We start from the raw sequence: 72,089 nt of genomic DNA on the forward strand, positions 1-72,089 counted from the left end.
CTGCCACCACAATAACCTCTTTCCATTTGCAATGAAAATGTTACAACTGTGATAATGGTGGATGACAGTCACTGGCTATGAGCTCCGTATCTCACAGAAGGGAAGAGGACTAAAGGTGTGCCTCACAGGCACACCTGCTGCTGGCAAAGATGTCATCAGTAAAGGGCTCTTCAGTAGAGGCTGGGGCAGGGCTTGTCATGAATATGTGAGACACACGTGAGCACAGAGTGGGCATCCACCAAATAGTTGTTGATTTGAGCTAAGTTTAATGGCAGAATAGCCCTGCTTGTGCATCTCTCTCATGTGATGCTATTTCTCCAATTTTTGCCAGCCTGTTAAGTGAAAATGCAAATATTGTCATTTCAAAAAAATACACTTTTGTAATCAAAGAGAATGCTTGGCTAGAGGAAACCAATCACAGTCCCCAAAAGCCATGATTGCCTGTTCAGCATTCAGAGTCCCCCTTCTTTCCCTTCTCACCACCTTGAAGCCTAATCAACAGCATCCACTCCACTGTGCTCAGTTTTCCAATCTTTATTATCATGGATGCTGTTTTCCAAAGAAAGTATCATCCTACAGCAAGAGTTCTGGGAGGGCAAGGACCATGTACTAGTTATCTAGTGCTATATAGCTAATATGCCCCAAACTTAGCAGTTTATAGCAGAATTACCTCATAGTTTCTGAAGTTCAGGAATCCAGGTGGCATAGCATAGTTTTGGAAGCCTGTCCCAAAACCACAATCAAGGTGTCGACCAGGCTCAGCCATCTGAAAGTCCAACATTGGAAGAAGCCAAGCTCCCCTCAATGGCTGTTGGCAGGACTTAGGTCTTCACTGGCTGTTGGCTAAAGATATCAGTTCCTTTCCACATGGACCTATTCATGGGGCAGCTCACAACATGGCAGGTGACTTCCCTCAGAACAAGCAGAAGAAAGAAGAGAGAGAGAGAGAGAGAGAGCAAGATGAAGTCACAGTGTTATAGTATCCTAATGTTGGAATTGGCATTCCATAAGTTCAGCTCATACCCAGCTCAAGGTCACAAGTACCAGGAGGTGGGGCCTTCTTAAAGGCTTTCTATCACCAACCACATCTTAGTCACGTGGGCATGTCCCACACCTAATAGAGGGCCAGGCAAATGGTAGTCTCAGTAATACTTGTGGTACCACAGTTAATCTAATCTGAGGGACTCACACCATGTAGGGTAGGATATATACAAGGAATAAACAAATAGTGGTATGATGCCTATGAATTTCATTCCACCAATTCAAGCACATCAAAATTACAAAAGTTTCTACAACTCAACTTAATTTTTATTTGAGCCCTCACCCATCCATGATGGCAAAAAATGTACTCTCAGTCCATGGCAAACCATCTCCACTTTGTCCAGGGTAGTTTCACAGTTCAAGAGAGATTACTTAGTGCCAAGGCCATGGGGGTCAGGGGAGAGAGAAGGTAATTTCCTGGTGCTTGAGCCACAGATGTTGGACAAAATGTATCTCACGCCATTTGCTCAGTTACTTGTCTGCATCTTAAGATTCCTGTTCATGTGGACCTGTTGGGGATGCACTTTTCTGTTTTACTTATGACACATTGTAAAGTTTCTGAGCCAGAACAGGGCACAAGATTTTCAGCCATGCTCTCTGTGGCCCACATTGTGAGATCTGCTGCTCAGGCACAACCCATCTAGGCTCTCGCAGCCTCCCAAATCTAAGGCCGAGGAGGAAAGTTGCAGGACCCCCTGATCCTCAGCCACTCCCAATTCTCTGCAGTTCGTGGGCTCCCAGACCCTGCCCTTGAAGCTGAGTGAACAACAGCCCTCTCAGTCCTGTTGCCTTCTGTTCTCACTGTCTACCTCTCTACCTCTCTCCTCTAAGGGTTGAATCCTACCCTCAGGCCCTTTTCCAGTCTGGGGGTGGGAAAGTAGGAGGAAAAACCTCTTCTCTGTTGATGTTGGGCATATTCCCTCAGAGGTACTCATATTTCCTTTGTCTCCGAGCTTTCCTACTATCCCCCACCCTACCCAAGACACCTCACCTGCTCTCCCACGTGGGTCAGGCTTCCGAAACAGAAAGCCAGCACCTGGCAGTCTACCCTCCCCAACCACAGCCCTCCCTGAGGCAATGAACACAGAGTGGAATCTGGCTTTCACAGGAAGGGGGGAAGAGACAAGAGGGGGAATTAGAGAAAACCCTTTATATTGGTTTATCTTTCAAAAAATATTTCCCACAAGGACAAATAATTTGCACCAAGTCAGAGCCCTGGAGAATGTTATTTGACACTTTTAATAAGAAAGGAGAAGATAAGGAAGCCAAAGAGCACACAAAGATGAAAGCAATATCAGTTACATGGACAGGTGGGAGACTGGGGTGCTATGGCTCCTCTCTCTGGCAGATGTGACTTTTTCTCTCCTCTCTTCCAGTTGTTTGGTCTCACTTAACACGGGTCTCTGGCTCTCTGCCTTTGGCCAGTCCCCCCATCAGAAAAGAGATCCTGGAGCCTGGTCTCTCCCGAGCTTTCCATGATTTGGGCACACTCCTGAGAAGGTGCATGGCCTCCACTTGTTCCAGAAGGAGGCAAGCCCAGACAGACCCAGACCTCTCTGGAAATAGATGGCCTTCTATGGGAGTCTTGGAATCTCATGAGGTGGCAGGTACAGTATTATTAATGCAGAAATTGTGCACTAATAGTAAAAAAATTACTTCAGTTATTAAATTAACTTGTAGTCTTCTCTTTCTTAAGTTTTTCCTTAAGTCTCACATACAAAAGTGTGCTATTAGTAATTCTGTAACTGATAAAGAAACTGAGACTAGCAAGATGGGAATTTGAGAATTGAGCTCAGAGACTCTTATGCTAAAACCAGTGCTTTTCCATTAAAATGTGGCAAAATGGATCATTCTAAGTAAAGGAGAATAAAAAGCTTAACGATTTTCTGGAATGGAGTAAGTAATCATTGTACTTCATTCTTTTCTTTAATAAGTCTTTTTGACCAAAAAATACCCACAATTTTTCATTTCTTCACTTTGTTCCAAATATACAGAAAGGCGGTAGCAGCAAGAAAGGTTAGAATGTGCTCGTGCACTTTCTGTTTGCTTGTTTTCTATTTTTACAAAGACTAGTAATTAGAGGTGTCAAAGAAAAAAATGAAGGTATTTTGTGGCTGATTTTTTCATGTGACTATTGCTGCTAATTAGCTCAATTGTTAGAGCATCCTGGGAGCAAGAATTCCAAAGGCAGGCCAGGCAATCAGCATGGTCAGCCTGAGACAGCAGGGGCAGCACTCAGTGTGGGATTTTCTTCCCCCACAAGAAAGTCAAGTCATTGTAAGCATTGGGTTCATGGTGGGCTAACTGGCATTGTTATTTTTTAAAACCACTTTTTTAATTTTTATTAAATTTATTGGGTGACATTGGTTAATAAAATTATATAGGTCTCAAGTGTACAATTCTATAATACATTTTCTGTACATTGTATTGTGTGTTCATCACCCAAAGTCACATCTCCTTCCATGACCATTCAGCCTCTCTTTACCCTCTTCTATTCCCCCCCACCTGCCAAAACACTGCTAGTATTTTTTAACATTTTGTTTTTTATGCTATTACAGTTGTCCCACTTTTCCCCCTTTACCCCCTCCACCTAACCTACCCCCCACTTCCATAATCAGTCCCACACCTTTGTCCATGTCCGTGGGTCCCTCATATATGTTCTTTGACTAATTCCTTCACTTTTTTCCTATCAACCCCCACCTCCCTCCTCCCCTCTTACAGCTGGACGTTGTATTTAGTTTCAGTTGCCACTCCTGGTGAAGCTCCTTTCTGTGGCTGAGGCATTCTCTATAGGAAGATAAATATGCTATATAAGAAAAACTTTCAAGCTAATTAGAGGTTCTGAAGGTGGGAGCCAACAATTGCTTTTCTAAATGGTACAACAACCCCATAAATATTATACCACACATTGACTAAAGACAAATGCATTATGATATCTCAATTATACAGAGATGTGGTTATGAATTGATAAAATATAAATTTATGTGAAAGCATTTTTGAATTTATAATAGTTTTTATCCTTTTGTAATTAGGTAATAAAAGGTTACCTTTAATAGAAAAGTACAATTTTTATCCTTTGAGAAACCAACAATAATGTTTTCCATTACAAAGGGAATGTGATGCTCAAAACTGTTGGAAATCATTAATGTGAGTAACCCAGATGACCCATGTTCACAACATTTTGGAAGCAAAGGATTAAAATTGATCCTGGAATCCTCCTCAAGCTGATCTACAGTTAATGCTATCCCTATCAAAATCCCAGCTGGCCTTTTATTCAAAAATTAAGATTATCCCAAAATTCATATGGAAATGCAAGCAATCCAAAATAGCCAAAATAACCTTGAAAAGGAAGAACAAAGTTGTAGGACTCACATTTCTCAATTACAAAACCTATTACAAAACTTCAGTAATCAAGACAGTGTGATACTGACATAAGGAAAGGCATATAATAGATCACTGAAATAAAACTGAGAATCAAGAAATAAACCCTCATATTTACAGCTGATTGATTTTTCAACAAGAGGTAAAGACAATTCAATGGGGGAAAATAGTCCTTTCAACAAATGGTGCTACATGCAAAAGAATGAGGTTGAACCCAACCTCACACTACATACCAAAATAAACTCAAAATGGATAACTGCCTAAAATCTAGCTGACCAAGGCTCCCACAACTAAGGATATAAAGAAGCAGCCACATCAAGACTGAAAGGAGGGGCAGAGATGAGGAAAAGGCTGATCCCACGCCCACAAGTAGTGGATAAAAATTGGGGAGGATATCTCAGTTGCAGAGAGGTGACCCCTGAGGAGCAAGGGATCCCAGGCCCAGACTAGGCCCCCAGCCCAGAGTTCCAGTGCCAGGAAGAGAAGTCCCCAAAACTTCTGGCTATAAAAACCAGTGGGGATGTGGCTGAGTGACACTTTAAAGGCCACTGGAGTTCCAGACATTCCTGTTAAAGAGCCTGTACACAAACTTACTTGGAATCTCTCGCTAAGCTTCATTGCTGGGGCAGCAGCTCAAATGGCACCAGGGACATACAGGGAGGAATCTGAATTATCTGGTATCAGGACAAGAGCTGGAGGGGTAGCTTTTTCCCAGACAGAAGGGCTGGAAAAAACCATTGTTCCTCTGCTGAGTCCTCCCCCAACAGAGCTGGCATGCAGGTGTCGTGTCTGAAACTACATCAACCGCCTAACATTGTTTGCCCCACCCTGGCCACTCCCTGAGACCCTGCTCCACTCACCTTGCAGGCTCACCCAATTTGATTCCAGGGGCTTTTACATATGAAAACTGGTCTTGGCTTATGCTTCAGAGTTTCCTAAAATCTCTCAACCAAGCAACATCTGTCCTTAGCATGCCCCATACCTCTCGTTAAGTGGCCCCAGACCCAGCACTAGCAGCAGCCAGCCTTGGTTTGCAGTCTGGCCTCTCCTGGGTACCTCTAAGCCCAGCAAAAGTAGCAGCCATTTGAAGATCGTTTTGTAGCTCATGCTGGGTGGACCCAGGTAGAACACAGGCAATAGCTGACCTTGGCCTGCACATCCTAGTAAGCTACAGAGCCATTGCACCATTGGACAGCTTCAGACCACAATGAAACACCACCAAACCACATCCACAAGGGACACACTCAAGGGGCAGATTCAGTGGACAGACTCAGTGGACACCAGAGCCCTGCTAAAGTAAGTCCTACTTTGGGGGTGGGCTCCTGCACAGATGATTCTCCATGGGGGTACACCCTGTCCTTGTGGCCAATTGGCCTGGGGGTAAATGTGCCAACATTGATGTGCTAACAGTGATCAAGGCTCAACTACAATAGGAGGGTGTACTCAACCCACAAGGTGGGATGGGGGCACACCTGGAATGCCCAGCTTGGGTGATCAGGGAGGCTCTGCCACTGGATACTACAAGACACCTACTACATAAATCCACTCCACTAAGCCCGGAAGACATACCAGTTCTATCCAATACATAGAAACAAACACAAGGAGGCTATCAAAATGAGAAGACAAAGAAACATGTCCCTAATTTAAAAACTGAACAAAACCCTAGAAAAAAATAATTAAAAATGGAAACTGGCCCTCTACTATATGCAGAGTTAAAAACACTACTTATAAGGGTGCTTAGTGAGAACTTCAACATATAAAAAAAAGGACATGGAAACCATAAAAGAGAGACAGTCAGAAATGAGTGATTCACTAACTGAAATGAAGAATAATTTACAGGGCATCAAACAGACTAGATGAAGACCAAAATCTAACCAGTGATTTGGAATATAAGTAAGCAAAAACACCCAATCAGAACAGCAAGAAGAAAAAATAATTAAAACAAAACAAAACAGGATTGTATAAGAAGCCTCTGGAATCACTGTGGAAAACAGTATGGAATTTCCTCAGAAAACTAAAAATGGAACTGCCCTTTGACCCAGCAATTCCACTGCTGGGATTATACCCTAAGAACCCTGAAACACCAATCCAAAAGAACCTGTGCACCCCAATGTTCATAGCAGCACAATTTACAATAGCCAAGTACTGGAAGCAACCTAAGTGCCCATCAGCAAACGAGTGGATCCAAAAACTATGGTATATTTACACAATGGAATTCTACACAGCAGAGAGAAAGAAGGAGCTTATACCCTTTGCAACAGCATGGATGAAACTGGGGAGCATTATGCTAAGTGAAATAAGCCAGGCAGTGAGGGACAAATACCATATGATCTCACCTTTAACTGGAACATAATCAACAAAAGAAAAAAGCAAACAAAATACAACCAGAGACATTGAGGTTGGGAACAGTCTATCAGTGGCCAGGGGGGAGTGGGGTGGGGACAGTGGGAAGAGGGGATTGCAGGAACTATTATGAGGGGCACATGGACAAAATCGGAGGGGATGGTGGGGGTGGGGGAGGGAGGTGGGTTCAGCTGGGGTGGGGTGGAGGGAAGGGGAGAAAAGGCATACAACTGTAATTGAATAACAATAAAAATTGAAAAAAAAGAAAAAATATATTAATGAAAATAAATAAATTAAAAAAAAGAAGCCTCTGGGATAATTTCAAGCATACTAACATTTGCATCATGGAGGTGCTGGAAGGAGAGGAGAGAGAGTAAGAAATTGAAAACCTACTTGAAAAAATAATAACAGAGAACTTCCCTAACCTGATGAAGGAAATAGACATACAAGTCCAGAAAGTGCAGAGAATCCTAAACAAACCCAAAGAGGCCCACATCAAGACATATCATCATTAAAAGGGCAAAGGTTAAAGACTAAGAGAGAATTTTAAAAACAGTTAGAGAAAAGCCGTTAGTTACCTACAAGGGAGCTCCCATAAAACTCTCAGCTGACTTCTCAACAGAAACTTTGCATGCCAGAAGGGATTGGCAAGAAATATTCAAAGTGATGAAAAGCAAGAACCTATAACCAAGATTACTCTACCCAGCAAAGCTATCATTTAGAATTGAAGGGCACATAAAGAGCTTCCCAGACAAGAAAAAGCTAAAGGAGTTCCTCACTACCAAACCAGTGTTACATGAAATAGTAAAGGGTTTTCTTTAAGAAAAAGAAAAAAATATATGAATAATAAAATGGTAATAAATACATTTCTATCAATAATTGAATTTAAAAATAAAAACAAATAAACAGAACAGAAACACACTCATAGATACAGAGAACATTTTGATGATTGCCAGATGGGAGGGCATTTGGGAGTATGGGTGAAAATTGTGAAGGGATTGAGAAGTACAAATTGGTAGTTACACAATAGTCATGTGATATAAAGTACAGCATAGGAAATATAGTCAATAATATTCTAATATCTATGTACTGTGTCAGATGGGTATGAGTTTTATCTGGTTGATCACTTAGTAAGTTATACAATGTCTAATCAGGGGTATACACCTGAAACTAATACAATATTGCGTGTCAACTATAACTAAAAAATAAGAAGTGGTTAAATAAATCCAAAATGGATAACAGACCTAAATGTAAAAGCTAAAACTGTAACACTCTTAGATAAAAACATGAAAGTAAATCTTTGTGACATTGAAGTAGCAATCACTTCTTAGATATGGCACCAAAAGCACAAGTAACAAAAGAAAAAATAGACAAATGGGATATCATCAAAATTAAAACTTTTTTTTTATTTCCAAAGTTATCATCAAAAAACTGAATAGGCAACCCACAGAATTGAAGAACATATTTGCAAATCATATGTCTGATAAGGGACTAGAATCCAGGATATATAAATAGCTTTCAATTTAACAATAATAATCCAATTTAAAAATGGGTTAAGGGCCCTGGCTGGGTGGCTCGGTTGGTTGCAGTGTCACCCAATACACTAAAAGGTTGTGGGTTTGATCCCCAGTCAGGTCACATCTGGGAGACAACCAATCAATGTTTCTCTCTCACATCCATGTTTCTCTCTCTCCCTTTTTCTCTCTCTCTCGCCCTTCCACCCTCTCTAAAATCAATAAAAACATATCCTCAGGTGAGAATTTTAAAAAATGGGTAAAGGACTTGATAAACATTTCTCCAAAATAAATGTACAAATGCCTGACAAGCACATGAAAAGATAATCATCAGGAAAACACAAATCAAAACCACAAGACAACACTCCACACCCACTGGGATGGCTAGACAATGCAAGTGTTAGCAACACTGCAGAAAGATTGAAACCTTCATGCATCACTGCCGGAATAGTGAAACAGAGTGGCTGTTTTGTAAACAGTTTGTCAGTTCCTCAAAATAACAAACATAGTTATCGCATGACCCTGTAACTGCATATCCACATAACTCATATCCACACAAAACTATACACAAACGTTCACAGCAGCATTACCCATAATAGCCAAAATATGGAAACAACCCAAATGTTCATCAACTGAAGAATCAACCGAATATGGTATATCCACACAATGAAACAGTATTTGGCAGTAAAAAGAAATGGAGTACCGATACATGCTACAACATGGATAAACCTCAAAAACAGTATACTCAGTGAAAGAAGCCAGTCATAGATGGCCACATACTGCATTATTCCATTTATATGAACTGTCAGGAATGGGCAGATCCATACAGATAGATGGATTAGTGGTTGCCAGGGGTTAGGGAGCTGACTGCTAATGGATACAAGATTTCTCCTGGGGGTAATAAAAATATCATGTTATTTGATAGTGGTGATAATTCTGTGTATATACCTCAAATCACTGACTTGGACAGACGTGGACATTTTCTGTAAAGAACCAAACAGTAAACATTGTAGTCTTTGTGCGCCATACGATTTTATTTACAACTACTTGATTCTGCCATTGTAGAACAAAGAGCAGCCATAGGTCATATGTAAATGATTAGACATGATTGTGTTCTAATAAAACTTTATCTACAAAAATAGAAAACAGTCTTCAGCCCACAGATGTAGTTTGCCAACTCTTATTCTAGACAGTGAGATCTTTGAGGCCTGGCCAGAATGGGGTACTCAATACATACTTACTTGAATAGAGATGCTCTCGCACCACCTTTCTTTCACAGACATAGGCAGCTGCTACCATTGTGCCTCCCTCTTGGCCTCTGACAGCACTGGGATGTACTGACCAGCTACCCTCTGGCGGGCTGTAGAAATAAGTCCTACATCCTGCAAACAGCTGGGCCTGAGATTGAAAATAAAGTGATGGAAATAGGATAAGAGCAAGTGCCAACCAAGTGATGAAGATTAAAACATGCAATTTAACACCTGAGTTGCCTCACCTAGAGCATTCCTGGAAGAGCAGCCTGGCTCAGAGGAAAGAGCTCTGGCCTAGCTGTCTCGAAACTGCCTCACCTAGAAAGCAGACTCTGTGCAGACCCACACATGTCTAACACATCTAGCACACCAACTGGAAATAGAGCCTGTGGTTCTCTTCTGAGAAGGGACCTTGATTTACTGTTCTAAACCTAGTTAAGGCTTTAAGGCTTTGTTACAGTCTTCCTAGGAAGCCCAATTGCATTATTTATCTAACTCTCCAAGGAGGAAGGGTAGATGCATTACAGCATTTGCCATCCCAACTTAATTGGTTTGCTTCAAATTGTGCATGTCCCAAAACAATTTGCTCTATTCTAGCACGATCTAAGAAGAGAGATGGAGCAATGAGGTTTTGTACCATTAAGAGCAGTAAGAGAAAACAGGGCACATTTTCCCTCTCTGGGTTTTCCCAGTAATGAACAGTGGGGATACTCCATTGATCATTTCCACTCACAGGTCTCAGCTCTCTCCAAATAACACAGCCTTGCTGTCACCTCTTTGGAAAGACACTACAGAGTGAGCAGTGAGGAGGCGCTTTGAGCTTTGAGCTGTCTTTCAGTGGTGGGGATAGATATGAGTCAGCTGCACCCTCTGACCTATACATAGAGTTTAGTGACCTCAGTACAGTGACTTATTATAGACACAGTTGAAGATAAAGACAATTATGGGTAAATTTCTAATTTCTATAGCACCATCTTACAGTTGTTTGATACCCAAGGACAGAAAGTGGTGGGGAAACATTAGGGAATGTATTATGAAGTCTTCTATGTAGCAGAATATGTCAGATAGAAATGATGTTATTAGTTATACTTCTATTTTTATACAAGGCTAATTTACATATTTGTTATGTCTAGAAAAAAAGAATATAATATTTAAACATACAATTATCCAACATGTGGATATGTGTCTTTTATTTTCTTTTTTTAAGTTTCAGGCACCCAAGTCGGCCAGTTTGTTAGACATTGAACTAGAAGAGACAAAAGCAGAATCAGTATCCGTATCAAAGCATCTTGGGAGCAAGGATAAAAGGGTATTTTCCCCTTGGGCCACAAGCTGACAATTGGAACCTAAGGTCTTAGTTCAGGATGAGCATACATAACCCATAATAATCCTCACAGCTGTGATGCTCCAAAATTACCAGCTTGGCTCCTTGCTACATCCCAGTGGCAGGCCCTTTAGAAACTGGTGCTGAGGGAGAAGGTATGGACACAAGGATAGAACCTCCCCATTGAAGATGTGAAGTGGTTTGCAAGCATTTTTATTAATTTCCAGCTTGCAATAAAAACCCATGTCATTGTGTGAATTTTACCTCCACAAATTAGAAACAGACCACAAGCCCATGTCATTGGGATATTTGTAGGTGTAACTAACTGAACTTACTGAGGAGCTTAAACAAAAAGTTAGGTTATTAGATCACGTAATAAGAAGACAGGCATGTAGCATTAGAGTTCCAGCTCCATATCTCTTCACCTCTCTTCTTTCTCCCATCCCTCCTGTACTAGATTCTTCAACAGGCTTGTGCAAAGATGGTTATAGCTGGTCAAGGCATGTGAACAGTGACAGCTTTGAAAAGAAAGGGACTCTATCTTGCAGCCCTTTATTATAATCCAGAAACCATAGATGCCCCTATGCAAGATCATCCTCATGTTTCATAGACCAAAACTGAGTCATATGCCCCTTCCTAAATCAGTTACTAGTTTAGAATAGTCAGGATCTAACCCTAGGGTTGGGGAAGCTTTTCTACAAATCACCATGAGTAGGTATGTACACCTGAAATCTGTTAGGAGGAGGAAGAAAAAACAACAGACAACCAGCAACACCCAACTAAAAACACGGAGATCACTGAGTCAGGCTGGCTCAATTTTCCAGCATTAGGACCCCCACCGCTAGAGATCTGACATGCCTGCAGGCTCGGTCATTTCGCTTCCATCCCCACCTCCACCCCACTAGCTCTAAGGCCAATTCTGACCTGAGACAGGAACTCTGTAAGTAGAAGACCACCTATTTCAGTTACTCTTTCCTGTACAACTGCCCCCAAACTTAGAGGTCTAACGCAACAATCATTTTATTTGCTCATAATGCTATGAGTCAGGAAGTTGAGTGGATACAATGGAGAGACCTCATTTTTGCTGCTTGATACCCTGGGCTTCAGTTGGGGGACTAAGCGAGACTGCTTAATCAAAGCTGAGTATCTGGGACCTAGAGTTTCATTCTTGGCTGAGTTTCTTGATCATCCTCCAGGTTGAGAGTCTACATGGCTAACTTGGGCTTCCTCTCAGCATGGTGATCTCAGAATTCAAAGGTGGAACATTTTAAGAGTATAGATCCAATCAAGTGCCTATCAGTCTTCTACTATATCACATTTGTTGATATCACATTGGCCAAAGCAAGTTACCTGGCTGAGTCTAGAGTCTGTGTGGGAGGGGCTACACAGGAGTGTGAATACTGAGAGACATGGCTCTCTGGAGAGCATGAAATGTAAAGTTACCACTGTAACAATCTGGCTCATCCTTGAGTCCAGCACAGCCCTGATCCTGTTCTGATCGTTGTGCTTCTATGTCTCCAGAAAACTGTCAGCTTTTGCACGTTTCTTTATATCCGCAACCTATGTCACAGATAACCTATAAAAAGCAGCTATACCTATCTTCTCTTCAGCTCAGGAATTTTTCCATACTCTACCTCTTTCACTCCTCTTTGAAGTTCTTATCTCCCATTTGCTTATCTTCCTTTCTTCTATAAATGTTACCATAACCACCCTGTCTGCTCAGCCTCTTTCAAATGGCAACTACAACTTAGGATGACCAGTTTGACTTATATTATTTTGTTTCCACTCAGATTCTGCCCCTTACACTGCTTCCTTATTTCTATGCTTGACAGAATACTTGTAAGTGATGCTCACCCCAGGGCCTTCCCTGGGCTCTGGGTTCAGCACCTTAGAGCCTGGTTGGCTGAGGACAGCACTTAGGTATCTACTTTGTCTCATGATCCTGAGTTCTTGACTTGGAGCTCTTTTAGGGCCCCATTTCATCTAAGACTGTCAGATCCCCCATCCTCTCTCCATAATACTTGACTCCCATCCTGAGGCCCAGCTCAGAAGTGGAGAGAGACTTTACTACTCCCTGAGACACTTCTATGTTATTATATGTCTAAAATGCCCAATATCCCCAGGTTCAGAGATCCCTGTTACTTTACACTGTCTACCTGGAAGGAGGTCCCTGCTGCTTCTTGTGCAAACAGGACACTTGAACCAGCTTAAGGAGGAGATGGAGATTTATGGGTTCCCATAATCAAACCTTGGAAAGGTGGAACTGGCCTCAGAAATAATGGATGCCAGGACTGGAATATAGACAGGACCCAGTCTCTAGTCCTGCCTTTCACCATTGTTGTCTTTAAAAGTTGGCTTTACCTTCACTCTCTAATGGCAAGAACCATGGTCAGCAGCAGCCCTGGAGTTTCTAGTGGGTATGAATTTCAACACTTGCATTAAAATCCTTTAAATTTCTCCTACAGCAGATGATTTTATGCCAAAACTAGTTAGCAATAAAGAGAGAAGAAACACCGAAGGGAATACCTTCTTTTAAGGCATTTATTTTTGCTTTTCTTCCTTTCATGTTTTGACCTGTAGAGGAAACAGAGACTAAAAGCAAGAAGACAGAGAAGAAGCAGGTCATGCCCATAGGACCCCGGGTCCTGGGAGTCCCCATGGTATTCTTCACAATGTCTCTAGGTGCAGCCAAGGCCCATGAAGCTGCCTCACCTAGGTTTGCTTCAGAAGGACTTTTAAATAGTTGGGTATATTAATCCAAACTCTTACCTTTGGAATCAGAGGAGTTTTAGAACTTTTTCAATTTTAGAAACATAAAGAATATACTGTGGACTATATATGACCCCCATTAAGGTGTGGAGCAGCACTCCATAATGAAACTCATTAACTTTTTTATGATAAAATGAATGAATATTCACAATATTAAAATAAAGGACATTTAAATAGATCCTCTTGTTTGCTCAGGTCATATCAGACTTTGCCACTATGCATAATGTAAAATCTTTTGGTTTTCAGAGTTTAGGATTTCAGAATAAAATACAGGATATTGCAGATCTATAGGAGGGATGTGGAAAGTGATCACTAAAACCCGGACTATTGATTCTTGGTGTTAGAGACCCTCTCTGATGGGAGCTGGGGTCTTTGATTGGTTGTGTCATGTGCCCACTACTATGTCCCATGCCTTTACCCCACCATGCCCACCCAGCCATGCCTCCCCCATTAAAAATACCACAAATCTCCTCTTTCCCATTATTTTCTGCTCACTGCTACCATGTGCCTAAGGATCTACTTTCAAGGAGATACAACACTTACAATGGATTGTTCATCTCCCAGTAGGAGTCCACCAGTGCCTCTCCAACTGGGCCCACATTCCTCTTTCCCTATATCACCACAGGATATCCACAATCCCAGGTCTCTCTTCTCCACCTGGATTCTCACCCCCATAAAGTCCAAATCAAACCCAATTTCCTATTACTTCAAACTCTCCCACTGTACCCTCTGAAACCCATCATCCATCATCAGCAAAATACTATCCAACCTTAAGAGCTGTACATTTCCTTCTGCTTGCTCTTGCTGAAGCCATGCTCCCTGAGTACACTCCCCTCACCCTTGTGGCAAGCTCAAGCCACAGATTTATCTCACACCACTGGGACTGTGAGTGGGAAAGATGTTCTCCTTACTCCTCAGTGCCACTTTCTGACCTTCATTCCTCCCCTATGAACACACACACACAGTTTCTTTTACACATATGCACCATCCAGTACCATCTGTTGATCCTCTTTATTGGAGCCATTCAAAGGTCTCGGATTCCTTCCTTTCTGTTTTCCACTCTCTCCCTCCAGATATACTGGTACAACACTTGATGATTTCAGTATTTACATAGATGCTACCTCAGGGACCTTTACCTCTCAGTTCCTCTATCTTCTCATCTCTACTTATTTTGGCCACCTGCCTCTGCTCACCCTTACCTTATTCTTTGTCACTATCATTTACTACACGCCTCCATTATCTGTGTTTCTTAATCTCCAAACAGGGTCTTTTATCACTGGAGTTTACTCCCTCTATATTTTAATACCACTGCTTCTTAGACCACATGGGATCTCGAACCCCATCCATTTGTAACCAAACGTCCCTCACTAGATGCCGCATTCCAATATTATAATCATTCCTCCGCAGACATAATCAACTCCTTTGCACCTCTCTTCCTCCTTCATATTCAATTGGCAGAAAACCCAGTGCTGGTCAAATGCAGTTTTCTTCCTGCTCCATACCCAGTCAGCCAACCGAGACCGAGCATGGTCAGAGAAAAAGCACACGCCTAGATGACTTGTCTCAAGTTAGTCACTTCAGTGAGCTTGTAGTGTTGTCACTCCTACCACATTCCTTTAGTCAAATCACTCCCCCAGGCAGAGATGAGTAATTCACACCTTCTTCTCACTTCCCAAGTAGCCCACTCCCTTCCCATTCCTATTCTCAGCTGAAGACCTTGCCTTTCACTGGGAGAATAGAAATAATCACAAGAAAACTTTTATATGCTCCCATATGCTTTTCTCACTCTCTCATGCTCATACTCATTTTTCCTTCATTTTATGTGGTCTTTCATTTCAGTTTTTCTCTGGAGTTCAGTTTCCTCCTTCCAAAGATCATCATTCCCATTTCACTTTTTCACTGCCACGAATTCCACCGTGGTCACCTCAGAATGGCAACCTCAGTCCCCAAGACCCCCGGACTTGTTTCAATTCCAAATTCTCAGTCTGAAAAAACTGACTGGCCCTGGCCAGATGGCTTAGTTAGTTAGAGCATCATCCCATATACTACAAGGTTGTAGGTTTGATTCCCAATCAGGGCACGTGCCTAGGTTGCAGTTACATTCCTGGTCAGGGCACATATGAAAGGCAACTGATCAATATTTCTCTCTCTCTTTCTCTCTCTCCCTTACTCTTTCTCTAAAATTGATAAACATATCCTTGAATGAGGGTTAAAAAAAATTTAAACCCCTATTGGCCCAGCTTGGGTTAAGTGTTCAACTCTAGTCTTATCAGCTGTGACTATGGAAAAGAGGCTGCATTGCTATGAGGCTCTTATAAAGAGAACATGTTCTGAGAATGGGGACAATGTGGCACCACAAAGTACAGGACAGCAAATGACCCAAACCAAACAGAACAAAACCCTCCAAAAGTCTGTCTCCCACTGTAAGAAAAAACATGAATACAATGGGGCACTAAAAATTCAGAGAACAAAGTTTTCCAGAAACTACTGAGAAAAAGGACAATATTATTATAAGAGAAACCTAAGGAAAACATAGCTACAATGGGACATTTATTTCACTCTGCATCCTGCAGACTGTTAGTGTCCCAGAACCCAGAACTAGCCCTACTCATCTTTACAACTCAGTATGGAACATGGGACCTGGCATTCAATATTTGCTGGCTTGAATAGAATCCCTTAGAAGATAATGGCAGAGAAAATGACAGGACATTGAACACTCCAAGTCCCATCTACAGAGAGGCAGAATTCAACATCTCCTGGAGAGTCAAATTTTTCTCGAGCACTGAGTATTTTAAGAGATTACAAAAAGAAGTCTTTATTTGGGTGACATTTGTTCACATAACAGACAATGGCCTCATCTAAGGCTTTGAAAAGACTCAGAAATGCCCTTAAACTGTCTGTTTCTTATTTTATCCCTCTCTAAAGCTAAGGGCATAACACTACATCATGGCTCCTGGATGGCATTTCCATAGAGAGATGAGCTCATCTGGCAGAGTGGGATGCTTTCTGACCAAACACAGGAGCAGAGCTGAGCAAACCTGGAGAGGTGACTCTCAGCCATGGGCAGGGGAGTAGGAAGCAGAGGTATTTCAGAATCACCTGGAAGAATTTTTCAAAATACAAACCCACCCTCCACCATGATTCTAATATCACGTGTTCGAGAGTGGGGGTAGGGATGAATCAGAAAGAATACTGGCATGTATATTTTGAAAAAACATAGTTCCCTTTCCCTTCCTCCCCCTCTTACTCTTTTGAATACCAGTGTCCTGGAGGGATGCATTTGTATTTGATATGTCTCCCTCAAATATCAGTATACATTTTATGTATGCATATGTGTATGTATTTATATGCCATCTTGTTCCAGAAAGGATGGCATCTGCCTTACAAAGACATATAAAATACCAAAAGAGGAGCATAAAAATAGCAACAAAATGCCAAAGAGAAAAAAAAAGTTAGAAGTGTAAATGCAAGCAGCCCTCAGTGCACTTTACAAAGTTCGGTTAGCTTCAATTCAGGAGAGGCTGAGCTCTCTCAGGGGAGACGTGAGGCTTGAATGCGAGCTGGGCGTTCAGAGAGCACAGGAGCTTCAGGCACTGGACCATCTGCTGAGAAGCTGATCATCTGTGACCAAGATGCAGTCCCCAAATCCTGGGTTCTCACAAAATGGAAGCAAACCATCTGCAAGGGAGATAGACAGCAAGGGTCCCTTTTTATAAAACTGGAGAGTTTCAGGTTCCCCATAATAGGGGAGAACTTGGAATTTAAGAAATTAGCAGGCAAGGTAAAGGACTGTTATTCGGCCTTATTATTGCTTGTCTTATGCAGAGAGATATCCCAGGTTCAAGCATCTGGAATTAAACCTTTTATATTCAGATTCTGCCTTGACCAGTGGCTGAATTACAAATGAGATGTCTAGGTCTCCTAATCCTGATTCTACTTGATTAATTCTATCTTCCTACATATACAATGTATTTATACTTGGAACATGACCAGGCATTTATATAAGATCCCATGATAGGACTGAAAACATTAATATGTATGTGGAATGTGGGGGGAACATTTAGGTGAAGGAGGTCAGATCAATTAATTATACTGCTGAATAATAATAATGATAGCTAGGATAGACCTGGAGATGATTATGCTAAGTAAAATAAACCAGTCAGAGGAGGGCAAACACTGTATTATCTTACTTATATGTGGAATGTAATGAACAAAATAATTTAACAAACAAAATAGAAACAGAAGCAAGGATACATAGAACAGACTGAGCACAGTCAGAGGGGATGGGTTTTGGGGGGCTAGGTGAAAAAAGATGAAGGGATTAAGCTTAATATATATAAAATATATAATATTGCCGTATATACATTATATGTAATATGTGTATAAAACAATCGTATAGATATACTATTTAATGTATATATATTGCTTAACACACACACACACATATATACACACATATATATACACACAGACAACAGTACGGTGATCGCCACAGGGAAGGGATGGGTGGGAGGAAATGGGCAAAGCGGGGAGAGATGGAGACAGAAAGAGACTTGACTTTGGGCAATGGGTGCATGATGTAGTACGCAGATGATGTTTTATTGAGCTATACACTTGAAACCTATTTGGTTTTATTAACTAAAGGCACCCCAATAAATTCAATTAAATAATAATTATGAGCCCAGGCCAGGTGGCTCAGTTGGTAGGAGTGTCATCCTCTACACCAAAAGGTTGCAGATTCAGTTTTGAGTCAGGGCACATACTTAGGTTACCAGTTCAATCCCCGCTTGGGGCACATACAGGAGCAACTGACTGATATTTCTCTCTCACATCAATGTCTCTCTCTCTCTCTCCCCCTTCCTCTCTCTCTAAAATCAATGAACATATCCGTGGGTGAGGATTAAATAATAATAATAATAGCAATATTATTGAGGAATTTTTAAGTGCTGGATATTTTAAATGCATTATCTCATTCAAGCATTTCAATGATCACCTTGCTGGTATGCTCATCCTCATTCTCACTTTATAAATGAAGAAGTGGAGGCTCACAGAGATTAAATGTCTCACTCAGGACAGGTCAGCTCTTAAGTTGTTGAAACGGGATTCAAATCCTGCAGTCAGCCTGGTCAACAAGACCCCAGAGGGTAGGTGAGAGCTGATGTAAAGTCTATAATTCTATGAAGCTCAGTGGGCTCAGCTTTTCAAACCAGTGAAAGAACAGACAGCCTTGGAAACATGTTTCTCCAAGCCCCCTTCCAAATACTGAGTCCTCTGTTATGCCAAAGAAAAATTGCTGCTAATAATTTTGCAGTCACCCTGCTTTGTCTTGGCCAATAGTAGGGGGTAGGGAGTGGAGGGAAGGGGTGGGGCAAATAAGATGTGGTTCTTAGGGAAAGAAGAACCATACCATCTGCCTGGAAGTTTAGAATAGTTTCTTTTAAACCCACACCACCATTTAATGAAAAATTTCACCATTGCCCTAAGAATTATTGATGTGTACAGAGTGTTTCCCTTGACATGTCCATCCCACTGAAGATTTTATTCAGCTTTACTTTTTCTAGATAAAAACTACAAAAAATATTTAAAATTTATTTTTCCAAATATACATCATTGTTACAATTGAAATATGAGTTTCAAAACACTCATTCCATCCCTTTGAGAGATTCTATCTACTTACTGCCTTTGAAGAACATTGGGAGAGACCTTACTGCTGGGAACTTTGGTCCGAACATATTTTCCCTGAAATACTTCCTAGAGTTGAAGAGCTTCTGAAGGGTTAATAAGATTGCATTTGTAAGAGTCAGAAAATTCTTTGTTTCTTCCTCATCCCTGGCTCCAAAAAGCCTCATGTGCCTTACTGGAGTAGCGAAATAACCTGATCTGTGGGGGATTGGCTGCATTGCTCCTTTTAAGGTCTTAAAAATTGTATTTCAGATATTTCACTAGTGTTTTTATAACTATGTGATACACAAGATTATAACACTTATTTCATGTGCTTACTAAGATTTCATCTACCATTTGGGCCCAATACTCATGACAAATAGCTAACCTTTGAGGTTACTAAAGCAAGTGTGTGATGTGTGTGTGCAAACACACTCTGAACTCAGACCACTGAAGATTTTTTGCCAAGGTCTTGCATTCATAATTAAACTAGGCAGGATGATGTTTCTCTCAAAGCTTTCAAATCTCAGGCTTTCCAGCTACAAGTTGCTTGCAGATTTAATTAGTGACTCCCTAAGTAGCTAAAGCTTTGCTCTAAATGTACAGTTGGATCCTGAGAAAACTCTCTCTTTGATTAACCTTGCAGCCCTTAGGCCAGAGCAGCTCCTGCAGTGTAACTAAGAATTGCCTTTTCCTAATGATGGAGAAAGAGATATCTAAGGATGTGTACAGACTTCAGAGCCAAGAGATTTGCTTTTGTTTTATATAACCTGTTATTTTTGAAAGAGTTTAAGACTCAGAGCGAGTTGCAAAAATAGTGCAGATTGTTCCTGTGGACCCTTCCCCCAGCTCCCCCCAGTGATAGGATATTATTACATAACCATGTACACTGAGGAGACCTGCTCTCATAGCAAATATTTACTGTGCTCTCACTGAACTTGTGCACAGTGTGCCAGGAAATGTTTTAAGGTTTTAATGTATTAACTCCTTTAACCCTCATGGCAAACCTTTGGAGTAGGCAGAGTAGTCCCCATTTTACAGTTGAGGAAGCAACGTTTACCACTGAGGCACAAAGAGATTTGAGAGATTACCCTTCGCCAGGATTCAAACCCCAACAGTCTGACTCCAGAATGCATGCTTTGAAGTGCTCCACTCCTGGATATTTTTCTGTGTGACTTCATCCAAGTTACTTGTATGGCTACCTGTTTATACAAAGTAGGTCATTTTGAAGATTTTTTTTTTAATTAAGCAGGACAGTACCCTGTACAGGTTCCAGTACTCAGTGGATTGTAGTTCTCATTCTTCCTCCACACCCACACCCCATTTCCTTTAATGACTGTTGAAATCTGGTCTTCCAAGCACTAAAAATACATCATTTAATGAAGAGAAAGCTTGTGACTGGTGCAAACCACTCACTGGTCAGGTAGCATTTGCATCAAGGCTTGCACAAAATAAACTAGTCATGGGCATGTTTTAATATTCCAGGAATAGCATCTTCTGGTGCTCTCTGTGATTTCAGATCCTTCAGATAGTTTTCTTAAGGAACAACACATGGGTGTGAAAGGTATAATTTGCTGATTTTACAAAATTCAGGATAAGCAGGAAGAAATTAAACTAAAATCACAAAAGTTCTCAAAAGTATTCAAGCAAAAAAGATAAGAATGGATTTCCTCTCATGGTAAGGTCTAAGGAGAAGAACAGGTACCAACTATTTATTATATGACTACTATGTGCCAAGCTCTGTATAGTCTCTAATCCTCACAACTTCCATGAAGCAGTAGCCCATTTAAAGGGAAAGAAACTTCAGACTGGGCTGTTATTCCTACCAAAAGAAAGGAACAGGTGACAATAGCATCCTTTTGCTACTCTATCATCTACTCACCTCAGTACTGAAAACCAAGAATAAGGTGACACGCAAAGATAAGCTAATTAAGGGAAGAGTTATCTGCCTTGCTGGTTAGGAGGTGTGCCTTACCAATCTCTTGGGGACCTGACAGAATGTATATCATGATATAAATGGTGACCAATGAAGTCATTAAATTTGTTCATTCTATATACTAGCTTTCTCCTCCACTCCCTTTTCACGCCTATTTAGTTCAGGGTTGGGGAAAGCAGAAATATAAACTTGGACCAGGCCATATTTATTGATAAGGGCCTTATGATGGTTAATTTCATGTGTCAACTTGGCCTTGATGTGCACAGATATTTGGTTAAACATTATTCTGGGAGTTCCTGTGGGAAAGTTTTTGGATGGGATTAACATTTAAATCAGTGGATTAAGTAAAGCAGATTGCCCTCCATGTGAGTGAGCATCATCTAAGCGGTTGAAATCCTGAAAAGAACAAAAAGGCAGACCTTTCCCCAAGTCATGGAGAGTTCTATTGCCTGAAGGCCTTCGGACCAGGATATTGACTTTTTCCTGTCTGTGGACTTGAAATGAAACATCAGCTCTTCCTGGGTATCAAGCTTGCCCAACTTCAGAATGGAACCAAAATGTCAGCTCTCCTGGATCTCCAGCTTGCTGACTCACCCTGTAGATTTTGAGACTTGCTGGCCTCTTTAATTGTGTGAGCCAATTCTTTATGATCAGTCTCTCTCTCTTTTGCTCTCTTGCTCTCTCGCTCTCTTGCTCTCTCTTTCTCTGGAGAACTCTGATTAATATAGGTTCACTAAGGAGAAAATACATTTTGATAATTTAGCTCAAGGAGATGTGAATAGCTCTAACATTTTGCCTAGATGCTGAATGGTTGGTTAAATGAAATATTGCAAAGAGCAGGACCAATTAAATGACATTGGTCCAGTCAAGATAGCATAAAGTATATAAAACAAAGTTGAGTCACTTATGTCAACCAAGATGGCTGCCAGTCAACCATGACACTTTGGTTCAGGAGGGAAACTATCTACATCATGCTAGACACATCTGGCAAGGAGACACACCTAAGATATCTGTACATGTGATCAAAACAGTCATGTCTGCAGACGAGGACCATAGATAGGCTCTTGGGGAAATTCCCCACTTGCCACCAGGGGTTCCAAGACACTTATGAAGAGACTCAGAAGGGTAGAATACACCACTTTCAAGGTATAACTGAGGCAGACCACTGCTGACACAGCTGAGGTCCACACACCAAGATGCTGTTCCATTCCATGCTGATCTTCCTTGGTGTCAGCCACCAGAGGCCATGTTCTGATGGATTGAGGACTTCATCTGCCCTGCTGCCCACCTGGCTCTGGAGATTCTTCCTTGCAAAATGAAGACGACTCCCTTGCTCACCATGCTGTCTCCCGGACCACAGACTGAGACTCTAGGACTCAGGTCCATTATCCCCCAATCCTCTTGTGTGATACTGTTACTGATTGTTTCTGAGTGATTAGAATTATTATTAGGTTAATAAAAAGCTGAGTAAACCTGCATAATAGGATATGAGTGAATAGCATAAGTCACCATTGTTGGCTCCCTGTTATTTCTCAGTGCTGGTGTCACCCATAAGACTGGTGGTCATATAGGTGGCTCAGCATTTTTGGTTCTTAAGGCCAGGACCAGATAATTCAAGTGAGGACAAAATGCTGGCTCACAGAAAAGACTACATCAAGAACATACACTCATGACAAATATATACAAAGGTGTTCTACGGTAAATGAGGATGAAATGCCTTAACTTCTTTGGTGCACTGTAAAAAAATTATATATATAATATTATGTTTATAATATTTTATTTATTTATTCAAAGTTCTAAGGAGATTGGAATGCCAGAATGAATTGATCACACGGACCTTATAATCCATTCTGGAAGGGTCCAGAGGACACCCCCTTCACTAAGGCTGTGATAAACTCATGAGTGGACCACCTCCCCCTGCATCCTTGAAGAGTTCTGTGGTTGCTCTTCTCTGTCAGTCAGATATTATAGTGTAAATTCTGATTTCTAAATACAATAGGGATGATAGGGTTCTGGTGTTGCAGGGGTCGAGTGACAGCAGAGCCAAAGCAGTCATCACAACGGTCTGACTCACAGAGACCTTTGGCATTGGCTAGTTGGTCATGCTGTCCCTCAAACAAAATATTTAGGGAGTATATTAAAGTCTTATTTTATCTGACTAAGAAGACTACTAAACAGAAGTCTGGCTTAAATCACCAGACTAGAGGATCACAGCCTCTCAGTCAGTTCCGAGGCTTGAGCCAGGTCACCAACCCAGAGCTAGAGGGTCCTTGCAGAAGAAGCATGCTACTCTGTAAAAAATTTACACTGTTAATCTTCCTCCTTGCTTCTCCAAAAGGACATGTGACAATTTACCATGATGACTGTACATTGGGGGAGAAGAAACAATGAGACTCCTAGTGGACTATGGGACACTGGGTCTGAATTGGCACTAATTCCTAAAAAACTAAAATGTCCCTGTGCATGAGCATGGAGATTTGAAGGTCAAGTGACTAATGAAGTTTTGGTCCACTCCCTTCTTGTAGGGTTTCAGTGGATCCCAAAATCATCTTGTGGTTGTTTCCCCATTCTTGGAGTGGTGTATTTGGAATAGATGTACAGATATTACATCTGTACAGACAGACGTACAGATAGCAGAATCTCTATCTGTAGAGTGGGGTCTATTATAGTAGGAAAAGCCAAGGGAAGACACTAATACTCTCTGTACCTATGAAAATAGTAAACCAAAGCCAATGTCACATTTCTGAAGAGACGACAGAGATTGCATCACAATCAAGGACTGGAAAGATGCAGGGATGATGATTACTACCACATCCCCACAACTAGTCTGTAATAGTTTGCCCACATAGAAAACAGGTGAAGCTTGGATTATCTTAAACTTAATCAGGTGGTGACTTCAGTTGCAACTGCTCTTCCAGGTATGTTTTTTATTTTTTAATTGGAGCAAAGCAACACTTCCCCTGGCACCTGGCATACATGTATTGGTCTGTCAAAAGCTCTTTTCTCTACACCTATTAATAAGGCCATCAGAAGTAGTCTTCTTTCAGCTGGCAAGGCCTGCAATACACCTTCACTGTTCTACTTCAGGGCTATAGAAACTCTCCAGTCTTATCCATAATCTAGTCCATGAATACATGACCACCTTTCCACCCCATAGGATATTGTGCTGGTCCATTCAATTAATGATATTATGCTAATTGGACCTGGTGATCAACTTCTTTAGGCACATTAAGATAACATTTGTGTAAGGTAAAAGGAAATAAATCCCACAAAAACCTTAATGAAATGTCATTGTCTGAGGTATGCTGAGATATCTTCCAACATGGAGGACAAGATGCTGCATCTGGACCATCCTGCATACTGGGTCTCTGGACTGTAGAGGCAACATATACCCATTTACCAAGTGACTGAAAAAACTGCCAGTTTTGAGTGGGTCCTATACCTACTTTAAAGAGAAGGCTTTGAAGTAGGTATAGGCTGTCTTGCAAGCTGCTCTGCCACTTGGACCATATAACCCAGCAGATGTAATCATGCTTGAAGTGTCAGTGGCCCAGAGGAATGATGCATGGAAACTTCCGTAATAGTTCACAGATGGTTCTTCCTCTGAAAGCAGGTGGCTGCAGCACTACAGCCACAACCAGGATCAGACAGAAGGACTATGATAGATGAAAATATGCCCAATGGATGGTATTTGGAGCAAAGCACTCATTTATCAGGTTGGCCAAAAAGTTTGTTTGGTTTTTTTCCATAAGATGGCTCTAGTAGTGCTTAGTTGTCTAACTTCATTCGAAACAAATTTGTTAGATTGTATTGTGACAGCTGTTATATCAGTGTGCATTTAACAAAACTTATCAAAATAGGTGGATTTTTGTGTAGCCATTTTAATATTGAAGATGGAAGAAACTACACAACACGTTCAGCATATTATGCTTTATTATTTCAAGAAAGGTAAAAATGCAACAACTGAAATGCAATAACAGATTTGCGCAGTGTATGGAGAAGGTGCTGTGACTGATAGAACATGTCAAAAGTGGTTTGCAAGGTTTCATGCTGGAAATTTCTCACTGGATGATGTTCCACAGTTGGGTAGACCCGTCGAAGTTGATAGTGATCAAATCAAGACATTAACTGAGAGCGATAAATGTTCTACCATATGGGAGAGAGCTGGCATACTATATCAAAATACCCAAATCCATAAAGTTATTGGTGAAAATGAAAAATGTGTCTTTTATTTTATGCAAAAAACTAAACAGACTTTTTGGCCAACCCAATGTTTTGCGTGGAAGTGCAGATGGCAAGAGGTATGAACCTAAACTGCTTTATGGGCTATAGCTAATGTTTGAGCTGGAAAATGAATGGTAAGGAGGTATAGGGAAGAGGTACTCTCCAAATGGAAATGCTTGTAAAGATATTGGTGCTTTGTGCATAAATGCTCACTAAAGGGTGACCTTATGAGAAAAGAAATTTAATAATCAAGTGGCTAGGATGACCCACTCTGTGGAGACCAGCCAGAGTCTTTCCCCAGTCACTCTTGTCATTCACCAATGAATCTGTGAACATTGTGCTCCTGTGGCTCCGGAACATGGACTTCTCTTCACCCGAGGTGATGTGGTTTCAGCTACTGCTGAGTCCTCCGTCTGCCAACAGCCAAGGCCAACACTGAGCCACCGATGTGGCACCATTCTTCAGAGTGACTGTGTGGTAGGTTAACTACCTTGGACCATTTCCATTATGGAGGGCAAGTATTTTGGTCTTAGCCAGTTGCTCAATATGGATTTGCCTTCCCCACCTATAATTCTTCCATCAAAACTATCATGATATTCCAAATAGCTTCACTCCCAACCAAAGAATTCATTCATAGAAAATGAAATGCAGAAATGGATTCATATTTATCAAATTCATGAATTCACTGTCCCTGTGATGTTCCCCCATCATCCTGAAGCAGCTATTTTGGCAAGATGATGGAATGACCTTTTGAAGACTCAGTTCTGGCACTAAGTTGGTGGCAAAATATTGAAGGGTAGGGTAATATTCCCCAGGATGCAATATATGCTCTAAATCAGCATATGGCACTATTTCTCCCATAGTCAGTATTCACAGGTTTAGGAATCAAGGGTTGGAAATGGGAACCACTTATTATGATTCCTAAAAACCCACTAGTAAAACTTTGCTTCTGTCTCCTCAACTTTAGATTCTGCTGGGTCAGAGGTCTTGGTTCCAAGGGAGAAATGCTTTCACTAGCAGCAGAGCAATGATTCCATTCAACTGAAGACTAGTAAGACTGCCGTCTGACCATTTGATCTCCTTGTGCCAGTGACTCAACAGGTAGAAAAGGGGAAGTTCTCGTACAGGTTGGGATAAGCGATCCTGCCTATCAAGGGGAAACTGAGTTGCTACTACACAAGAAGGGCAAGAAGCAGCATGTATGGGATATAGAAGATTCCTATGTCTGAGATTAAATTCAACAGCCCAATTCAGGCAGTACTACTAATGACCCAGACCCTTCAGCAATAAAGTTTTGGGTAACTCACTAGGCAAGGAACCATGACAAGCAGAGGTGCTTGATGAAGGCAAAGAGAAAATGGAATGAGTGGTGGAAGAAGGTAGTTATTATAAAAATACCAGCTATAATACAACTCTGTGATCAGTTTTAGAGAGGACTATAATAATAATGAACATTTATTTTGATATGCGTTCAAATGCTTATTACTGAATATTTTTCTTTCTCTCTCTCTTCCCTTTGTTATCTTACATCAGATATGTTAATAGATATTAACTTTGTGATTTGGTATTTAAGATAGAGAATAAAAAAGGGGAAGTATGAATCTCCCAGGGGAAGAATGAACATTAGCCAAAGACAAAAAAAAAAAGACTTTATATCCTCTTTTGGAAAAAGAGTTAGAGTGTTTCTGTTTGCACACTGAATGGTGTATGATGTTTGACAGGAACATGACTGGTGTTATCTTTATTTGGAGATTAAACAGCATTTCAGCAGTATGTATGAGTGACAGATGGTTAAGAAGAGGACAATGGTGACTTGCTGATGTATGAACTTGGTTAGACTGGACTACATTTGCTTACATTCCCTTTCCTGTATGCTTCTGATTAGGGTGGACCACAAGAGATAGTATTATGGGAGGTTTTTTAGGGTGGTTTGGAAGGAAAGCAGCAGGTACTTTGTAGCTCATGCATCTTCTCACTTATCTACCGGTTCATCTCATTGGTGTGAGGGAGTAGTTAGGCCTACAACTGCTCTACCCTCCCCTAGATTCTTCTTCAACTTATGTAGCTCTTGGGCCAGGTGTCTGCTTCACTCCTTGATGACTCAGCCTCTGCAGGAAGTCCATTCCACCAAGGCCAGAGGCAGCAAGAAGTGCCATGAGCTTCACTTCATCCTTGTGGTTCCCACTTGTGCTTGTGGGTTCCAGCTTGTCCTTGTTCTCTTCTACTTTACATTCACATAAATACATATATAGTGTTACAGGTATTTGACCTTACCTATAAATAATGGATGCTATCTCTCTATATAAATATATAATATGATGTAACATAATATAATAAATGTAATTATCATGTTATATATATGAAGGGACCCAAAAAACCAGAATCATCTTCTGGTGGGTGGATCCCTTGCAGGATAGTCTTCTTCCACTAGATGAGTGTTCTAGGAGCCCATCTGTATCAGTGTACTAGCTGGTGTTGTGTGAGAGGCTGCATTCAGCTCCAGTGAATTTTTTTGAAGACGCTTTCAACACATTTGCCCATTTCATGGTGGGTGATTTACAAGAGCAGTTGCCCACACTGTGCTGAGTGTTCAGCAGTTTTTGACCCAAAACAGCATGACCCCTGTGACCCACCCTCTCTATTCACCCAATCTTGCCCTGAATGAATTTTTGTTTCCCCAGGGGAAAAAAAGTCGTCAAAGGGAAACACTTTGCCGATGTGGAAGAATTTAAACAAAAAAAAAAAAAAGCAGGAGCACTAAACGGCATCAAAATTGATGAATATATATAAAATTTGTTGCAAGGATTTGACCTTCCCTTTCTATGTAAATATATAATATATTCACGACAGCATGGATGGAACTGGAGAGTGTTATGCTAAATGAAATAAGCCAGGTGGTGAAAGACAAATACCATATGATCTCACCTGTAAGTGGAACCTAATCAACAAAACAAACAAGCAAGCAAAATAGAACCAGAGACATGGAAATAAAGAATAAACTGACAGTAACCAGAGGGAGAGAAGAGGGGGATGATGGGGAATAAAAGGGGAATGGTTGTCAAGGAACATGTATAAAGGACCCAGGGACAAAGCCAAACGGGGGTAGGATTGAGGGTGGAAGGTGGGGGTGGATGGGGCAGGGGAAAGTGGTGGTAGGAAAATGGAGACAACTGTACTTGAACAACAATAAAAAATAAAAATTAAAAACATAATGCATAATATGCGTATATAATTTGTTGTGGGGATTTGGCATATGGAGATAGATAAAGACTTGTGGCTGACCCCCAAGCACACAGCCCGTGAGACTCTGAAGATTTTGCCCATTCTAGACAATGGCTATCATGAAATTCCCAGCTCTGTGTCTGAAGGAGAAGCCTTTGTGCCTTCATGGCTTCTTCTTTTCCTTCCAGGCTCATCCTTTCCCCAGTTGCACCATCTCAAGGAGAGATTTATGGTAGGAATGATCCCAGATCAAGATATGCTTGAAGAAATGAGAAATGGATGCTGAGCCCCTTGAACTGTGTCCCAGGCCTGGAATAATTCCCCAAGGACCCAAGAGTCCTTCCTTATCTTTGTACATCTCAGGAGGACATGATTTTCTCCTCATTCCAAGTGAACTATGAACTTCTTCCAAACTTACACCAAGAAGCACATATTCCTGTCATGTGAAATCTTCTTCCTCTCTTCCAAGAAATGCCTGCGAGCTCCCATACTAAGAGCCTTCAGTCCAGTCCCCCATCGTCTCCAGAGCTTTCTCTGTGAATCCCGCCCTTGCCACACACTAGCATAACTTCAGATGTCTCCTATCTTAAACCTTTTTGTTCTAGGGTGGCTCAGGATCAGAAGTGAAGATGGAAGTCTTTCACTTCAGGGGGGAAAAAGGGGAAAGCAGAGCTCATCCCCTCCACCTCCTCCCCCTGGGTGTTCACAGAGGATGAGTGATAGGAACCCCCTCTCCTTTAGGACATTTCTGCTCCTCTGAATGCCTCAAAACTTCTCCTTCCTCTGAGAAAATGCCACCTGAGTTCTGACCGGTGGGACCTGGGTCTCAGTGGTCCACACTCCCACTGCAGACTGCACTAAACCCCAAAGAAACTTGAGAGACTGGTGAAAGTGAGGGGTGAAGTCAGTAATCAAGATGAAACCAAAGGCAAGAGCCCAATTTCAGGCTGAACCCTTGATTGATACTGACTTTTAGCATACAACAACCATCAGAAATACCCTCTCTTTCTATCAACAATGAAGTACATATTAGGATGTTCACCTCAGCATTCTTAAGAATACTAAAAATGCCAAACAATATAAATACTCAATAACATTGCGTAGTTATGAAAAATCGTGTTTTCACTATTTTTAGTAAAAAAGGAGATGTAACCACAAAATGCTAAATGCTAAAAAATCTTTTTTAAGAGTAAGTGGCTGAATGATGTAAGCCCATTTGTTTATTTTCTTTAAATTTTGAATTACTGACTATGCCCAGAAAAAAATCTCAAGCTGTTAGCAGCGATTTCTTCTCAGAAGTGGTTTTGGAGAGGAGAAAATTTCTCTTTCTTACTGTATATATAATCCTGAACCCTTGGGTTTACTTACAGTAGTATTTTTGTATTTAAAAAATAAAGATTAAAATTCATGTTTTCGATGACAGATAAGTGACAAAAAATGTTTATAATTCAAAGTTAATTTTTAAAAATAAGACACATAATATAAAGGCTACAACTCCATAAAATACCATATATATATATATATATATATATATATATATATATATGGAGAGAAAGTCACAGAAAGGAAGAAAATAATTCAATACACAAATGCAAGTGATTTCTGGGTACATGTATGAAGATCATAGGTAACTTAAAGGATACTTTTTGTATTCATGAAACTTCTAAAGTGTGAATTAATATTTTAATCAGAAAAAATAGGCGTTATTCCTTTTTTATAGTCAGGCTTTGTATTAATATCTTGTGAAGGGCTAGGCCAGGGCAGCTGTGCAGGACTCACATTTCCTTCCCCTCCCCAAACCAAAGTTCTCTGGGGAGAACTTTCCTCACGCACGCTGCTGTGGCTGTGTTCCTGTGAAGACACTTGGAACAATCCTGCCCACGAAATGGCTCCCTGGGCCACCGGGCCTCTTGGCGTTCACACAACCACTCCTGGTGTCATCAGCAGCCACTGTCTCCATCCACCTTATTGATTAACTTGTTATTAATTAACCTTCCTCCTAGGCAGACATTTTTGTGCCCAATTCTCTAATTCATATCTGCTGCAAAGCACATCCCTTTTATTTCATCTACAATATGGATTAAATGGAAAGTATTTAACTCCCTACCAAAAACACCAATTCAATAGCAGGGCCAGAACCACACAAACAATTATTCTCACATTTATTTAAGCTCCTGGTGTGTGCCAGTCATCATTGGCACTAAAGATACAAAAACCACATTGGCATAATCCTTGCTTTTGGATGCTTATAATAGACAGGTTAGAGAAGGGCAAGGGGGCCAGGGAAGAGCAAGAAACAGGTTTAGAACTAATGGGACTCACCAGTAGTGATGTTAATGGCAAAGGAAAACGGAGGCCATCGCCACAGAGACAGGAAGAAAATGCAGGATAGTGGCAGTGGAGGAAAGCAAAGCCTAAGCTGGTCCATTTTCCACAAGCAGTTGTTCTCCAGGTGTGGTCCCCAGAACAGCATCACCAGCATCTCCCGGGTCTTTCTAGACATGCATATTCTCAGGCCCCACCCCGGACTTTCTGAAAATCTGAAACTCTGGAGGCGAAGCCCAATCATCTGCATTTTAACCCATCATCCTCTTGTCTCCCTCTTCCCTCCCTTCAGCCTACTTCCCCCACTTCCACCACCTGTGATTCTCATATCCACTGAAGCTTGAGGACCACTGATCTAAAAGTCCAGTGATTGACAGATTCTAAATAACTCAGGAAGGCAAACACAGCAGAAAACTTAGCATACATAAGTCACCGGTGTTTCCTGGAAAGACCAGAAAAGATACCCCTGAAAGTTGCTCTTTCGAGATAAGCTGCAGGGTCAGGGTTCGGTGGGAGGAAAGCCCTGTTGCTGTTGCAAATTGAAATCTGGGAGAATTTCTGATATGCTAGTTCAACAGTAAGTCAAATGCCTATTCGAACAACTCAGAAAGTACTCTCTTGCCGTTTCATATTTTAACCATTCGCAGGAGCGCTAAGCAAGAGAAAATCACCCAACGGCAGCCAAGTTCCATGAATCAAGAGAATCATGTAAATTTAAACCTGCACAGGTGGTAAGGTGTGATAAAACACTTTATTAGAAATTTGAACACAATGCGCCAGAGCACACAAGAAGCAATAGCTGCTGACTGGAGATAGTTAAAAGAAGGCTTAACTGAACAGCATCTAATGTGGAGCTTGAGTAACTAGTAGAATTTTACCTGGTAGAAAAAAGAGCGGAACAAAAGTTGGGGATCACAAAGGCCTCCTGAGTGGCAGAGAAGGATGGGAAAGTGTATTACAAAGAGCCCCAGTGCCATGCTGAGGGGGTTAAACATTTTCTGCAGAAAGTGGGACCATTGGGAGGTTGCAGAATAGTGGTGTGATGAATCAGAAATATAGAAAAACCATTTGGTACAGGTAGAAAGGATGGATTGGAGAGAAGCCCAGTTGAGTAAGACTCTGGGTGATTTTTATTTTCATTTATTTCTATTTTTTCTACTGTGAATGTATTTTACTTACCACTTCCAATGTCATTAAGATGTGTGAGCATGAAAAGAAAAAGTGACCCAGGACAGGGACACCCTGGAGATCTAGACATAAGAGGCAAGAAGAGCAGGGGTCTGGGCCACAAGCAGAAGCATTAGCGCCAGAACGAGGAGAGGCCATTTGTCCTTGGAGATGAGAAAGCAGGGGCGACACATGCATGAAATGTGAAGGTTTTTAAGTGAATAAAGTTGACATCATTTGTACCAGAGGGCTCTACTTCCTCACCAGTGAAGACAGCAACATCATTGCCTGAGAATGCAGAATGGGGCTAAGTGTGGGAGCTCAAGAAGCACTCCAAGGCTGGAACAAATGACAGCTGACACCCCTGTAGTGTGTGTTATGTGCTAAGCACTGTCCTAAGTGTTTTATTTATATTGACTCAGTTAATTCTCACAGCAACACTAGTCAGTAGGCACTGTTATTATTACACCCATTTTACAGAAGAGAAAACTGAGATACAGAGAGGCTACAAGTCACATAGGTGGTAAGTGGCAGAGCTAGAATTTGAACCCAGGCAGTCACCAACCAATGCCAGGCTTCAGAGGAGGAATACCTGAGGGATGATTTAAATATCACGAAGTAATGTTGAAATCTCAGCTGAGTTTAAAACCAGCTAAGTATTCGTTGTGGAGTCAGTACAATGCCCTGCCCTTGCCCACACCTACAGAGAGAACCACAGAAGAACTATAGTGTGTTCTCTGAAGCAGAAACGTCTAGGGCCACCCTTAAAATGTTGTCATGAGTTGCATTTGCAGAAGGTGACATGAGCTGCCACACGCATGAGAAAGCCTTGGTTTGAGTGTTCCACGAACACCAACCATGGGCAAGCAACACCTGCTGAGCCAGAGCCCGCTGCTGCCCCCCACCATGTCTCAGAAGCCCAGGAAATGGCAGTGAGAAGAGGGCTGCTTTCTAGTCAACCACCCTCCCCACCCCCACATCTCTGCCTCATCCACTGTGGCACTGGAAGTTCATCAAGTATTTGGGGGAACAGCAGCTGCCAACTAAGCTGAATCAAAGAATCTAAAAATAGTTAAAGAAAACACAAAGACAAAATGTGAAAATCAGATTATTTGGGAAGCTGAAACAAACTTAGAAAAACTACAAGATGGGTGAGGAGCAAGGAAAGAGAACTTACCTCCTTAAAGAAAGCAGCCTTACCTCCTCCACCTCCCAGGAAATAATTACAGCCCTGATTGTTGTTTGTTTGTTTTGCAGGGCTCACTCTGCCCGCTATTCTTTCCTGGTGAAAATGCTCTCAGGCCACCTTCACTGCACACCAAAGCCCTCAAATCAGATAAACAAACCACCTTGTCTAGTACTGTGCTCACATCAAACATAAGCCCAGGGCAGCAAAAGGGGCCCCACACGTTCCCTGCCATCAGCAGGATGGACCTGCCTTATGTGCAATGGGAATAAACTGCAAAACCTTAAGTGTCTCCCAAAAATGCTCAGCCCCCCTGGTCCTTACATGTGAGATTTTGAGGTGCCCAGAGGAAATCCAGCATAGATTTGGGTAGTGAGAATGCAATTGATTGATGCAGCAGAAAGCCCTCCTAATAGTGACTTCAGAGATAAGGGTATATTTTACACACACACACATATAGTAAAGATAAAAAGTTAGTTGGAGGAAGGTCGTCTCAGGGTAAATTCAGCATTTCCACATTCACATTGCAACTGGGAGGGCCATCCTCACGGCTCCCATGCAAGCTGTATAGAAAGAGACTCACTGTCTGCTCAGGTTGGCACTTTCATGCCCTGCACTTCCAAGGGGATGATTATTGTTCTCAGCTATGACCTGTATTAGTCTTGTAAGGGGGCACAAAGCATGGGTCCCTGAAATTAGAGGTACCCTAATTTCCTGCAAAAAAAAAGACACAGGAGGGCAGGGGGATAAAATGCCCCAAAAGTGGAAAGCACAGTGTTTAAGGCACATTGCATAACAAAGGTAGATTAACAGCCCGTGCCTTCCTGAAGGGAGACACTGCTGACACTACAAACTGTGTATGTGACTTTGAGGATGAATGTGCACTGGCAGAGAGAGTGACTTGGCAGAGTGACTCATGACACAGCCAGAAGGAAAGCTCATAGGGTGCCTGCATGAACTGCAGGGGTGGCTGCCCATCCTGGATGCCCATGCGTGGGAACTCTTGCCCTGACTAAAGATAACAGCTGAAAGAGGGTCAAAGACACTGGGGAGCTGACAAAAATGGCAGACACTAACACACCATAGAAAGAGCCAGATGTAGGAAGAGCTGTTTGGCCATGCCGGAAGTTCTGAACCAAGCCTTTAAAATTGGAGTGGGCCCTGGCTGGTATAGCTCGGTGGATTGAGTGCCAGCCTGCGAACCAAAGGGTCGTGGTTCAATTCCCAGTCAGGGCACATGCCTGGGTTGAGGTCCAGGTCCCCAGTGGGGGGTGTGTGAGAGGCAACCACACACTGATGTCTCTCCCCCTCTCTCTTTCTCTCTCTCTAAACAATAAAATCTTAAAAAATAAATAAAAATAAAATTGGAGTAGGCCAAGTAACATGAGGTCTGGAAGTCTGCCTGGAGGTTGTCAGTTGGTCTAGAGGTCTAGAGGCCTGTTGGAAACATCCTCAGTGCCCCTCCCACACAGAAGATGGCAGCAGAGCTGGCGGTGCTCCAGGGAAGCAGCCTGGCCAAGCACACTGACACGTGGGAGAAGCTTGGAGTTGAACTGTGACCGAGAATGCTGAGCTACAGACTTCTGCGCTTCTGAAGGATGGTATTTTTGAGTGATATATTCTGAAACTGGTCTGGCTTGGCAGAAGGAAGCAGGGCTAATCCTTTCTGGCTGTTTCAAAAGGTTGCAGGACTTAGCAGCAGGAATCTGCTGTTATTCTAAATCTGTACAACCTTTAAATAAACAACCCCTTTCCTTTTTCACCAAACCCTTGCCTTGAAAGTCACACTTCTTGGTGGTGGGCAATTGAGCCCCACAGCTGTTCCAGAACACCATCGGCTGGGTTCTGTAACAGTCTCTCTTGCTTTTTCTATCCTCTGGCAGCCACATTATTTGTTTGCTCATGGTCTTTTAGTCCATCCTCAAAGCCCATTGGCACAACACCTGCTTTCATTGTCGCATTTCCTGCCCTCTTCTCAGACCCTCTCTCCTACCTCTATTAAAGACCCTTGTGGATACATTGGGCCCACCTGGACTATTCAGGGCAATCTCCTCATTTCAAACTTCTTACCTAACCACATCCACAAAGTCCTTTTTGCCATGTTAAGTAACATAAACATAGGGTCCAAGGATTAGGATATGAACATCTTCAGGGGACCATTATTCAACCCACCACAGGGCCTCAAAGAGGTATTTCTTTGGCTGTGTCCTCTATGCTCTCAATTACTCAAGGAGACAAGACTCTTCCTAAAGATTTATATCAGGTAATTCTGGAAATTTCCACATGTGTTCCTCAGACAGCCCTTTTGGCTACTCCATGACATGACCCTTTATTTTGGGTCACAATGGTGATGCTTCTTGACAGTGTATATTAGTCAGAGGTTTTCCAGAGAAACAGAATAAGACAAATTATTTAATTATTTAAAAATTGGCTCGTGCAGTTATGAAGGCTGACAAGTCAAAAATCAGCACAGCCCATGTCGCAGCTTGAGTCCAAAGGTCAGGGCTGCTATAGACCCAGGGAGAGCTGATGTCCCAATTCAAAAGGCTTTGGGAAGGAGAATCCTCTCTTCCCAGGGCAGGGTCAGCCTTTTTGTTTTATTCAGGCCTTCAACTCATTGGAAAAGGCCCACCCACATCAGGGTGGGCAATCTGCCTTACTCAGTCCACCAATTTAAATGTCAGTCTCATCCAAACACCTTCATAGACATACCTGGAATGTTTAACCAGATATCTGGGCATGTTGTCACCTAAAATTAACTATCACAATGCCAGTCAGAGGTGTCGGTGGCACTGCTCATGCCCAGCTGAGCCCTGCTAGAAGGGGTGTCACCAAGCACTGGCAAGGTCACTGGCACCCTCTATAGTCTACACTGCAGGTGCCCAGAGGCCACCAGCACCATTGTCCATCACAACACCACTGCACCGTCAACACCCCACCTGGAGCCAGCACGGTGATGCATGGCAGCCTGAGGGTTCCACAAAGAAAGCAGGAACAACACCTATATCATTTGTACAAAGCCTTTTTTGCAGCTGCCTGTTCCTGGCAGAGTCATGCAGCCTGCCCTGCATCACCTTCATCCCCTTCCCTGCGCTTGGAGCCAAACGTATGTACTTTAACTTTCACATCCCTTACCTTGAGCTCTTTTCCTGCAAAATCCTTTATTTTTTCATATAAATAGACCCCCCACATAGGCTCTCGTGCCTCCTCCGCAACAATCAGCTCTCTACATGATCAGACAAGCCTGAATCCTAAGATAAACATAATCCAAAATGTAAACCCAGCCCGAGAAACCTGCTGAAGGGTTCAAAGTCTTCAAGATGAATGGGAGGAGTCTCTGATGTCCAGAGTACCTGGGATCGGAAAAGAAGTGAGAAGTTTGGGGTAGCGGGAGGGGAGAGGGGTTAAATTATATCAGGTAGGCCTGTCCTGTCTCTTGGCTAAGTGGTTATCCTGAGAACAATGAGGGTTACCCACCGTCACCTGAAGAACTGTCCTTAGGCAGCCTTTCTGATCCTGAGCTACCCTTGAAATATGAAGATGCTCCAGCCAGGACTCCTCTCCCTTCTCCCTTGGTGACAGGCAAAGCAGTTAAATAAGAGTGACTCTCCTCAGCCTCCATTGTTAATCAGCCCAGCTGATCTGGACAGAAGTGGATTTCCTAAGGCTATTGGAAAAAGCATGCATATTTTATGGAAACCTAATCTAGTTGAGTATGTGGAAGTCGGAAAAAAAGGCCTAGAGGGCGTTCCCCTCCTGGCTGGGCAAGCAGGACCAGCTCCCCAGTGCAGGTGGTGTATACAGAGTCGGAGGCAGCAGAGTGATTGAACAGGCTTCAGGTTGGGTTTGGGGAGCACCGATTTCTTGGGGGCCTTGAGAGAAACCTTTCAACTGGTCATGAAAGAGGCTAACTTTCAGCTCTACTCCAAAATGTACCAAAGGTTGGCCAACGAGTACCCTTGACTCACAGCAACACAAGGTAGCAGCTGAGAACACAGGTGTGGAATCGATAGTCCTGGATTTCAGTTCATGCTCAGCCCTTCTTCAGTTTAAAACATGAAGCCACTTACTTTATCTCTCAGAGTTAATGATTCTCTATCTATAAAGATGTATCTAGTATGAAATTTAATAACAGCACCATTAATAGCTCCCTAGTATCATTAGGGGCCCAGATATTTCCTTCTACTCTGTCTCCCTGGTATGTGGCTTTCATTCTCAAGATCACCTAATAGTCTAAGATGACCAGGGATATTCCAAATTGCAGGCTGCAAGCAGAAGAAAAGTCAAAATGGGGGATAAAAGAGGAAGGAGGTCTCTTCCGCTCTTCTGGTTTAGTCAGCTCCCTTTAAGCAGCCGGTCCTGCCTATTTAATATACATTTAAGCTTCCCTTTCAAGGAGGAGAGCTTGGTCTCAAAACCAAGATGCAAGATATTAGGACACCTGAGAAATATTGCTTATGTGTTTTTATTAAACCAGGTTCATTGCTCACCACCCCAAATAAAATCAGGCTCCTGTTATTAAGGAGGAAAGAGAAGTGAATGTTGGGGGAGACTGCAGCACTTGCCACAGGATCCCTAAGTTCCCTTCTACTTAGTTTTGTCACCAGCATCCTGCTCAGTGTCTCCTCTCAATAAGGACCAGAGGCAGGTTCTGAGAGCAGGACTGAGACTAGGGCACAACATTTGAGGAGGCCCTTACTCTCAGATTCGTGCAAGTGCAGATGCTGCACCTGCATGGACCTGGGAGTGACAGCCTCCTTAAATTTTGCATTGTAGGCATCTTGCAGAACTCATCCTAGTCCCAGCCCTGCCTTGTGTTGCCAGGTGGAGAGCCCCCCTCCCTTTTTCCCTTCACCACATTGTGCAGGGTAATTTCTTCCTATTACATGTTATCTCCCAAAAGGGCAAAACCTCTATGTAAGTCTCAGCATTTATATCGGTTTAGAGTTCTCAAAGGCCCCAGACCTCTCTAGACCCTCGAGAGCACACAGGTCACTCACAACTAGTTCCCATGCCCCCCAGAGATCAGGCAAACATGCCTAGATGGTCAGGCTGGATACTGCTTTATTGGGAAGGGCAAGCCTGTCGTCCCCGTGGCACTGCTCTCACCCCACCTCGGCTTTGACTTCTTCCAAGAGCACAGCAACCACACTAACACTAGCATGTCACAAACCAGCTGGCCTAAAACAAATTTGGATACGTTATGGGTTCCATACACAATAGGTTAATTTCCAGTCCAATTATAATAATCTTCATAATTGGCCACACTCTAGGAGCTGGCAATTTCCACTATTTTTAACCTGTATCACTAAGGCAAATGGTTTTGTGTACAGCTGGTTCCAAAAGAGCTGAATTTCCTCCAGCCGGGAAAATCATGCACCAGAGTCACTGCCCAGCCCTCTTTCTCTGATAGTCTTCTTCCAGTGTGGCATCACCCACAAGTTCCAGGTTCATGCAACCATCAACCTATTTCTCCTTTCTTGGCTGTTCTTCCCAGCTGGCTCTCAAACCGCAGAGATCTGATTTATCCTGTTACCATAGGTAGATACCCAGGGGCTCTTGAACTCTGAGCCCCACTCAGGGTTCCATTTCCAAAGAAAATGTGTACTCCTAGTTTTATTTTGACAACGCTCTTTCTGAACCCTGGCGTGGGCCTCCTGGCTCCGGGTGTTTTCTGACATCACCATGGGCCTGACCTCCCATCTCACAACAGTTGCCAAGAGAGAGGAGGTGTTGGCAGGACACCAGGAGGACCACCCATACTAGAAAGCAGGAGGGAGGGAATAGGGTAAAAGAAATACTTCATAGCTTTCATCTCTCGCCCTGTGGATAGAAGGAGTTTGGAGTACTCCTTGTAAAAGGCCTGGAAGGTTTCTGGGGCAGACACAATCCTCTGAAGGAGCTTGGTCCCTCTTTGCACTGTCTTTTTTCTGTGGTGTTTGTGTCTCTCTGATCTCCCTCCTGTCAGTGAACCCCTCAAAGACAGTGATTGTTTATTTTGCTGTTATCACTCAGCACAACTTCAGACACTGTCAATGCCTTGTGTTTGTTACACAAATAGTATTGGGCATTTCCATAGCCTGGATATGTTCAGACTTCACCAACTGAGCATTCAAATAAAGTGAAAGGAATAGCAATCATATATGATATATGTCATATCAAAAGGTGCCTATAGGCAATTTTCCCCTGTGTGCTCCTCATTGAGTTGTTACAAATGGATAAATGCGAGGACAGAGCCAGCAGTAGGGTGAGGAGAGAAAGGAACTCACCTAGGGTGCAAAATGCAAGGGGCACCAAAAAACTCAGTAATCTGCATAAATAATATTCTCATGCAATTGTGTTAGTTTCCTACAGTTGCGGTACAAAGTGCCACAAACTGGGTAGCTCAAAACAACAGAAACGTGTTCTGTCACAGTACTAGATGCTGGGAGTCAGAAACCAAGGTCTCAGCAGGGCCACGCTCCCTCCAAGGCTCTAGGGACAAATCTTACTTTGCTCTTCCAGCTCCTGGTGGCTGCTGGCAGTCTTTGGCTCCTTGACTTGTACCTGCACTGCTCCACTCTCTGCCTCTGTTTTCGTGTGGGCATCTCTCCTGTGTGTCTCTGTGTGTTCACATGGCCTTCCTATGAGGACACCAGTCACTGGACTTGAGAGTCTCCCCTCAACTGGTCTGAACTTATCTTAACAAATTACATTGGCAAGGACTCTATTTCCAAATAAGGTCACATCCTGAGGTTCTGAATTTTAGGGGTCACTATTCAACACAATACAACAATATTTTTAAAGTCAAAATTAATGAAAAATGCATGAAGAACAAAATATTTAAATTGTATGTAAGGACAGGATCCCCCCAACACTAACATGATGCTCCTCCTTCACCTCCCCCTGGCTGAGCCCTGATGACAGAACCTCTGTGAAAAGCCTCTAGAACACTGTCAGGGAGCTAGAAAGACACAAAAGCATTGGTTTCTACTACCATTTTGCTCTGTGCATGTTCTCGTGAGGAACTCTTATTTCTCCTCGGATTTGACCTCTCGGGTGTCAAGGAGCACAAGCAGGGTTGAAAACACTTCTTTGCCCTCTTGCACCTGCTCTCCATGCCTACATGGCCCCTTTCTTATTGAAATAGGAAATACACCTACGTTTGCACAGTAGCCATTCTCTGTTATGCTAGTAGCTTGTGCCATACACTTGGAAAGGTTTCCAGAATTTCTAGAGAAGCCTACCCACCCCTTCACAGAAAAACACACACTTTCTGCTTGTATGTTGGTTTCTTAGCAAGGGAACATAAGAAATAGCACAGCCAGGGCTGCAGTGAATCAAAAAGTAGGTCATAAATAACCTTGAATCAAATTACTGGGGCTAACGGCTGGCAGCAGACACCATTGCAAGCAGATTCTATGTGACTTATTTTTCTTTTTTTCTGGAGGTGCAAAGACAAAAGCACTGAAATATTCAAGTTTCTCTCACTCTGAAAAAAAAAGTATTTTTAAAATCTACAGATTTTTTTAGTGTACACAAAATTCTATGCAGTTTTCTATGTGTAATTTCCATGAATCCAAGTTGATAAGGTTGATACTGAATCATCCTTATTTTCAAAATGAGAAAGTCTCAGAGAGATAACTGACTTACCCAATGGCACCCAGGCCAGGAGTTGAACCTGGGACATATGCATGCCTTCAAATACTGGAATCCTCCATCTGGTTTGCATAATACATGCCAAGTATCAATTCTGATAGGTTCATCACCCTTCTGATGATTGTTTTTCCAGAGAGTTCAAAGACTGAAAACAAAATTGATCTACATCACATGCCTTTGAATCAGGTATACAGCAGCCCAAGCAATCCTCCTTCTAGGAATTTGCACCAGAGACACAATCAATAATATACCCAAAACTTTATCTATAAGATGGCTTATAGCAGTGTTATGAATGATCCTGGAAAGTAAAAAAAATATAAAAGATGGTTAAATAAATTAGGACACACTTAAGTTTAAAGTGTCCCAGTCTTTTCAGCCTCGTGTAGTTAACCTGCTATTTAATACTCAAATAAAAATTGGACTTCCCATTCTTTTATTCAGGAGGTTCCTGAATGTTTCCAACAATTCATGCAAGTGGCTGGAGTGGTTCATCGTAGCTATCAGCTCTTGGTTCATGCTGCAGTTGGCTTATGTCTTTTGACCATATTTTTATCCTTTCTCCACTTCACTGCAAACATGGAACTAGTCTCCTTCCTTCATTTCTCAAGGCATCACTTGGGTGTGTACTGTGTGTGCAACAGTTTTACTGAACAGATCATAAAATGAAGACAGAAAAGCAAAACTTAACCTCAAAGTCAGACATCTTGGCTCGCAAATCCATGATTTGTGCTTCAATGCAAGGAGCTCTTCGCTGACCAAATTGCCTCTTTGTCCTGGGTCCCCTGCCCCTCTAGAGGCCACTCTTACTCATACCCACATCCTTCTCAGTTTCCTGGGTCTGAGACCTGCACCCTGGCCCCAGGCCCCCAAAAGAAAACAAAAATCGACAACCACCTGAACAGCTCAAGAAGACGGCTTTCACATTGCCACTTATCTCCCGAGTGTCTCCGACTTGGGCTCCAGTGACATCATTAGTTATTGCCTTTGCATAAGCATGAGGCCCAGTTAAGTGTTCCTGTTATCCCAATTGCAAAAAAAAAAAAAAAGAAAAGAAAAGAAAACAATTTATCCCTCAAAGGAATTTTGCTCTCGTACCCTAAAGAAACCAAGACAAACTGCCAATAGCTTTTAAAATAGCAATTTATTTTCTTTCTCACCACACATTTAATTGAATTTCTCAGAGCCATTAAAAGTCATGTTGTAGAAAAGTATTTAATGACATGGAAACAGTGTTTATGGCATATGGATAAGTGACAAAAAAAAAGACCCATCAGTAAGTACGTGCAGTAGAATCCAAATTATATGAAAGTTGTGTGTATATTTGATTATGAAAAGAGGGTAGCATTTGGAAACATAGCATTGTGTTTTTCTATTTTGCCTTCCTACACCCATCTGCTTCAGGGTAAGGCATTATTACACATGCCAAGAGAAAGAATCACTGTTTAGCTTTTGCCATCTGAAATAGAATTTTACACCTGAGATGGCCTTGACAGCTGGGAAAAGAGGGCCATTCAACATATCAGGGGTTTTGCATAAGAGACTGGAAGGAAGAGAAATGGAGACAGAGTCGGGGAGATGGTCAGGGAGAAGAAGCTGTGTCCTGTGTGCTCAAGAGACTGAGGGCAAACAGGACCTTACCCTAGTGTCCTCTTGGGACTTGGGGCAGAGATCACTGTACAAGGCAAGTACACAGGACCTGACTAATAAGGCAGAGAGATTGCTGAGCAGAATGAGCATCACCTCAGGGTGATGGACTTCCAGTGAAGACATTGACAGGTGACAGCATGCATGGACCAAGCCAGTCAAGAGTATATAGAAAATATGGCAGAAACTCAAGGGTCTACAGGAGCCATGGAAAGACCTAGTAGCAGAGGGAGGCCCCTGGCCCCTGAATAAGCTGAGAAAGAATAGGACACATGTCAACAGTCACAAATGTCAGGGGCAAATGCCAGCAGAGTGTCCAAAGATGAGACCAGGCCAGTTACCTCTTGGCACATAGGGGACATCAGCACAAGGTGTGGGGTCCCTCTGGTCCCCAGGCTGCTTGAGAGGACGTGGGTGAGGCCAACAAGGAAAGAATCTGAAAGACTGAACAGTTGTCCCAAGAAGACAAAGTTAAACCTAAAGGGACTATAAATTGTTGGCCTGGACTAAGTTTAACCCCCAAAGAGCTAAACAAAGACTCTTTCTTTTTTTTTCCTTTTTTTATTGCTTTATTTATTTGTTTGTTTACTTATTTTATTCAGTTACAATTGTCTGTATTTTCTCCCCATCCCTCCACCCTGCCCCAGCCAATCCCACCTCCCTCCCCCACCTCTACCCTCCCCCTTGATTTTGTCCTTGTGTCCTTTATAGTAGCTCCTGTAAACCCCTCTCCCCACTATCCCCTCCCTGCTCCCTTCTGGCTATTGTTACATTGTTCTTAATTTCAATGTCTCTGGTTATATTTTGTTTGCTTTTTTCTTTTGTTGATTATGTTCCAGTTAAAGGTGAGATCATATGGTATTTGTCCCTCACTGCCTGGTTTATTTCACTTAGCATAGTGCTCTCCAGTTCCATCCATGCCATTGCAAAGGGTATAAGCTCCTTCCTTCTCTCTGCTGCGTAGAATTCCATTGTGTAAATGTACCATAGTCCTTTGATCCACTCATTTGCTGATGGGCACTTAGGTTGCTTCCAGTACTTGGCTATTGTAAATTATGCTGCTATGAACATTGGGGTGCATAGGTTCTTTTGGATTGGTTAAACATAGACTCTTTCTAACACACTTGTGAAGCAGATGGGCTAGGAGTCAGAATGTCAGTGGATGGGAGAGCCTGACTGGGGATAGAGCAGCAGTTCTCAGACTTCAGTGTGTATACGTTAGAATCCCCCAGAGGACTGGTTAAGTCACAGATGGAGCGGCCCATCCCCAGAGTTTCCGATTTCCTAAAGATCTGAGGTGGGGCCTGAGAATTTACATTTCTAAGAAGTTCCCAATGCTACAGAGGCTGCTAGTCAGGAATGATACCTTGAGAACTAGTCTTCTAGAGAGTTAAGGAATTCCATTGTTTTGATATGGTAGTGATGTTGTGGCTTCTTCTATCTCTCTATCTATCATTGATCTATCTATCCATCTATCTACCTACTAACCTTTCTATCTATATATCACCTATCTACCTACCTACCTTTCTATCTATCTGTGTATCTATGACTACAAGGACAAATACCAAATGGCAGCTGTGGTTATAACTAGGTTATAAGAACATGGATGATCTGTATTTTTTACTTTGTACATTCTGAATTTTCTAATTATCTAAAATGAGTATGCATTACTTTTGAAATCTGAAAAAAAATTAGTGTTATTGAAAAGAGAGAGATTTGCTGGTTGCGATAGGATTTATTTAACACAGTTCAAGAAAATGGTCCAGACGCTCAGTCTTCCTTCAGGCCTGGGCTGGTCCTTTCCTTCCATGAACCTCGCGCTGCAGATATTTTACAGCAAAGACCAGTATTTTTTATACACAAAGGAAGGTGTGGTTTGAGAGGTAAGGCAAATCACACAGATCCCTAAATATCTTACCCATCCACTGGCTTTGGTACCAGACACCACTCACTGGGCTAATCCTAAAGAACTTTTGAAGGTTTGCATTGTCACTGACTCAGCCTCTATGTCACCTGGTAGGGATCATTGTTTACTTTCCGACCAGCAAAGCTGTATTATAGTACAACACCTGGATTGACTCTAGGTCACTAGGAGACAACAGCAATCTAAGGGATTGGGACAGGTGACAGATCAATTTTGCTAGCAGTTTCAGTACCAAAAGTTTCAGGACACTGGACCCAGCCTGAAGGAAACGGTGGTCAGCTGTTAGCATTCATGGGGCAGCCCAGGAAAGGGGACCTGGAGAGAGGCAGCCAAGGCCAACTTGCACAAATGACATGAAGACTGAGAGGCTCCTGGCTCCAGCCTGGCAAGAGGGCTGACACGCTGCCATCCCTCTGGACCCACCGTGCTTCCGGATAGCTAATGCATGGGGGGCTTAGTTCAGAGCCTTCTACAAAGGCCAAATGGCCAATAAGATGGATATAGTACATTTCACACACAATTGAGTTTTCAAAGCAGTTGGAATGCTTGTGGAAAATTGTCCTTTGAATGCCTTAGGACATCTTATTTTCCATGGGCAAAATCGTCTGAACAAAAATGGTTCTTGGAGGCTCAAATCTGACCATAATGAAAATCACAGAGTAGATGGTGATTCTATTTTTAAAAGAAATCTCAATTCTTAGAGACCTGGCTTGCCTCTTGCTAGCACCAGTACCCCAACCTATTTCTTATCTACTGCCTTGTCTCTAAAAATGGCTCAAATATAGATTTCTTAAACTCTGCTTCACAGATGACCCAGGTTTAGAAGCTAAGCAGGCTGACTTATAGTTGTGAGCAAAACAAAGGATCCATTTAAGGAACTCAAACCCGTCTTCTTTGACTATCAGAGTCTGTTGATTTTATTCCCTTACCCACTCAGGGAACATGAACATGCCACACATGGACTGGATCTCTTGAATCCACCACAGGCTTGACAATCCACAGCCTCTGTACACAAGGTGACACATATATTGTGCACAGGGGCGCAGAAGTCCTGCTAACTGTACAGTATTTGTTTATTCCCTTGTTATTCACACTACTTGGTTGTGAGCTCCTTGAGGGCTGGAATCACGTCTGAATCCTCACTGTAATTGTGAATGCCGAGCATTGAGCCTGATTCATAGTCAGTTCATTAATGTTTGTTGAATGAATGCATGAGTGATTCAATAAAAGCATAATAATTGTAATGGCTCCCATAGAAAAGACATTTACTATGTGTCCAACATATGCTAAACAACTCACATTTTATAATTGTATTTAATCCTGTAACAGATCATTTTACAGATAAGAAATGAGTGGAAGAAAAGAGAATAAATGGGAAAAGAAAACAGAGGGAAAGAAGATGAGAAGGATGAAGAGAGCAGGTGAAGGGAAGAAAAGGGAAAAAGGGAAAAGCAGATGAAAGGAAAGAGAGAAATAAAAGGGGGCAAAATAAAATTGAGAGGGGAAGACTAGGATGGGGAGAGGAGTGGCCAAAAGAGGTGAAATGGGTAGAAGGAGATGGAGAGAGCAAGGGAAGGGGAGAAGGAGGGAGGAAGAATTTAGAGAGACTGGCTGTCACCTGCAAGCGGCCTTGCCCGAAGGGAAGCCTCCGTCCAGTAGAAGTTACTGGCGGATGTTCAGTTGATCCAGCAGAGCTCACCATCTGGAAGGACTGACCAGAGGAGCCTGGTGCAGTGCCCACACAATGGTCGGCACCAAGAATCTGACCAGAGTAAACTGCCGGACAGCAGGCCCTGGCAAAAGGACTCTCCTTGCAGGCCAGATTTGAAAACCAAGGAGGTAGGCTTGGTAAAAAGTCTGTCAGCAAGTAGTGAAGTTGGAGATGCTGGATTAGAAACCAGAGACAGGAATCTCATCCAAGGTTACACACAGAGACAAGCCCAGCACACAATCAGGAAACCAGTTACAGAGAAGCATGAGGGGAGACCAGGCCAGATGCCTCTGGTCAGACAAGATAATGTAATACATTGTAGCGAAGTGTTCTTGTGTCTGTCTGTTTTTAAATTAAGGGCTTCCTCGTTTGGCAGAAAAGAAAAACGTGGTCATTCCACACAAAAATTAAGCAAATCAAAATAGAACAAGGTCAAAGAATAAAACTCATGAATCTGCAGTAACTAGGAATAAACTTGTTGCTAATCGTTCCATAGATTTTACCTCACAGGATGCTCTAAGCACACACACAGAGAGACACAGATAAGCAGATGCACGACTATACAGACAGACACTTGGACACACAGGTGAATATTTCCAGAAAGTTATTTTTAAAGTTTATTTTACTTAAACTTACTTCAATTTAATTTTACTTAAATTGGCAATCAAAACTTATACTTCCTTGTGATTTGAAAACATTTTAGCCAAAATAGAATTTTAAATCATCCTAGACTGTGAAATTGCCGTAAGGCACAGGGAAGAAGTAAATGTACCTTCACTTGTGCAGGTGAATTTCTGCAGATCAAGTTTCAAGAAAAATGAGAAGCCTAGAATTTAGTGTCAAAAAACATACAAGAAAAGAAGGTGGAATGTTTGAGAATAAGCCAAAGCAAGAAAAGGCTGAAACAACATGAAATATTTCAGATATTAGAATTATTAGACACATAATTTAAAACTATGTTTAACATGCTCAAAGAAATAAGAATGACTTCTTATTAATGCACAAAGACTGTCAGAAATTTTTTAAATCCAATGATATGCTCTTTAAAAGGGCATGTAAAATATAAATAAGGATACAGAGAGGTTGAAAAATAAGAATAATAGAATGTGAAAGCTATATATAATGTAAACATGAACCAAAATAAAGCTACTGAAGTTATATTGACAATAGAAAAAATCCATTTTAAAACATAAAAATTTTCTTAAAATAATATTTAACTTATAGACATTTGATATAAAATTGGTTTTATTTATTTTTTCTTTTTACTGAATTTATTAGGGTGACATTGGTTAATAAAATTATATAGTTCTACAGTGTACATCACCATTTATCCAACCTACACCCTCCTCTACCTCCCCCACCCCCCTTTTCCTCTGGCAATCACCATACTGTTGTCTGTGTCCATGAGTCTTCTCTCTCATTCTCTCTCTCTCTCTCTCTCTTTTTTTTTTGCTTACTCTCTGCACTCCCTTCACCCAACCAAAAAAAATAATACACTCTGACTCATATTATGAGGCAAACACAGCCTTGATAGAAAACATAGCATGGAAATCATGAGAAAGCAGCATTGCAGCCCACCTTCTCTCATGAACATAAATGCAAACGCCCTGAACTAAATACAATGCTCTTTCTACCAGCAGAGCAAGAAGGGGACAGAAAGCAAAGTGGTAGATACTGAGACTGGGATAGAAAGTGGCACAAAAGCAGCAGTGGTCTGAGAAAGAAGGCCCCCATAATTTCTGCTCATCTCTAGAAGACTTCAGTTCTCTGTTAGCAAGAGATCTGGGGCTAAGCACCAATGCCAACCTCCGCGTGTGTGTATTGGAGAGCATGGAAGGGAGGGGAGGAGAGGTCTCACCTTTGTACTGTAAAATCGGCTATGAAACCCCTGGGCCACACTTTCTCAGAACCTCATAGGTATCATTTCATTGTGTTCTTGCATAGATTGTTCCACTCGTTTTTTTTCCCCTGTGGTGTCTCAATTTATCTCTTGGTTGACTGGATTTTTTCAGAAAATAGTTGATTTCTTTGTTTCCAGAATGGTTCATATGTACCTATTCCCTGATTATTTAATGTTTGATAATTGCTGATATGTGTTTTAATTGTATTTTTCAATTATAATTTACATTCACTATTATTTTGTATTAGTTTCAGGTGTACAGCAAAGTGGTTAGACAATCATAAACTTTATAAAGTGTGCCTCCTGGATATTCAGGTATCCACCAGTTACTGTTCACAGTTGTTACAGTATTAGTGACTATGTTCTCTCTGCTATACTTTACATCTCCATGACTATTTTGTGACTACCAATCTGTAATTCTTAATCCCTTCACCTTTTGTACCCAGCCCTTCAAACCCCCCTCCTCTCTGGCAACCATCAGTCAGTCTGTTCTCTATGAGTCTGTTTCTATTTTGTTTGTTCATTTATTTTGCCCTTTAGATTCCACATATAGGTGAAATCATATGGTATTTTTTTTTTCTCTGTCTGTTTCACTTAGCAATAATCCCCTCTAGGACCATCCATGCTGTCACAAATGGTAAGATTTCATTCTTTTTATGACCAAGTAATATTCCATTTTATATACGTACCACATCTTCTTTATCCAATTGTCTATTGATGGGCACTTCAGTTGCTTCCATATCTTGGCTACTATAAATAATGTTTCAATAAACATAGGGATGCATATCTCTTTTCAAATTAGTGTTTTGGGTTTCTTCAGATGTATACCCAAAAGTGGAATTGCTGGGTCATAAATTAGGTCCATTTTTAATTTTTTGAGGAACCTTCATACAGTTTCTCATAGTGGCTGCACTGGTATATATGTTTTGTCATACTTTCCCTCATATAATTGTAGACATTACTCCACCGAATGTGGTTATGAAAAGTCTAAAGATAAACTGATTCTTGTTCAAAAGACTGCTTTATGCTACACAGTAACCTATAGAATGTTATCTTTTCTGTTATCCAATAAATTTAAAAGTATGCATCTCAGAGTCTACTCTCCACATCAGTGTCTTTCCATTGGTTTGGCCAAAAAGTTCATTTAGTTTTTTCCATAGGATGGCTCTAGTAGTACTTAGTTGTTCTTAATTTCATTCAAAACAATTTTGTTAGATTGTATTGTGACGGCTGTCATATCAGCATGCATTTTTAAACAACTTATCAAAATTGGTGACCTTTTGTACAGTCATTTTAATATAGAAGATGGAAGAAGATACACAACATTTTCAGTGTATTATGCTTTATTATTGTAAGAAAGGTAAAAACGCAACTGGAAAAGCAGGAAAAGATTTGTGCTGTGTATGCAGGCTGTCTTATGTATTGGAAGGTGTTTAGCAGAACCCCTGGCCTCTACCCACTAGAAGCCAATAGCAGGAGATAACCTACATACTCAAAATACCTAAATCAATAAAGTTACTGATCAAATGAAAAATGTGTCTTTTATTTTATGGAAAAAAACAAACAGATTTTTTGGCCACCTCAATACAACACAGTTTGCCTTTTAAGTCAAACTCAGATATTCCTTTTAGGTAGGTTCATTTTTCTTCTGTTAAATCTTTTAATAATTGTTCTATTCCATTTGTTCTCTATTTCATGTTTATCAACATTTGATCAGCATTATTTCTCTTCCATAGTTGTTATCGTCACTTTCTCTACTTCCTTTAGTCTTCTTCTAAGTCATTTCAATGTATTAAAATTAGCTCTAGCTTTTCCGGGATTTCAATTATTACATTTGCAGCCATGATTATTCAATTTCTTCCTGTTTCTAATTAATTTATTACTTCTCTGGTAGTATTTCTTTACTCTTGATTTTCATTCCTTACCTTTGGAACCTCCTTTTCTGTCTCATTAAGATGTTTTATCATCTAATTTCTGAGTTCTTCTAAAAATTGAACTCAAATTCTTGTTAACTTGTATAGAATGAAATATCTGTACAGAATTTTCATGTGTCTTGGGTTATTTTTCCCCAGAATGGAGTCTTCAGCTGTCAACTGAACTCTTTGTTCATTTAACTTGCTATTATTTTTCTATTATTGCTATTCTTTTTCTATTATTAGTATTATTTTTGGTTGCTATAGTGCATTGACCTAAATACCACACACTTTCTTTTGATTTTGCTTATGCTTAAAAGAAAAGCTCTGTCCTCTGATGAAGGGTGGATGAATTCCGACCCATCTCCTTCCCACCTGAAATGATTCCCATTGCTCCAAACTTCAATTGAAGAGTGGAGCATAAACTTTGATCCACCTGAAGCCAGAGGAAAAGATCAGCTTGGCCTGTGTGCAATCTTTGTTGGAAAACTTGGTTTTGACCTCTCTCATTTGAGATTCAGTTAAATGTCCTATAAAACATGTTCATTCCACTTAATAAAGTCAATAATATTAGTTCTGCACTTCAGCTCTGACCTATACTTGTAATTCAGTGTGAATCTCTGGAGACTATATGAAATTGTCATCAGTTCCAGTTGTTTACTTCTTCTTTTTAAAAAAACATATTTATTGATTATGCTATTACAGTTGTCCCATTTCCCCACTCTTCACTCCACTCCATCCTGCCTACCCCCTCCCTCCCACATTTCCCCCCCTATAGTTCATGTCCATGGGTCATACATATAAGTTCTTTGGCTTCTACATTTCCTATACTATTCTTACCCTCCCCCTGTCTATTTTCTACCTACCATTTATGCTACTTATTCTCTATACCTTTCCCCACTCTCTCCCCCTCCCATTCCCCTGTTGATAACCCTCCTTATGATCTCCATTTCTGTGGTTCTGTTCCTGTTCTAGTTGTTGGCTTAGTTTGCTTTTGTTTTTGTTTTAGGTGTGGTTGTTAATAACTGTGAGTTTGCTGTCATTTTTACTGTTCATATTTTTGATCTTCTTTTTCTTAGATAAATCCCTCTAACATTTCATATAATAAGGGCTTGGTGATGATGAACTCCTTGAACTTGACCTTATCTGAGAAGCACTTTATCTGCCCTTCCATTCTAAATGATAGCTTTGCTGGATACAGGTATCTTGGATGTAGGTCCTTGCCTTTCATGACTTGGAATACTTCTTTCCAGCCCCTTCTTGCCTGTAAGATCTCTTTTGAGAAGTCAGATGACAGTCTTATGGGAACTCCTTTCTAGGTAACTGTGTCCTTATCTCTTGCTGTTTCTAAGATTCTCTCCTTCTGTTTAATCCTGGGTAATGTAATTATGATGTGCCTTGGTGTGTTCCTCCTTGGGTCCAGCTTCTTTGGGACTCTCTGAGCTTCCTGGACTTCCTGGAAGTCTATTTCCTTTGCCAGATGAGGGAAGTTCTCCTTCATTATTTGTTCAAATAAGTTTTCAATTTTTGCTCTTCCTCTTCTCCTTCTGGCACCCCTATAATTCAGATGTTGGAACGTTTCAAGATGTCCTGGAGGTTCCTAAGCCTCTCCTCATTTTTCTGAATTCTTGTTGCTTCATTCTTTTCTGATTGGACATTTCTTTCTTCCTTCTGGTCCACAGCGTTGATTTGAGTCCCAGTTTCCTTCGCATCACTATTGGTTCCCTGTACATTTTCCTTTGTTTCTCTTAGCATAGCCTTCATTTTTTCATCTAATTTGTGACCAAATTCAACCAGTTCTGTGAGCATCCTAATTACCAGTGTTTTGAACTGTGCATCTGATAGGTTGGCTATCTGTTCACTTCGTTGCTTAGCTGTATTATTTCTGGAGCTTTGATATGTTCCTTCATTTGGGCCATTTTTTTTTGTCTTGGAGCACCTGTTACTTAAAGGGGCGGAGCCTTAGGTGTTCACCAGGGCGGGGTAACGCTGGTGGCTGCACTGTGACACTATGTGGGGGAGGGGCCGAGAGGGAGCAATGGCGCTTGCTCCACTCTCTGCCAGATTTCAGTCACTCCCTCTGCTACCCACAATCAAACTGGGCCCCTCTAGTGCTGATTCCCGAGTGGGTGGGCTTGTGCATGCTCTAGGCCCCTGCCCCTGTGGGTCTCTCCAACGCACTCTCTTGTGAGGCTGGGAGTTTCTTTTGCTGCCACCTCAACCCCCATGGGTATTTTCAATCAGAGGTTTGAGGCTTTATTTCCCCGAGCTGGAGCCCTGGGTTGCACAGTCTGTTTCACTCCCTCGCCGTTCCTCCAGGTTTATCTATGTGCGAATGTGGGGCCGCAGGGTCTGCTAGCAGTCGCACTGCCTGTCCTGTTTGTCCCACAATCTTATGTCTCTGGGTCCAGCCATGTTGCCCGTGAGTCCTGTTTGCCCCGGCTGCCTGTCTCCGCCCCTCCTACAGGTCTGGATGAATGTTTCTTCTTTATCTCCTTGGTTGTGGGACTTCCGTGCAGTTCGATTTTCTGTCAGTTCTGGTTGTGTTTTGTTTTTAAATTGTTGTTGTCCTTCTTTTGGTTGTGCGAGGAGGCACAATGTGTCTACCTACGCCTCCATCTTGGCCAGAACCCCAGTTGTTTACTTTTTCTTTTCACCCATCTCTTCCTAGTAGCTGTTTTTACTTCCCGAAGTAGAAATGATCCTGAGCTTTTGTTCAATTCATTCTTTTTCCTTGTCAATTAGAAAATATTTGCAAAAATTCTAAGGACTTTTTAAATTAATCTTCCTTTTTAATACTATACTTCTAGGAGTTGGAAAGAGAAGCATTTGTCTTCTTAATCACCATTTTAGAATTTTATGATAGAGTTGTATTTCTTTATTTGGTTGCTGTTGGGTTTTATTTTTGTTTTGTTTTTGATTTGTTGCTTTTATTTTATTTGACGTAGAGGGAAATAAAATTTGTGCTCCAACTTCGTTCCACTGCATTAACCTGGAATTAGACAGATACATACTGACATGAAGAGATAAATTGTTGAATAAAAAAGCAGGATATAAAACAGTATTTACAACTGATTTATTATCATTAAAACATAAATTTCATCAATTTGTGTGTGTATATTTGTCTAGCTATATTAATGTCTATAGATACATATGTATACATAGATGCTGGTGTATATTATCCTCACAATATATATTTAGATATATATAATTATAATATGTAAATGCATTATATAAATTATATATAAAAATATGTAAGGGTACATACCAAAATCTTAATACTGATATTCTCTAAATGAAGAGTTTTAACTTTCTTCTTCGTACCTACATTTCATAAAATTTTTACAATATATACATATGTATAGTTTTAAAATTTGTTTTAAAAAGCATGCTATTACCCTGGCCAGGTGACTCACTTGATTGGAGCACTGTCCCATACACCAAAATGTTGTGGGTTCCATTCCCAATCAGGGCACATACCCAGGTTGCAGGTTTGATCCCCATTTGGGGTGCATACAGGAAGCAACCAATGGATGTTTTTCTCTTACATTGATATTTCCCTAGTAAATCAATGTTTGTCTCTCTCACTTTCTCTTTCTCACTTCCTCTTTCTCTTCCTCTCTCTCTAAAATCAATAAACATATCAAGTGAGGATTTAAAAAAAGCTCTTGTTTCATTTTTTGTTCTATTTATAGCTTGCCTTTTCCAAAATGTATTTGACATGGTTTTCAGCAGAAGCAATATACAATGAACTTAACGAAATAGAAAATCAAGACCAAGGGAAAACAAAGGAAGCAAATAAAGAAAAGGGCTGCAAGGATGACCTGGTTCTGTTATGAAATAAATCTTGCCGTATCCAACCTGGAGGGGGCCTAGGTCTTGTTAGGGGAGTCAGTGGGACCCAGTTAAGAAAATGAGTGTCATACCAGGGAGTGAAGCAGAGACTGGGCCTACACTTGCCATTGAGTTGAGAGGTTATTTCCCACACACCCCAGCAGGAAGTAGACTATGCATCCACGTCATGAATAAAGCCTACACCTAGAGCAAGCCCAGCCAATGCCATCAAGAAACACTTGTGAATATGCTTACAGGGTGATTTAAACAAATTGGCATTTGAAAGATAAAATAAGACATTCAAATTGAAAGCTAACATGAGAACAATTCAGAAATTGGTTAATTGTTCTCCTCTGCAGGAATGATACCTTTACATCACTGTTCATAATGTTTAAGGTAGATTATTATCTAGGCATGTGGGTTGGGCAGGCAATCCAGCTGCTTCTCTCACCAGCACACATATCTAGGCTGTTCTTTTGTTTGATGCCGCCTCACTTTCCTTAAACATGGCAGAGACCGTTTTATCACCTACCACATACCCAGGCCCACTCTTAATGCCTCTGCATTGACTATGAAATAAAAATACAACTTCCACAAGATGATATTCATAAAGGTCTCAACAATGTCACACCCCATCCATCTAAATTATTTCTAGCTCAAATTAGCAAAGACTTAGTCTAATAGATGAAGTACATAACTGCATAATCTCCTCTCTAAAATCTGACTAACAGGAGAGATAGATACATAAACAAGTACCAATAATAATATGTAATGATGGAATAACTTATTCCTCTGTGCAGGGTAAAGGGGCTATTATAAAAACCTACGGTGTCTAGGAGTCACTTGTTCTGGGTTTTGGAGTAGAAAGGGGAAGTGCCAGTGGTGAAGCTAAGGAAAGGAATTCTAGGTAGAATGAGAAAAGACTATAACCTTGTCCAAGTAGCTCAGTTGGTTAGAGCACTGTCCCTATATGCCAAGGTTGCGGGTTCAATTGCTCTTCAGGGCACATATAAGAATCAACCAACAAATGTGTAAGTAAGTGAAACAACAAATTTATGTTTCTCTCTCTCTCTGAAATCAATCAATAAAATTTTTTTAAGGAATTAGAAAATAATACAAATGTATGAATGTACTTTTGTAAGGGAACAGAGAGCAATCCAGATGCTAAAAAAATAAAATAAAATAAGAAAGAAAGAGAAGGAAAAAAACAGGCTATCTTACTGCAAAACTCCAGTGACATTGCATTTATATAAAAATGTCATGTGAATGGTGTTCCATGAAACTGGGCCACATCAGTGGCCCTCAAACTTCTAAGTGGTAGCATTGTGCATGTGACTAGAAAGATAGATTTAGATTAGGTTCTGAGGACCTTTGAAATCTAACTAATTTATACTTTGTGCTGTGGAAATTAGGAGAGCTATCGGGAATCTGCAAGTCTTGGAGTGACTTGATCATGTTTGACTCTTCAAAAAGATATATATTTTACACAATCACTCTTAGAGTAGTCAGGAAAATTGTGTGCGTGTGTGTGTGAGAGAGAGAGACAGAGAGAGAGAGAGAAAGAGAGAGAGACTACAGTTCAATTAGGAGGCGATTACAGCAATTTTGGCCAGTGATTGTTCAGGACTTAAGTAGAACAGTAGCAGGAGAATCAACACTATGTTATATGTGACAACGTTAGAGATAGGCTCCAATGAAATTGGTAACCCATTGATGTGGTGAGAGAGAAGGTGAGGTCAGCAAGTCCAGGGTGGAGGCAAGTGCCTGTGACACATACTAGACAGCACCTTGACCCTTATTTCTCACCACATGCAAAAATTACTTTGAGATGGATATATTAAATGTAGAAGCTGGAATGATTTTTAATTGATAAATTGGAATTACTCAAAATGAAAAACTTTTATTGATGATAAGACATCATTAAGAGAATTAAAAGGTAAGCCACAGGCTAAGAGAAAATATTCACTGAATTTATATCTGACCTAACTTGTATCCAGAGTATGTGAAGAGCTCCTAAAAATCAGTAAGAAAAGCCAAACCAAATAATGAAAAAATAAGCAAATGACTTGAGAAGGTATCTACAAAATAAAGATATTCAAATAACCAAAGGACATATGAAAAGGTGCTTAAAATAATTAGTCATCAGGGAAATGCAAATGATAACCACAAAGAGATACTACTATAGAACCACCAGAATGAGCTAAAATGAAAGGCTGGCAACTGCAAGCATTGGTGAGAATGTGGAGTAATTGGAATTCTCATGTATAGTTGGTATGAGTTTAAAATAGTAGAACCATTCCAGAAAACTATATAGCATTTTCTTAAAATTGTAAGCATAAGCTTTCTCTGCAACCTAGCAATTCTACTCCAAGTTACTGGACCGCCCCCCCCCCCAAAAAAACCTATATGAGATCTGTCTGGGAAAAATCTAGCCATCGTTAATATAATCAGAACAGTGTGTTTGACATCAATGGAACCTGTCAACCAAGGAAAGTGGATAGGAATGCACATGTGTGAACAATGATGACTTCACTGTACTAGTCAGTGGGGTAGTAGACACTGTTGAGTGAGCATGTGTACTCTGTGGCCATTGCATTCAAAATGACTGAATAAGTAGAGCAACAAATCTGCATCAAATTTTGCATTAAGCTTGAACATTCTTCCATGGCAACTATTCCGATGATTCAGAAGGCCACAGCTATGGGCAACTGATGATTGGCAGCTTCATTACAACAACCTGCCCGTTCATGCATCATGTCTCACAGATGCAGAGTTTTTGCTCTACTTATTTGTAGAGTTTTTTGGTGAAAGATCAAATCACCCAGGTGACTCAGGCCCCCTACAGCCCAGATTTGGTGCCTTATGACTTCTGGCTTTTCCCAAAACTAAAATCATCTTTGAAAAGGAAGAGATTTCAAATAGTCAGTGAGATTGAGGAAAATACAACAGGGGAGCTGATGGTGATTGGAAAAAATATGTGAGGTCCCAAGGTGCCTTCTTTGAGGGGGTCTGAGACTTGATTGTCCTATGTACAATGTTTCCTGTATCTTGGATGTTCTTTAATAAATGTCTCTATTTTTAATATTACACGCCTGGATACCTTCTGGATAGAACTTGTTTATCCACAGAAGTCTTGTAAAAGGTTCTTCATAAATATTATATTCAGGTTTCTGGCCAAGATAGAGGCGTAGGTAGACACACTGTACCTCCTTGCACAACCAAAAGAAGGACAACAATTTAAAAACGAAAAACAACAAGAACTGACAGAAAATCAAACTGCACAGAAGTCTGACAACCAGGGAGAAAAAGAAGAAACATTCATCCAGACTGGTAGGAGGGGCAGAGATGAGCAGCCGGAGCGGACAGCACTCATGGCAACATGGCCACTGGCAGACCCAGCGAGGTGGCAGATTGTGGAGCGGGATGGGCAAAGCTGCAGCTGGCCAGCGAGGCAGCAGCTAGTGCATTGGGTGACAGACCTCGCAACCCAGAGTTCCAGCATGGGGAAATAAAGCCTCAAACCTCTGATTGAAAATACCCATGGGGGTTGAGGTGGCAGCAAAAGAAACTCCCAGCCTCACAAGAGAGTGCGTTGGAGAGACCCACAGGGGCAGGGGCCTAGAGCATGCACAAGCCCACCCACTCGGGAATCAGCACTAGAGGGGCCCAGTTTGATTGTGGGTAGCAGAGGGAGTGACTGAAATCTGGCAGAGAGTGGAGCAAGCGCCATTGCTCCCTCTCGGCCCCTCCCCCACATAGTGTCACAGTGCAGCCACCAGCGTTACCCCGCCCTGGTGAACACCTAAGGCTCCGCCCCTTTAAGTAACAGGTGCTCCAAGACAAAAAAAAATGGCCCAAATGAAGGAACATATCAAAGCTCCAGAAATAATACAGCTAAGCAACGAAGTGAACAGATAGCCAACCTATCAGATGCACAGTTCAAAACACTGGTAATTAGGATGCTCACAGAACTGGTTGAATTTGGTCACAAATTAGATGAAAAAATGAAGGCTATGCTAAGAGAAACAAAGGAAAATGTACAGGGAACCAATAGTGATGCGAAGGAAACTGGGACTCAAATCAACGCTGTGGACCAGAAGGAAGAAAGAAATGTCCAATCAGAAAAGAATGAAGCAACAAGAATTCAGAAAAATGAGGAGAGGCTTAGGAACCTCCAGGACATCTTGAAACGTTCCAACATCTGAATTATAGGGGTGCCAGAAGGAGAAGAGGAAGAGCAAAAATTGAAAACTTATTTGAACAAATAATGAAGGAGAACTTCCCTCATCTGGCAAAGGAAATAGACTTCCAGGAAGTCCAGGAAGCTCAGAGAGTCCCAAAGAAGCTGGACCCAAGGAGGAACACACCAAGGCACATCATAATTACATTACCCAGGATTAAACAGAAGGAGAGAATCTTAGAAACAGCAAGAGATAAGGACACAGTTACCTAGAAAGGAGTTCCCATAAGACTGTCATCTGACTTCTCAAAAGAGATCTTACAGGCAAGAAGGGGCTGGAAAGAAGTATTCCAAGTCATGAAAGGCAAGGACCTACATCCAAGATACCTGTATCCAGCAAAGCTATCATTTAGAATGGAAGGGCAGATAAAGTGCTTCTCAGATAAGGTCAAGTTCAAGGAGTTCATCATCACCAAGCCCTTATTATATGAAATGTTAGAGGGATTTATCTAAGAAAAAGAAGATCAAAAATATGAACAGTAAAAATGACAGCAAACTCACAGTTATTAACAACCACACCTAAAACAAAAACAAAAGCAAACTAAGCCAACAACTAGAACAGGAACAGAACCACAGAAATGGAGATCATAAGGAGGGTTATCAACAGGGGAATGGGAGGGGGAGAGAGTGGGGAAAGGTATAGAGAATAAGTAGCATAAATGGTAGGTAGAAAATAGACAGGGGGAGGGTAAGAATAGTATAGGAAATGTAGAAGCCAAAGAACTTATATGTATGACCCATGGACATGAACTATAAGGGGGGAATGTGGGAGGGAGGGGGTGGGCAGGATGGAGTGGAGTGAAGGGTGGGGAAATGGGACAACTGTAATAGCATAATCAATAAATATATATATTTTTAAAAGACTCACCTCAAGACTTTTGGGCAGATGGAGGCACAGGGCAACATGGCTCCACTCCTCACACAACCACAGCAAAATTACAAATAAACTACAGGACAACTATCACTCAGAATCATCAGAAAATCGAGCTGTATGGATGTCTGGCAACTAAGGAATTAAAGAAACCACATTCAACCAGACAGGTAGCAAGGGTGGAAGGACAGAGGCACAAAGATGTGTCCCACACCCACGTGTGGTGGATATAAATTGGAGGGATATCTCAGGAGAAAGGGTACCCAGCCCTACACCAGTCCATGCAGCCTAGGGCTCCAGTGCCAAGAAGGTAAGTCCCCATAATTTCTGACTATAAAGAACCAGTGGGGGTTGGGTGGGCAGAAGAAAGTATAGGATTCTTAGGCGTCACCTCTTGGAGGGCCCCATATACAGGCTTACTCAGACTCATTCCCTCTAGACTCCAACACCAAGACAGCACCTTGAAGGGCACCAGTGGCAAACGGGGAGGAACTAAAGTTTCTGGCATCTGAGCAATAGATAGGGGACAGCTTCCTCCCAGACAGAACAGCAGACAGTGGCCATTCTTCCTTTTCTGAGCCCTCCACAACACCGAGCCACAGTGTGGTAGCACCATATCTGAGACTCCATTTATCTGTTTCACATGGCTAGCCCCACCATGATGATTACCTAAGGCTTTGCCCCATCCAAATTATGGGCTCACCCAAACTGGTAACAGTGGATTTTCCATATGAATGGCTGAGCTAGGCACAGGCTTTAGACCTTCCTAAATCTGCTCAAACAAGCATCAGCTGAGCCCAGCCCCCATACCTCTCGCTAAGTGGACCCAGACCCAGAACTAGTAGCAGCCATCTGCACATTACTTCATAGTTTATGCCAAGTGACCCCGGAGAAAACACAGGTGATGGCTGACCTTGGCCTGAACCACTCAGGAAACCCCAGAGCCTGTGCACCCAGCAGGCAGTTATAGACCACATCGAAGCACCACCACAAGCCATGGAAGGAGGTGGTTGGTGGTCAGTGGTCACAGTCAGTCCTACCAGCTGTCTGGCCTGGATGAATCCCTCCAATTGACCTGCTGACAGCAATCAAAACTCAACTACAAGAGGACAGAGTACTCAACCCACACGGAGAGTGTAACTTGAGTACCCAGGTTGGGAGATAGGGGAGGCTGTGCCACTGGACCCTACAGAACACCTACTACATTAGACCATGCTACCCAGACATGGAGTCAAAGCAGCTTTACCTAATACACAGACACAAACACAGGGAGGATGCCAAAATGAGGAGACAAAGAAATGTGGCCCAAATGAAATAGAACAAAACTCCAGAAAAATAAGTAAACAAATGGAAGATAAGCAATCTATCAGATGCAAAGTTCAAAACATTGGTTATAAGAATGCTCAAGGAGCCCTGGCTGGTGTAGCTCAGTGGATTGAGCATGAGCTGCAAACAAAGGGTCGCCAGTTCCATACTCAGTCAGGACACGTGCCTGGGTTGTGGGCCAGGTCCCCAGTGGGGACCACATGAGAGGCAACCACATGTTGATGTTTCTCTCCCTCTCTTTCTCCTTCTCTTCCACCTCACTAAAAATAAATAAATAAAAATAAAATCTAACAACAACAAAAAAAAGAATGCTCAAGGAACTCGGTGGGTACTTCAACAGCATAAAAATGATCCAAGTAGAAATGAAGGAGACACTAACTGAAATAAAGAAAAATTTACAGGGAATCAACACTGGAGTGGATGAAGCCAAGAATCAAAGCAGTGATTTAGAACATAAGGAAGCAAAAGACATCCAATCAGTACAAGAAGAAAAAAGGAATCCAAAAAAAAAAAAAAATGAAGATAGCATAAAGAGCCTCTGGGACAACTTCAACCATACCAATATTCTTATCATAGGGGTGCCAGAAAAAGAAGAGAAAGATCAAAACATTGGAAACCTACTTGAAAAAAAACACTGAAGGAATACTTTCCTAATTTCATGAAGGCAGTAGACACACAAGTTTGGGAAGAACAAAGAGTCTCAAACAAGATGGACACAAAAGAGGCCCACACCAAGACACAGCATAATTAAAATACCAAAGGATAAAGATAAAGAGAGAATCTTAAAAGCAACAAGAGAAAAGTAGATAGTTACCTACAAAGGAGCTCCCATTTTTCAATTTCTCCAAAGAAACTTTGATTTCTCAAAAGAAACTGTGTAGCTGATTTCTCAAAAGAAACTTTGCAGGCTAGAAGGGATTAGCAAGAAGTATTCAAAGTGATAAAAAGCAAGGACCTACAACCTATAATACTCTATCCAGCAAAGCCATCATTTAGAATCAAAGAGCAGATAAAGTGTTTTACAAACAAGCTAAAGCTAAAGGAGTTCATCATCACCAAGCCATTATTACATGAAATGTTAAAGGGACTTATTTAAGAAAAAGAAGATCAAAAAAGTATGAACATTAAAATGACAATAAATACATAACAACAATTGAATCTAAAAAACAAACCAAGCATACAAGTAGAACAGGAACAGAATCATAGATATGGAGAACATTGGGATGATGGCCAGTGGTCAGGGAGATCTGGGGGAATGGGGAAAAAGATGCAGGGATTAGGAAGTACAAACTGGCAGTTACAGGAAAGGCACAGTTATGTTAAGAGCAAGTACAGGAAATGGAGTTGCCAAAGAACTTATATGCATGACCCATGGTCATGAACAAAGGAGGAGGGATTGCTGGAGGAAGTGGGGGCTGCTGGGTGGAGGAGGGCAAAGGTGGAAAAGTGGGACAAGTGGGATAGTATAATCAATGAAATAATAAAAAATTATTTAAAAGACTCAGCTCAAATTTCACCTTCTCTGGAAAGCCCTCAGTTTTAGAACGGATTATTTTAGTTGCAAGTGACACAAACCCAACTCTAACTAATAAATACCAGTGGTGAATATGTTGGCTGTTGAAATATTAGAAAGGCTTGCAACACACAATACAAGAAAAGGGAGAGAGTATAGTTGGGGTACAGGTACAACTGGAAACATGGAATGAAAGATCACCAGACTTTTCCTCTCCTAAGTCTTTCTTCATTTAGACTCCATTCTCTCTCACTATGACCAGATTTTTACCAATGGCAAAAAACATTCTGCTTCGAGTCACTTAGAACTTTTCCTCTTAAAATCTATGCTCTTAGGACTTCCAGCCAAGATGGAGGCATAGGTAGATACACTTTGCCTCCTCGCATAACCAAAAGAAAGATAACAACAAGTTTAAAAACAAAAAATAACCAGAACTCCCAGAAAATGGAACTGTATGGAAGTCCAACAACCAAGGAGTTAAAGAAGAAACACTCATCCAGACTGGTAGAAGGGGCAGAGATGGGCAGCTTGGGTGGAGAGGATGCACAGCAAGGCAGCAGCTGGAAGACCACGGCAAGCAAGGCTGTGGCTGGAGGAGCAGGCGGACCCACATTTGCATGCAGATAAACCAGGAGGAACAACTGGGGAGTGAGACAGACCACAAAACCCAGGGCTCCAGGGTGGGGAAATAAAGCCTCAAACCCTCCAACTGAAAAAACTTGTGGGGTTTGAGGTGGCAGGAGAAACTCCCAGTCTCACAGGAGAGTTGTTGGAGAGACCCAAAGGGTCCTAGAAAGTACACAAAACCACCTACCTGGGAATCAGCACCAGAAGGGCCCAATTTACTTATGAGTAGCGGAGGAAGTGACTGAAAGCTGACCAAGAGCCAAGCAAGTAGCATTGTTCCCTCTTAGACCCCTCCTCCACATACAGCACCACAACATAACGACATAGGTGCCCCACCCTGGTGAATACCTAAGGCTCCGCCCCTTACTACGTAACAGGCTTGCGGAGACAAAAAACATATGTCCCCAATAAAAGAACAGACCAAAACTCCAGAAAAAAATACAACTAAGCAATGAAGAGATAGCCAACATATCAGATGCACAGTTCAAAACACTGGTAATCAGGTTGCTCACAGAAATGGTTGAGTATCATCACAAAATAGAGGAAGAGGTGAAGGCCATGCAAAGTGAAATAAAGAAAAATGTACAGGGAACCAACAGTGAAGGACCAGGGACTCAAATCAACGATTTGCACCAGAAGGAAGAAATAAACATTCAACTATAACAGAATGAAGAAACAAGAATTCAAAAATATGAGGAGAGGCTTAGGAACCTCCAGGACAACTTCAAACATTCCAACATCCAAATCATAGGTGTGTCAGAAGGAGAAGAGGAAGAACAATAAATTGAAAACTTATTGGAAAAAATAATGAAGGAAACTTCCCTAATCTGGCAAAGGAAATGGACTCCCAGGAAGTCCAGGAAGCTCAGAGAGTCCCAAACAAGTTGGACCCAAGGAAGCACACAACAAGGCACATCATAATTACATTAGCCAAGAGTAAAGATAAAGAGACAATCTTAAAAGCAGAAAGAGAAAAGGAGACAGTTACCTACAAAGGAATTCCCATCAGACTATCAGCTGATTTCTCAAAAGAAACCTTTCAGGCAAGAAGGGACTAGAAAGAGGTATTCAAAGTCATGAAAGGCAAGGACCTACATCCAAGATTACTCTATCCAGCAAAGCTATCATTTAGAATGGAAGGGCAGATAAAGTGCTTCCCAGATAAGGTCAAGTTAAAGGAGTTCATCATCACCAAGTTCTTATTATATGAAATGTTAAAGGGACTTATCTAAGAAAAAGAGGATCAAAAATACAAACAGTAAAGTGACAATAAACACAATAATCAACCACCAAAACTAAAAAAAAAAAAAAACAAACCTAAAACTAAAATGAACTAAGCAAACAACTAGAACAGGAACAGAGTCACAACAATAGAGATCACAGTAGGGTTATCAGTGGGGAGGGGGAGGGGGGCAAATGGGGGAAAAGGTACAGGGAATAAGCATAAATGGTAGATACAAAATAGACAGAGGGACGTCATGAATAGTATGGGAAATGGAAAAGCTAAAGAACTTATATGTATGACCCATGGACATGAACTAAGGTGAGGGAATGATGGTGGGAGGTGGGGTACAGGGTACAGGCCAATAAAGGGGAGAAAAAATAGGACAACTGTAATAGTGTAATCAATAAAATATTTGCTTTTTAAATCTATGTTCTTATAAAGAAACAGAAACTCTCAACTTTAGTTTGAAATATTCCAGAGAAGAAAGCAAATTGGCCAAGCCTTCCCTACACCAATCAACTATGACCAGGAGGATGGATCAGCTTGAACTTTGTCCCACCATTGGACAAAGAGTTGAAATTTTATTTTTGCATGGAAACTCTATCAGGAAAGAGGTAATGCTATACTCCCTCATAGCTCTTAGTTTCTGGCTCTCATATCATCTTCTATTCGTATTATGGCTATTTGTGTGCTTGCCATAACTCATCAGTAGAGTATAAATTCCTTAAGGAAAAGAACTTTTCTTTTTTCCGTAGGTATCCTTTAAATTGATGGTACAGTATTTTCTATATAATAGGTGAAGTATAAACTCCAAGCAGAAAGAGATGTTATCCACCATTTTCACTGAAACTTGAACCATACCTGGCACATGGTCAACATTCAAAATAAATATTTGTTGAGCAAAGGAATAGTATAAATTCAATATATATTGGAGGGATGGATGGATGGATGGATGGCTTTGTGGATGGATGGATTGATATGTAGGTTTTTCTCTTGCGAAGATAAATTTGTCTTCTGGGGAGTCCAAGGTATGCTTTCTGGGCCTGGGTTGGTGGAGCTGACTGGCAACCAGGCAAGCACGGTTCATTAGCACTTGGAATGATCATGCAGTGAGTGGTGTTGACCTCATTACCTGCAACCTGTACATGGCTGTTTCAGTATGGTGGGTGAACTAGAGAGAACTCCAAAAACTTTCTCCCTCTGAAGGACAGAAAGATATCTGGAAACCCAGCTTGGAAGTATTGATATACATAAGAATTCAAATAGCAAATTCTTTGACACCTGCTGAGGACCAGACACTATTTATTCAATGTCTGGGGGCCCAGTGAGAACAAGACATAAATAAATGTCCCCATGCTGTGAAAGAAAAGTACTAGGTGCTTCTCCAGTACGTAACAGGTAGATCTAACCTAGCCTTATGGCCAGGAAGGCTCCCTGGAGGAACTGATATTTTAAGCTGAGACTTTAAGGAATTAGTATAAATTAACTAAGAACCTGGAGAATGGAGAAGTGTTCCAGGTACAGGGTATAAAAGCCCACAACTTAGAACTTAATAGGAACTGAAAAATAATCAAGTATATGGATCAAGACTCATCTGTAAGAATGATTATTATAGTATCATTTATGAGAATAAAAAATAAAATCAACTCAAATGTCCAACAGTAGGGGAATGATGAAATTGACTATGCTACAGAGGATTTTTAGGTCAGGAAAAGAAAAAAAAAAAAAACCTCCATATATATTATAAAGCTGGATATATGTCATTATACCTTTGTCCAAATCCACAGAAAGTACAACACTAAGAGTCAACCCTAATGTAAACTCTGGACTTTGTGTGATTATGATGTGTCTGCGTCGTCTCATCAATTGCAGCAATGTATCATTCTGATGGGAAATGTGGGTGATGGGGAGGCTGTGCATGTGTCAGGGGCTATGTGTAATATCTGTGTACCTTCCCCTCAATTTTGCAGTGAACCTAAAACTGCTGTAAAAAAAAGTCTGAAATAAATAAACTATGCCATACATGCAATAGAACCCAACAAACCACAAAAAAAGTTACAGATGACAATGCTCATGATTTATTATTTAAGTTTACAAAAAGGACAAGGTTATACACAATCAACATGATCCAAATTCTGCTCTATGTATATTTTGTTATGCATTTGCATCACGTGTCTGTGACAATTACCCCACAATTCCACCTGTAGTCATATCTGGGTAGTGAAGTACAGGTGATAATTTTCTGCTTTGTGCTTTTCACTGTTTTTCAAAATTTTTAAAACTAAACATGCACTATTTTTGTTGTGGAAGATATTTTCAAGAAGAATCAAGCTCACTTTTTCAATCTGTCTTTCACTGTGTTCTCCCATGTGAAAAAACATCGACAAGCCTGACAAAGGCCCAGCTAGCAGCTCTGTTCAGCAGGCCCCAGGCTGTGCTGCCCAATGAATCCACCTCCCTTGGGTCCATCTGGTGCCACATTCCACAGGAGGCCCCCTGTCAGAGCAACCTGGGGTTGTGACCTTCCCGCCACAGCCTCCTTGTGTGGGGCCTTTTCCTCCCTCCAGAGGGTTAAGCAAACCCTTCATCACACAAGCTCTGCTGCTCTCTGACCTCACTGTCTATGAAAGATAAGCGCCTTGACTGCACAAGGAACACAGGAGGTGGAGTCAAGCTGCTCTTAGCCAGCGGTCTAGGAGCAGGTGCGCACCCCTGTGACCACGGCACCAGGAATGGGCATGCCTGAGTCTCTGTTTGCTGAGAGATAAGGAGCTGCTGCTTTTCTAACACCTCCCCACTCTCTGTGGTAGCGGCCCCACCTGCCCCCAAACAAGGGGCTCCTTCCAAGGGGGGAAGATTCCAGAGTGGGGCAGGAAGGAAGGGGTGGGTTCTGAATGTGAGTGCATGCATGTCTCAGTTTCAAGCACCTGGTCTCAGCTTTAGCCCCAATTTGGAATCACTTGGAAATGTTTCAAAAATACTGATACCTAAGGGCCACACCCAGAGGTCCTGATCTAATCTGTTTGAGGTGCAACCTGGGCATGACATCTGGTGCCCTTTTCATCCTCCAGTCTAAACCTCATTCCTGCATTGCATTTTCGCCCGTGAGCTGTTACCTAAGTGAGGACTCCTTCCCATGCCACCAGCTTGATGGGTTGGTTCTCTTTTCTTTTCATCTTTTAAGCCAGTTCTGAAATCCTATTTCCTGGAGGAACTTCCAGTTCTGTTACTAAAGCTGTTGAGTTTTAAAGCAAGTCTCTTAACTCCTGTGAACCTCATTTCTTTACTCAGATGGACCTGGTTCTCAGCCCTTCCAACACCTGATAGAACCAGCCACATAGCGGACCCTCCCTGACACGTCAGCGGCAGCCAGACTGCAAGCCCCTCCTCCGAGGTCTGAGTTTTGGCTTCTCCAAGCTCCTAGTGTTAATAATTCCAATTCCTTTCCTTTGTTCTCCCAGTACTAGAGGTAGAAGCCACCTCCTGGAATTGCTACCTCCTTGATACCTTGGTGCTGAGCAGAGGTCAACACACATTTTGTTTTTTACTTAATCATTATCGGGGGGTTTTTTTTCCATTACCATTTAGTCCCCTCAAACTCTCCTCCCCCCAGCAGTCACCACAGCATTGTCCATGGGTCAGCACACCTTTGATGTAAAGGCCAAACGGTAATTATTTTAGGCTTTGCACTCCGTTATGGTCTCTGTTAAGACTATTTAACTCTGTCGTTACAGAACAAAGCAAACATAACAATATGTAAATAAAGAGTAAGGCTTGCTCCAATAAAACTTTACTTACAAAAACAGGCAGGAAACCAGATTCGGCTCATAGGTCCTAGATTTCAGACCCTGCTTTTACCCTCTTCTTATGATCTCAGTCACCTAGTTACCAGCTTCACACCCAGTTAACAATTCTTTATAATGTCATCTCTGTTCAATAACTATTGTTTTACTGTCTTTGAACTGAACTCACTCTGATACATCTTTTCTGATTTTTTTATTAGGTGGATGAAAAAAATTTTAAGTATTCTTTTCAACGCTACTGTATTGTTTGAATTTTTTATGGTCATATTCTTTTTTGGAAAAATTTGACCTAAAAATGAGTTCTTTAATAAGCACTTAGTACTGCCTCTCCTGTGTTTTAGCAGCAAAGGAAGATTATTTATATGTTAAATATTTCATTTCACTTAAATTTTCCCTCTGAGGACAGAAGAGTCGCATTCTTCTCAGAAATATCATTACAATTCTATCTTGAATTTTTCCTGTGACTCTGGCAAATTTGTGTTTTAAATATATATTTTTTAGAAGGAAGTGCAAAAGAATAATAGCTGCACTGCCCAGCCCAGGGTGGTTGTGAAAAACAAATTAGACAATGGATGGAAACAATGCTTTGAGGAGTTAGAAGTGCTGCGCAGGTACGAGGACTCACTTACAACTTACAAGACCCTTTCAGCCTTCGTGAGAAAGGCTCTTAATGTGCCTTAGGGAAATATTGACTCTACTCATGACCTGGTTTTTAAGTGCATTTCCCTCATATGCGGATATGCATTGTGTGTTCTTGCTAGTCACCTGCCTTGTGTGTACGAGATGGCAGACAGAGGCCATGTCTCCACCCCTAGCAGGGCTGAGCCAAAGGTCCCTGAGCTCTTGGTAAATGCTTTGGAATTAAGAGTTGGCTGGGGACTGGGTCCCCATCCTGTTTGTCCTTGATGTCCCCTAAGAGAATCCACTCACACAGAAGCATTGCCCTCCAAGGCGAACTTCACGAGAGACTACCTGGGGAAGGAGATGTGCACTGCACCCTGAGCCGAGTTCTTAATCTAGGATCTGTGAACTTGGTTGGACAAAAATACTGGTTAAGCACTTCCTTCCATTATGAACATAGGCAACAGTGTTAGCAGTACCTGTCAGTGTCTCACTAACAGAAATCACAGGCATTTCCATATCACGGTGTCGTTGTTGTATCTAGAAATACATCATCTGTGCTCATTACTACTTCAAAATTGATGGTGGTTATTAGATCTTTTTATGTAAATTATCAATAACAAAGTACATACGTTAGTATATCTTAAATTTGGCTTTTTATATTTTGGTCATTATATTTCAATATAATTGGTTTCCTTTGTAATCTTATATGCTGTATTTTTGCCTTTAAACAGATCCCTAGGCCTCACCAGACTGCCAAGGGTTAGATGACACACAGAAGGTTAAGAACCTTCTTCCTAAGATAATAGATATGTTCTCCCAAGATGTTTTGTTCTTATTTTTGTTTTATGGTCGATCCTCATGGGTTATTCTCTCTAAACTCGCAGATTCTTATACACATTCACTCCAGCTTCAAATTCCTTGCCCCACTCGACTATACAGAGCAATTCATATCAGCCACCTTGTCAGGGTGCTCAGAAAAATGAGGGTTTCACACTCCACTACAAAACTCACCTTCCTTCAAAGGCAGTTTACAGACCATGTTTTTTCCCTTGAAGAAGACCTTGGGGTTTTAGCCACTACATCATAGGCTTACTGTATTAAAATGCTCCGCTCAAGAGTAATTTTGATGAATTATCGCAGAAAATAAGACCTCAAACCCCAGACTTTGAGAAAGACTTTATTGTTTACCCAAAAGCTTCATACAGGAAGAAATGAGACAAACACACAGAACACAAAGTTTCTACAACGCTCACTCCCAGTTCCTTGTCTGACCTTTCTAGGAATACAATTCAAATGTATAAAAGAAACAATGGATTCTTTTAGGTACATAAGTTAAATTAAGAAGCAAGATCATAGCAAAATATTTCAACATAGCAAGGTATTCTGTAAAGTTCTCTTAAAATAGAGCCTGGGTTAGCAATTTTTAAAATGCCACTGTAAAGCATACTATGACTTTTGAAAAAGGTCACACTATTTGCTCAGGAGAACTAAAGCAAGCTTCTTACTTGTTTTCCGAGGTCTAAACCAGCAGTCTCCGTGACATGCAGCTTTATTGTTGGGGGACAAAGAGAGGAGAGATTTCTTCCACAGAATGATGTCTCTCCATCTTACTATACCAAGTTTACAGTACTGTCTGTGAATGACGCAGGGAAATATCACACGGTAACCATCAAGTCAAGGAACTTCAGGGCAGGGACAGAACAGTTTTTTCTGGCAAGTAGTAACAAGCTACAAAAGCAAAGACTATTGAGAGTCATACAGGCCATATTAAAACCCAAATGGGCCTCCCATTCCATAATATGAGACCAAAGATAGTTGGCCTGAATCTCTGTACACTTTACTGAGATTTCCTTACAATCTTTACTACATCTATAATGGATGCCTGTCATGAGTGAATGTTTCACGATACAGTCTGTTCCATGAGTCAGCCTCCAGCCTTTGTGATGGTCAGAGTCGCAGGGCTGCTACCAGCCGTACAAGCAGCACCGGCACCAAGGAACTACAGTGAGTCAATGCAGGTGACTATGCTATTCACTCAGCTTTCATTAATGCAGATTTATTCCAAACCCATAACAACCTAATAGCAATAATAATCACTCAGAAACAATCAGTAATAACATCACACAAGAGAATTGAGGGATGACAGACCCAAGTCCCAAAAATTCAGGTCAGGTGCGGGTCCGGGAGGCACCCGGTCAGCATCTTGAAAGGCAGTCTGCTGGACTCGAGTCAGTGAGAGCAGAGTTGAATGGAGCGCCGTGATGTCACTCCCTCCCTCTCGGCTGTCTCAGCTGTCTGGTTGAAGGCTTTAGGCTTTTGCTTTCATACTCTTGTCTGATGCAATGTTGTATCAGCCTCTGATTAACACATGTTATTTTGTGCCATCTCCATAAGCACATTTTGATTCTGTCGCTCTACTGCTCTTGTTCTGAGAGGGTGGTGTTACCCTCAGATAAGCCTATGTTGTTTACCCTATTGTACTGGGCCTGCGGAGGGGATGTATGAGCCATTGCTGCACTGCGCATGCTCTACACATGGCTTCCCGTGATACCATCTTAGCTGGCAGGACTGACGCTATCTTAGTTCACTCCTGATCGCCCCAATGCCAAAAAACAATACCTCTTGATTTTGCTCTCATCCCTGAAAGATATTTTCAGCAGGTACAGAATTCTAAGTTGGCAGTTGTTTTCTTTAACCACATCGAGGACGTGGTTTTCTGGCTTCCACATTTTCTGCTGTGAAGTTGGGTGTCAGTTCTTTAGTGGTGATTGGTCTTCTCTTTTGGCCTACTTTTAAGATATTGGCCTTTCCATTCATTTTCTGTAGATGTGTATTTCTTTTGATTTTTTAAATTTTCTTTACTTTGTAACATTCCTTTGGATTTATGTATTTATTTTTCGATTAAAATTTACATTCAATATTACTGTGTATTGGTTTCAGGTGTACAGCATAGTGGTTAGAGAATCATATACTTTACAGACTGTTAAGCTGTGGTCCATACATACAGTGGAATATTAGGTATTCAGCCATAAAAAAAAAAAAAAGAATTAAACCTTAACCATTCGCAAGTACATGGATGGATCTTCCTTTGGACTTAATATACTTCTTGAATCTGGATTGTTAATTTCCATCATTTGGACAATATTCTCAAAAAATGTCTCTTTTAACATTGCCTCTATGCCACAAATAAATGAAAATTATTTATAACCTTGTCAGCTCTACAATGCTTTTGAGATTTTATAACTCCATTTTTGTACAGCATTTCTGGTAGTTTTCATTATATAGTTATTTTGTATACTTAGCCCACCATATTCTCAGAAGCTTATGTGTGTGGTTGAATTTGATAATTAAAGCTATATTTTCATGTTGGAAAATTTGTCACATTAAATTGGAAGCTTCATCTACATGACTGGGTATCTAAAACATGTAAAATGTTTTTTACCATATTCATGGATTTATTTCTGGAATCTATTTTTATTAATGTGTCTGTTTTTGTGCCCATACCACACTGTTTCTGTAAGTACAACTTTGTAGTATAGTTTGAAATCAGGAAGTGTCATGCCTCCAGCTTTGGGGTTTTTTTTTTCAAAATTGCCTTGGAAATTTGGGTTCTTTTGTGTTGCCATATAAATTTTAGAATTGTTTTTTCTATTTCTGTGAAAAATGTCTTTGCAATTTAGAAAGGGGTTACATTGCATTTACAGATTGCTTTGGGTAGTATGGGTATTTAACAACATTAATTCTTCCAATTCATGAGCATGATATATCATTCAGATTATTTGTGTCTTCTTTAATTTCTTTTATCAGTGTCTTATACTTTACAGTGTACAGATCTCTACCTCTTTGGTTAAATATATTCCTAAATATTTCATATTTCTATGTTATTGTAAATAGAATTGTTTTATTTATTTTTTTCAGCAGATATTTAATGCAGAAATGCAACAGATTTTTGT

This window comes from Desmodus rotundus, chromosome 2 (assembly GCF_022682495.2).
Source record: "Desmodus rotundus isolate HL8 chromosome 2, HLdesRot8A.1, whole genome shotgun sequence".
Classification (NCBI taxonomy): Eukaryota; Metazoa; Chordata; class Mammalia; order Chiroptera; family Phyllostomidae; genus Desmodus; species Desmodus rotundus.